Genomic DNA, 66,125 nt, shown 5'->3' with positions numbered 1-66,125 from the left:
ACTAGTAATTGCATCCTGCACCTAATCAGGCTCATTGCCTGCTAAAACACAAACCACAGAATCTAAACAAGAACCAGAATCTCATAATATTCAACATGTTCAAGCTACAATCCAACTTGGCAAAGTGCCACGAAAATTTCAACTTCCAGATGAAAAACAATCAACAGATACCATGGCTGAGATGATACCAAAGTTGGAATTATTGGACAAAGACTTTAAAGCAACTATTACAAAAATGCTTGAACAAGCAATCACTTATCTTGCAACAAAAGTTAAAACAGAAAACTGCAAATATAAAAAGAACCAAATGGAAATTTTAAAACAGTATCCAAAATTAAAACAAAATCAAGTCAACAGCAGAATGAAGACAGAGAAGTCAGTGAACTTGAAAATATATCAATAAAAATGATCCATACTAAATAACAGAGAAAATAGATTGGAAAAAAAAAAAACAAAACAAAACAGAGCTCAGAGACCTGTGGGACAATAAGAAATGTCTTAACACTTTTGTTATCAGATGCCCAGAAGGAGAGGACTCTACATACAATGATGAAGCAGAAGTGCTGAAAAAAATATTTGAAGAAACAATGGCTGGTAACTTCCCAAATTTGGTGACATAAAGCTAAGATACAGGAAGCTAAGCAAACACCCAAAGGATAAATGCTAAAATATCCACATGAAATGCAACATGATCAGATAATTACAATCAAAATTCACAAGCTCTACATAAATGTTAAGTTCATTCTGACATTCATATAAAAAGGCAAAGGAACTAAACTAGATACAATTTTGAAAAAAGAGAAAACTAGAGGAATTATACTAGCTGCTTTTAAGATTTACCATAAAGCTAAAGAAATCAAGACAGTGTGCTATTACAGAAGGGAGAGAGACACAGACCGACAGAATAGCAAAGGGTTCAGAAATAGATCCACACAAATACGGTCAACACAATTATGGCAAACGGATTTTGACAACATCACAGAAACAGTTCAATGATAGTCTTTTTAAACAAACGGTGTTGAAGCAATTGAATATCTCCATGCAAAAAAAGAAAAAAACAACTTTCATCTAAAACTCACACTTCAGATAAAAATTAACAAAATATACTACAGATAAGTGTAAACTACAAAACTGTAAAAAATTTTAGAAGAAAACATAGGATAAAATCTACATGTCCTTGAGTTTGCTTATTGGTTCTTATATAATGTAACAAAACATGATCAAGAAAAAGTTAATAAACTGGATTTCATCAAAATGAAAAACTTGTGCTTTGCAAAGACATAGTTAAGGAAATAAAAGGACAAGCTACAGATTAGGAGAAAATATTTACAAATCACAATCTGACAAAGAACTTATATCCAGTAGGTATGTGTGCTAAGTCGCTTCATTCATGTCCGATTCTTCGCGACCCTATGGACTGCAGACTGCCAGGTTCCTCTGTCCATGAAATTTCCCAGGCAAGAATGCTAGCGTGGGTTACCATGCCCTCCTCCAGGGGATCTTCCTGACCCAGGGATCGAATCTGTGTCTCTTAGGTTTCCTGCGATGGCAGGCAGGTTCTTTACCACTAGTGCCACCTGGGAAGCTCTATATCCAAAATAGATAAAGAATAATCAAAATTTAACCATAAGAAAATTCAAATTAAAAACGGGCAGAAGGCATGAACAGATGTTTCATTAAGCAGGGTATAAAAATGGTAAATAAATACATGAAAAGATGTTCAACATTATTAGCCACCAGGAAAATGCAAATTAAAATTATGATGATATACCACAACACACCTATTAGAAGAGCTAAAATAAAAAAACTGTCAATATGAAGTGCTGACAAAGATACACAGCAATGGGAACTCTCACATTGCTTGCAAGAAAGCAAAATGACATAGGCACTCTGGAAATCATTTTGGCAGTTTTTTATAAGCTTAAATGTACATTTATCATATGATGCAGCAATTGCACTGTGGGGTGTCTATTCTAGAGAAATAAAAATCTACATTCATACAAAAAACAGTATGTGACTATTTTAACAACTATATGTATAACTGCTAAAAACTGAAAAAAACCCAAATCTCTTTCAAATAGTTAATGGATAAAGAATATTGTGTCTATATGAGACTGCTACTTAGCAATTAAAAAAAAATGAACTTCTGACACATAACAATAACTTGGATGCATCTTAAATAGCATTTTATTGAAAGAAGCCAGTCTCATTTACATGATATTCTCAAAAGGACAGAACTACAGAGAAAGATCAGATCAATGGTTGCCAGGCATTATAGGTGGGTAGAAGGGGCGAACATAAAGGGAAAGGGTGAAGGTGTGTTTGTGAGAGAGAGAACTAGTCTGTGTCTAGATTATGAAAGCAGTTTCACTGTGTAATATTTTAAAATAGCATTAAATTATTTGATGAATAGTGCACATTTTTCATTTTACAATTTCATTTATTGAGGTTAAATTACATAAAGATTAGATTTGGCAAAATGAGCAAATAAAAACACAGGCACTCAATTCAATTTCAAATAAATATTTTCTTAAGTGTCCCAAATATTGAATGGAACATAAATGTATTTTAAAAAGTTGTTGATCTGAAATTCAGCTTAAATGCATAAGCCTATTTTATCTGGAAAACATAACAGAAAAATGCACAGATCCTGAATTTATACAACTTAATGAATTTTGGTAAATATTTATACGCATACAATCAACACCACGTCAAGATACAGAAGCTTTCCATGACCACAGTGCCTTTCTGTCTCCTAGTCACTCGTCACTCCTCACTCTCTCTCTTCTTCTAGTCACTCTTACTCTCTCCATAACAACTGTTTTCTTTTCAAGCACTGTTTTGCCTGTTGCTATAATTCATATAAATGGAAGTGTACCCTTTTATGTCTGGTTTCTTTCACCTGTTTTTAAAATTCACTCAGGTTTTTTGTGTCAGCAGTGGTTCATTCTGTTTTACGGTAAAGTAATATTCCATTGCAAAACATACTACAATTTTTAAGTCCATTGTCCTGTAAAGGACACATGGCTTGGTTCCAGTTTGGGGCTATGAATGAATAAAGATACAAAGTTATAAACATTCATGGACTATTTTTGTCAGTAGGTTTTCATTTCTTTTCAGTAAATACATAGGACTGGCTTTGAAACTTCATGGGGCAGTTGTATGTTTAATTTATATGAAACTGCTAGTTTCCAAAGTAGTTGTACCAATTTATATACCTACCAGTAATGAGATTTTCAGTTATTACATCCCCTGGCAACTTAATATTTTTGACATTCTATTGGCTTTTCTTTACTATTTGTCCATTTTCTATTTTACCAGTTTTTGCTCTTATGTGAAGTATTTGCTTCCTTCTCAGTCAGTTCAGTTGCTCAGTTGTGTCTGACTCTTTGTGACCCCATTGGCTTTTCTTTACTATTTGTCCATTTTCTATTTTACCAGTTTTTGCTCTTATGTGAAGTATTTGCTTCCTTCTCAGTCAGTTCAGTTGCTCAGTTGTGTCTGACTCTTTGTGACCCCATTGGCTTTTCTTTACTATTTGTCCATTTTCTATTTTACCAGTTTTTGCTCTTATGTGAAGTATTTGCTTCCTTCTCAGTCAGTTCAGTTGCTCAGTTGTGTCTGACTCTTTGTGACCCCATGCACGACAGGCTTCCCTGTCCATCACCAACTCCTGGAGCATACTGAAACTCATGTCCATCGAGTCGGTGATGCCACCCAACCATCTCATCCTCTGTCATTCCCTTCTCCTCCTGCCTTCAATCTTTCCCAGCATCAGGGTCTTTTCCAGTGAGTCAGTTCTTCACATCAGGTGGCCAAAGTATTGGGAGTTTCAGCTGCAGCATCAGCCCTTCAAATGAATATTCAGGACTGACTTCCTTTAGGATGGATCTCCTTGCACTCCAAGGGACTCTCAAGAGTCTTCTCCAACACCACAGTGCAAAAGCATCAATTCTTCGGCACTCAGCTTTCTTTATGGTCCAACTCTCATATCCATACATGACTACTGGAAAAACCATAGCTTTGACTAGATGGACCTTTGTTGGTAAAGTGATGTCTTTGCTTTTTAATATGCTGTCTAAGTTGGTCATGGCTTTTCTTCCAAGGAAAAAGCGTCTTTTAATTTCATGGCTGCAGTCATCACCTGCAGTGATTTTGAAGCCCAAAGATATAGTCTCTCACTGTTTCCACTGTTTCCCTATCTATTTGCCATGAAGTGATGGGACTGGATGCCATGATCTTAGTTTTCTTAATGTTGAGTTTTAAGCCAACTTTTTCACTCTCTTCTTTCACTTTAATCAAGAAGCTCTTTAGTTCTTCTTCGCTTTCTGCCACAAGAGTGGGGACATCTGAGTATCTGAGGTTATTGATATTTCTCCTGGAAATCTTGATTCCAGCTTGTGCTTCATCCAGCCTGGCATTTCACATGATGTACTATGCATATAAGTTAAATAAGCAGGGTGACAATATACAGCCTTGACATACTCCTTTCCCGATTTGGAACCAGTCTGCTGTTCTATGTCCAGTTGTAACTGTTGCTTCTTGACCTGAATACAGATTTCTCAGGAGGCAGGTCAGGGGTCTGGTATTCCCAGTTCTTTAAGAATATTCCACAGTTTGTTGTGATTCATACAAAGGCTTTGGTGTACTCAATAAAGCAGATGTTTTCCTGGAACTCTCATGCTTTTTCGATGATCCAGCAGATATTGGCAATCTGATCTCTGGTTCCTCTGTCTTTTCTAAATCCAGCTTGAACATGTGGAAGTTCACAGTTCACATACTGTTGAAGCCTGGCTTGGAGAATTTTGAGCATTACTTTGCTAGTGTGTGAGATAAGTGCAATTGTGCAGTAGTTTGAGCATTCTTTGGCATTGCCTTTGGGATTGGAATGAAAACTGACATTTTCCAGTCCTGTGGCCACTGCTGAGTTTTCCAAATTTGCTGGCATACTGAGTGCAGCACTTTCAGCTCATCGTCTTTTAGGATTTCAAATAGCTCAACAGGAATCCCATCACCTTCACTAGCTTTGTTCGTAGTGATGTTTCCTAAGGCTCACTTGATTTTGCATTCCAGGATGCTTCCTTCTAATTACTTAAAATTTAATACACTCTGCTTTTCCAGAATTGGATCACTGATTTTAAAACTTTCTTCTTTTCTAAAGCAGTAAATTTCTAAATACTACTTTATCTGAATCCCACAAATTTTCACATTTTGTTTATGTTTTTACTCAGAAATACATTCTTTTATCTCCAAATTTTGGGACTTTTAGAGATATCTTTTTTTTTTTTGCCAGCAATTTTTATTTAATTTCAGTGTGGTCAATAGCCAAGCTTACGGTCTACTTTCATAAGTGTTTCATGTGTGCTTGAAAATATCTATTCTACCACTGTTGACTGTAGTGACCTAACAATTTGACCTAAATGGTTGGTTTGTTCAAATCAATACTTTTACTGATATTGTTTACTTCTATCAGTTGCTGACAGAAGGTTGTTAAAATCCCCAACTTTGTGGATTTGTCTGCATCTTCGTTCAATTTTGCCAATTTTTGCCTTATGTATTTTCAAGCTGGTATTCAATGCATACACATGCAGGATTGTCTTCTTGATGAACTGCCCCTTTTCTTTATGGAAAAGTATATCTCTAGTATACTCCTTCTTTTTAAGTCTATTTTGTCTTATGCTGATACAGCCACTTGTTTTCTTATGCTTACTGTTTGTATTGTTTATTTTTTCCCTATTCTTCTACTTTCATCCAGAGTCTTTATATATAAAGTTTAACTCTTGTAGACAACATATAGTTGAAAAAAAAACTACTCCTCTTGGTTGGACTACTTAATTTACAACTGTGATACCAATAAGCAATTATTGATTTGGCTGGATTTAAGTCTTCCATTCCACTATTTGCTTGTTCTTTGTCCTATGTTTTTTAATGTTTATTTCCTCCTTTCCTGTCCTCTTTTGGTTAATTATATGTCTTTCAGTATTTAATTCTTCTCATTTTTTTTAACTTCTGCCATGTGTGTGTGTGTGTGTGTGTGTTTTTTTTTTTTTTTGGTAGTAGTTGCCAAAGGATTACAATATATATCCTTAACACAGTCTACCTACAGTTATTATTCTACTACTTCAAATAAAATGTAATAATCCTGAAACTGTATAATTCCCTTTCCCCCTGCAACTTGTGTTATTGTTTGCACATATTTTATAGCTAAATACATGCCACAATACTATGTTAAATTGTCAGTTGTCTTTTAAAAGGGAAAGTCGCTCAGTTGTGTCCTACTCTTTGCAACCCCATGGACTATACAGTCCATGGACTTCTCCAAGCCAGGATACTGGAGTGGGTAGCCATTCCCTTCTCCGGGGGATCTCCCCAACCCAGGGATTGAACCCAGGACTCCCGCATTGCAGGCGGATTCTTTATCAGCTGAGCCACCAGGGAAGCCCAAGAATACTAGCTCTTCCCAAGCCAGGAATCGAACTGGGATCTCCAGCACTGCAGGCAGATTCTTTATCAACTGAGCTATCAGGAAAGCCCAATAGCTTTTAAAAACATAAAGCAAAGAAAATCTGATAGTCATTTATACTTACATTTTATTATTTCCTTTCTTTCAGCTGATGTCATTTACCTTCAACCCAAAACACTTCCCTCAGCTTTCCTTGTAGTGTGCGTCTGCTGGTGACTAATTCTGCTTTCATGAAGATTGTTTAATTTGTATTTTTCTGTCCTATTTGTTTTCTGTTCTGCTTCTGGGGACCCAATCACATATATGTTGAATTGCTTGATACTGCCTCACATGGCATTGAGGTTCTGTGCTCTTTTATTCTTCCCTCCAACCTTTTTTCCTCAGAAAATTTCTGTTCATCATCTGCACTCTGTTGTTAACTTCAACCATTTGGGGTTTTCTCTTTGTTTCCATTACTCTGCTAAGAGTACTCAGTTACATTAATTCACTACAACCACTTTTCCTTTTCATACTTGAACACAGTTCTGAGCTGCTTTGAAATCCTTGTTGGCTAATTCCAATATCTGGGTTGGTAGGATCTCTTTTTACTGTGTGTTTTTCTCTTTTTGACCTTAAGTCATATTTTCCTATTTTACTGCATGCCTCATAATATTTTATAGCATTCGAGGCATTGTTGATAGATTGATTCATTTTGTTATTATACTCTGGAAATGATAAGCTTTGTTCTAGCAGGCAGGTAATTATTGGCTAGTCACTTTGATTTTATGGAGGCTTGATTTCACATTATGTTAAAGATTCTGTCTTTAGTTTTAGCACAAATCCTTAGCCCTAGGCACAGCCTTTACTGCTAATAAACAACCATTCTAGGGATTTGATGCAAAGTCTAAGGTACAAGCTTTCTAACTTGTTGGGATTCAAACTCTTGAGTTCTCTTGCAACAGAGAGCAACAATCTCTGCTCAGCTTTTTCAGCCTCCCAGCTACAGCTTTCCATCAGGTTCACTGGAGTCTTCCCTGCACATGCACAATGCCAGAGTTAGCCAAAGATTTAAGAGGAGATCATGCAGATTAGAAGTCTCCTCCCTCAGTGCCACCTTCATTTCTAGAATTTTCTCCTTCAGTATACAGCTCCTCCAGCAGCAGCCAATTCCAACAACTCAAGTCATTAAGACTTAAACTTTCTCTTCCATTCTAGCCTCCCACTCACCAGACTGACTGGTAAATTCCCTGAGGGAAAAATCATGTAAGTATAGTTCTCTTACTACTTCTGGTCACTCCTTGGTGCCTTTAGACAGTTATTTATTATATTTTCCCAGAGTTTATCATTGGGAGAGTTTGTACATTGCAACCTATTCCACCACTACCCAAATCAGAAATCCTTCATTTTATAATTCTTCACTGTTTAATTTAACGCTTTAGAAAAAAAATACAGAACTGTTACTTAAATGTCCTTGGGTCTCTCTTATTTTGCATCTGACAGATTGAAAATAGAATGGTTCACATATATTAAAATATCTTTTATCTCAAATGAAGTAACTCAAAATAATCTCCTATTAATTGTTGCTCCCAGAAAAGAGGGAAGTAGTTGATGAACTTTAGTGAATCTATTGAGCAAAGAGGTCAGATAAACTGATTAGGCCATGGAAACAGAGTTGACTGACCTTGAACAATATAGGAGTTAGGGGAACTGACCCTTCCATGCAGTTGAAAACATCTGTGGTTCCATGTCCATGGATTCAACCAACTGCAGATTCAACCGACCAGACTGTGCAGTACTTAGTATGTATTTTGTGGACCTACACAGTTCAAACCTGTGTTGTTCAAGGGTCAACTGAAATCAGAGTTAGACCAACTGAAGCAAGGCCATGGAGCAAGGCTATTTCTATTTTGAACTGACAAAAAGTGTAACACTTCATAGTCATGAAACATAATAAATGGAGTGTGATTTACAACTAGGAAGAAGAATGTGGCTACTTGCATACATAGGGAGGCATATTAACTGTTAAGTGATATGACAAATCTTGACCAATCTATTGTTGTCTTCAAGCTTAAATTTTTAAAAATTTTATTTTGTAGTCAGCAAATTTTCCACTTTTCAGCATGGATGTGAAAGATGCTATTTAAAACCAAACAGCAACTGTTCATGGCTGCCTGAACATTTATAATTCAATAATTATATAACCTCCAAAATACAGCAGAATACGAGGCACATAATTAGGACGTCAGCTAAACAACACAAAGCAATGCAAAAGGATGTCATTCTGTGGCGTGTGCTCAGCTGAGCCCTAAGTAAGTGGGACTGTTGGCTGGTAACATATTCTTCTCATCTCTGTTTATATGTATTAATACCACATGCTGTCAGGACAATGTATCTTGCAGTCAGGACATCAGACTTTTTAAGAGAGAAGAAAGTTCTATCTTGTATAAACTGGTTTCATAAACAGACATTGCCTTTAAATGATTCTGTCTATGGCTATCTAGCTGTAAGTTCTCCAGTTTGGTCTGTTCCACTTATGTTCATCCTGAAAAACTGCCAAATTAGCAGCAACAACTGATGATATCACAGGGTAAAAACTCATTGACACAGGAAACCAAGCACTGTTGGAGTATCTTTCTTCTTGGTCACTCAATTTATACTTATTAGGTAAACCAAAAGACCTATTGGATTTGTTACACAAATACATGTATGTGTATATATGACTGAAATTAACATCTCACAATAGAAGATGCCTGTATTCAGAGTCCACCAATGCTTTGGGCTTCTGAGCTATTTTCTGGTATGGTAAACAGACTTAGCATCTCCATCTCCAGTGGATGCAAGCTGCCTCCAGTGATAATCAAGGAATGCAATGGTCCTCCCAAGTCCACAGTAGACATCTGCTGCAAAGTGCCTGCTGCAATTTTCTGGTCCTCAGCGCCAACCCTGGCTAAGCCAACACAGAGTGTCTCCTCGGTGACTGCTATTAAAAGAAAAACAAAGATGCCACCATTCAATTCAGTAAATGCATTATCCTGAATCCACTCAAACTAACACTAGTACTAAAAATACATTTAAAGAAGTCCCAAATAAGTCGCAAATATATTAAATCTCCTTTAGTCACTCATTATAGACATACTATCTGCTGATTTATCTAAGGCTTTTCTAAATTATTTGCACTGCTGCTGCTGCTGCTAAGTCGCTTCAGTCGTGTCCGACTGTGCAACCCCAGTCGTGTGCAACCCCAGAGACGGCAGCCCACCAGGATCCCGTCCCTGGGATTCTCCAGGCAAGAACACTGGAGTGGGTTGCCATTTCCATTTGCACTACCTAACATTTAAAGTAAAGTAGTACTTCCTAACTTTACCATTTCGGAATTCCAAAGACTTACTTTAGTTTAAAATTTTAGGACTTGATGAATAATTACCTGTATCCATACTCTATCACATAGCATTTGTCTTTAACTAGGTTCTGAGTGGACAGTGTTTATTACATGATTATATTGTAAATAAAATGTTTGAGATATTTTCACATTGACCAAGATATACTGGAAAAAGCAGAAGATTATGAGATAAACACATAGATTTGAGTCTGTGCTTGACCATTCTGCTATATGACAAACCTTCAGTTTCTTCTTTTTTGTGGGAAAACTATCCTTCATAAAGGGTGGTTTAAGGACTAAGATAATAGATATGAAAGTACTTAGTAAACTACACAGCCCTGAAGAAATAATAGACATTATGACATTACTTAAGCTTTTAAGTTCGAAATAACATACATTAGTGAACTTCATTATTCATTCCAGTGTGTCTGCTCTTTAGCAGACCCTCTTGTGATTTTCTTTAGTTGGAAAAGCTGTCCTGATTGACAAATGACCAAAATGGGGCAAATGACTTCTCCAAGGACGAGCAGGAATGTAAGGAACTCTGTACAAAGGTATGGGCATACAGCACCCCTGCAGGTTCTTTGTTTCATGGTTTTAACAAGGCCTACTGAGGCCAATGGTTATTAAAGAATCTTTTTGTGTATCTTTCCCATCAGGAAATATGTGTTCAACGCCAGTCAGCACCTTGTAATAGAATATAATGACAGATTTATTTAAGAACCTCTCAATAAAAATCTATTGACAATGAACATTTTATTATATAGCACATCTATTGTGTCTAGATATTAAGAATGCAAGGGTAAATTCTCTGATCTTTATCCTGAAAAAACAACTATACCTGGTCTCAGTATACTTTTGCAGGATAGAGCTTAATATAGACTTGGGCTAAAATGGAGGTTCTGTATTTCACCAAAATATTTATACTAACCTATTTACATAAAATCTGATTTATATTTAATTTGAAAAAAAAATCCTTACTTTCTAGAATGATATTAATATTACTAGAAAGAATCCATTTCCATTACTAGAAAGAAATCCATTACTTTTGAGTAGAACTTTCAGCCTATGAGATTTAAGGGAAAGATGAAAAAAATGATAAGAAAAAAATGAATGCAAACACACTGACTCACTTTAGTGGTGTTGGTAATGCATGTGTGTGTTTCAGATGTTACATACTCATCTCAATGCAGCATGAGGGGAATATGAGAGCCCTTTTAAGATTCCTGAGTACCTGGTTCTTCTCCTCGTATTCGCTGATTCTGAACAATCTCCAGAAGTTGCTGGGCTGCTTGGTTGACACTCATATACCGAGGAGGTTCATAGATCTTTCTTCCCCTGTAAGTGTAAAAGTAGATGCCACTGTTCTTAGCCATGAAATTACATAATACATTTTTAATGTAATTATTCCCCCAGGTATAGTCAATTACCACATTCTATGTTCTGTTTGAAGCTGCCACTTGTTACTCACTTTAAGTAAATCATTTACCTTTAGTTTCTTAAGCTTTCTTCATTGTCCTATTTCAAATGCTCTCTCATCTCACTGAAATGTTGGCAGAAATAAGTGCAACAACTTAAAGATAAATGCTTAAATCAAAGTTCAGTTCAGTTCAGTCGCTCAGTCGTGTCCGACTCTTTGCGACCCCATGAATCGCAGCACGCCAGGCCTCCCTGTCCATCACCAACTCCCAGAGTTCACTCAGACTCTCGTCCATCGAGTCAGTGATGCCATCCAGCCATCCCATCTTCTGTCGTCCCCTTCTCCTCCTGCCCCAAATCCCTCCCAGCATCAGAGTCTTTTCCAATGAGTCAACTCTTCGCATGAGGTGGCCAAAGTACTGGAGTTTCAGCTTCAGCATCATTCCCTCCAAAGAAATCCCAGGGCTGATCTCCTTCAGAATGGACTGGTTGGATCTCCTTGCAGTCCAAGGGACTCTCAAGAGTCTTCTCCAACACCACAGTTCAAAAGCATCAATTCTTCGGCGCTCAGCCTTCTTCACAGTCCAACTCTCACATCCATACATGACCACAGGAAAAACCATAGCCTTGACTAGATGGACCTTTGTTGGCAAAGTAATGTCTCTACTTACTCTTATTCAAAGTGGTTCTTTAGGCAAAAATAATTCAAAATAAGTAGAAATTTGTTCTATACTCTAATCAGATTTTATAGGGTTCATTTTTATTACCATGTTTAAACCACATATTCCTCTTTTCATATCTTCCTCTAAGAAAAGTAAACTACAGCAATAAATATCTCAAAGTCTTGGAGGATAAGATATGTTTACTTCCATATGCCTCAAAAGCCTATCAAATGTGCTCAATGGTCAAAATATTGCTTTTGCAGTTTACAAAAAAATTCATATAGATTATTTTGTTGACTCTCAAAACAATTCTGTAACTCAGGTCTAAGAGAAATATAATGCAAGCCACAAATAGAATTTAAAATTTTCAATAGTATCTACAATAACAAAAGTAAAAAAAAGAGACAAAATTAATTTTAATAATGTATTTATTTAGCCCAATATATCCAGAATGTTATATTTCAACATTTATTCCTATACAAATTATTATACATCATTTTTGTACTAAGTCTTTGAAATCTGGAATGTATTCTATATTTTAGTACATCTTAATTCAAATGTTAAATTTTCACTGGAAATACTTGATCCGTATTCAGATCATAAAATTCATGGTTGTAAAAGTAGATTTACATATTGAATTGTTCTAAATATACTTAAATGTTATCTAGTTACTTAGTTGAGTATTAGTTTTAAATTAATTAAAACTAAATTATAAATTCCATTCCTCAGTTACATTAGTCATATGTATTTAAAGCTCTCGTTAGTTATATATGGGTAGCAGCTACTGCATCTATAAGTAAAAAGGGGTTATTTCCCCCAATATACAATTGAAGACAATACGGCTCAGAAATGCAAGTAACTTTCCCAAGAGCACATAACCAGAGTCCAACTCATGACTCAAACCCATGTTTTCTGACTCTCAGTTAACTCATTCCACATATATTTACTGAGTGCCTATTAGGTGCCAACCACTGTTCTCAATACTGAACCCATGAAATTTACTGCTATTTCTATTCTATCATACTGCTTAACATTTCATAAGATTGAAAGTGTTAAATTTTGCACTGTTACTGAAAACTGATTTTCAACAATCTTTAGAACTTATGTCATTTAAGTAGAATTTATAGTCCATGGAATTAAAATAGAATTAAGCATTCTCAGAATACGAACTTACTTGATTAGATTTTCCAAAGACTGCTCCTTTACTTTGATGTCTGTAGGAAGCAAAAACAGATAGTTCTATTTTAATTAAGTACTTTACCCAAAATCCTACATGTAAACTTCAGCTGAAACACCTAAATTTTTGGTAAATATTATTCTCAAGTCTCTAAAATGCTAATTTGAGAGTCTGTGACAATCTTCCCTCACACTTGTATCTGGCCACATTTTTAAGGAAATATAAAGAAGAATGGAAGCTTGTGGTTGTATAAAGATCATTAGTTAGAAAACAAACATGAGGTTGGCCCTGAGACCATCCTGAATGGACTGAATTTCCTCTTGGAAAAGAAGACAGGAAAGAGTTAGACAAATATTGGCATATACACTATCTAACAGCTAATCAAAATCTTTGTGTTCATTTCTATTAGCTGGTAACTGCACAGATCCAACTGGAAAGTTCTTGTTAACATGTTCCTATTCTTACCTATTTTTCAGGCACTAGAATATAAGCTTAAATGCATGTAATGTAAATAAAAGAAAATTCTTACCACGTATTGAAGAGACTTTCGCTTTTCTGTGAATGGTAAGATATGCCAGTAACTTATGAAACATTTTAATACCAAATATTCATAATTTAATGGGGATTTCCCAAGCATGGACTGGTAGCCACAACAGCCAAAACACATATAGCCCTTGCTCTCATAAAGCTTGATGATGCAAACATCACAAAGATTTGGTTCTTTATGCTTTGTAATCACTGATGCTCAGCTAAACAATCTGGTAGAAGGTAAAAGAGCAGAATCACTCTACATCCTCACAGGAACTCAGTACACAACAGCAAGAGCAACAGCTGCTTCCTGTTCTACATGCTAAAAACAAATGGTTCGGCCAAAGTTTGTTACTGCAAAAATAAATAGAGTGTAACCGAGTGGTCTTTTTGATAGACTTTGACAACTTTCTCAAGTGATTATAAACTTTCTCGAGTGATTATAAAAGTTTTTCTTACAAAGAATACTAAGTATTTGCTTGGAAAATGCTCTAGAGATAATCCCTTACATATATTCTAAATGTTCTTAGAACCAGCAATGAATATATTTTTCAGGTTTGAAATTCATTATTTAGGCATTTTCATTGTATGGCACATATAGGAAATATGTATACCTGTTATTGAAATATGGCCTGCAATACAATTAATGATATAAACATCAACTTAGATCTCCTCTACCTAATAGCTGTAATCATTTTTAAAAAGTAAACATTTATTAATGCATTCACCTTGAGCTTCTGAAATGTTATTTGTGATAGTTAAGTTTTTAATATTTCCATTTTTTCACTTTTTAAATGATACATTCTATAGAATTTTATTTTAAAAATGAAGAGGGCTGGGGAGAATTTTTATGGGCAAATGCTTCTTCACTAATGTAAGTGTGTATTAGTAAATAAATTCAAGCCAGACTCATCTTACCTTGTATTTACACAGGCCATATTTATTCCTTTCTACTTTCTAGAATGTAAGCTTCTCTTATTCATTTTAGTACCAGCATCTAGCATAATGTAGAGTACCTAGCAGATACACCATAAATTCTACTGAATAAATTTGTTCATGTGGCTCTACTATGACAGCTAATTTAAACTATCTACCTCTTAAGTAGAGTAAAAGTCCCAACTCCTTCAGAAACCTTTATAGACTTCCTCCCAAAGGCTCTTTGTCCTTTGAGACAGACATACAATTAGTGCTATATTTTGTTAATCTCCAATTACATCATATATATTAGTCTTGCCTTTCCAAGTAAATTTTAAATTCTCTATGGTTTCTTACCATGACATATTCTCACTAATCCTTACAGGGTATGGCCCATAAGAGCAGCCATTCAATAAATACATACTAATTAAAAATAATGAGAACTCCAGGTGATTAAATGATGAGATCTATGGTTTGCGAAGTCAGAATCATGATATCTTATACTTCACACCTTGTTCCTGTTTTTGTTAATGGAGCAAGGAAGATATATTGTTTAACCTTGTTTGTCTTTTCCCAGGAAAGCCAAGAAAAGAGGCAGCAGCTCTTAGAGAAAGTTCAGGAGCCAAAGTTCTGGTTTGTCCTTCCTGCCTCGATACAATAGAACTTAATTGTTCTCTCAACTTTCAGGTACACAGCACATTAGTTCCAACTAGATTTCAAAATCCTGAGAGCAGGACCCAGGTCTAATACTTCCTTGGTATTCCAGAAGAACCTAACTCCACAGTGGGCATAAATACTTAATAAATACTGTGAGCTGAATTTCTAACTGCCCTTTCAAAGCTTCCAAAAGATAATTCCAATTTTCCCCCCTTTCCTCTATTTTTTTTTTCGTGATACATGAAGATGTTATCACAGGTAGCTTGCCTCTTAAGACTACTTTTATCCTCATTCTGTTTTAAAAACTCAGTTCTGTTGTTTAAACACACACACACACACACACACACACACACTTCATATCTGAGCTCCAATGAATCCCTATTTGTCATCCCTCAGTTGCATATATTTCTACCTCTGCCTTTAATAAAAGCTTTTTTAAATGCCTGTACCTCTTGCATCATTCTCCTTTGACTTTCTACATAGCGCTGGCCTTAATTGGCTCTAAGTTTAAGATAACATGATGGATACCTTTAATGGCATATTCCACATGAATTAACAAGAACCACAAAATAAGTTCTGCCAATAAGAACTACTAAAGAGGGAGACTAGTATCTTTCCACATGGAAAATCCAAACACAAAACTATAAAGCTAATTAGCTAATAATGAATTACTAAATTACACTGATAATTAACTAAAATAAGAAAGCATTATCATACCAGTAAATTGTGGGATTCAGGCATAAGCCAAAAAAAATACCAGAGAAGCATGCATGGCCTGATCTAGATCTAGAACTAATTAGGTGTCACTCTTACTGGAGTAAAAAAGGAATGTTATCTAGCTGGAACTGAATGAACTAGCAAGAATTAAAGATTTTCTGTGACAATGGGTAATAAGATCAAGTCTGAAACTAAAAGTAAATGTTAACCAATTAACTTCTATTACATATCTGTTGGACAGCTACACTGTGCTACACTTCTAGACATTAGAAAGAGAGGAATCAGTAAAACAAAGTCCCTGCTCTTACAAAGTAAAGAAGAAAACCAACGAGTTAATAAAACAATTCAGATGAATGGTAATACAAGAAGTTACACAAGGTAATGGGAAAGAAAATCACTGGGGAATACAGGGTGTACATTACATTAGGCAGAATTTTACTTTAGATCAGGAGTCAGTAAATGTTTCTGTAAAGAACCAGGTAGTAAATATTTTAGGTTCTGAAGGCCACAAGGTCTCTGTCAAAACTACTTATTGCTGCCATTGTAGCATGAAACAGACATAGATAATACATAAATGAAGTAGTGTGGCTGTGTTCCAATTAAACTTTATGAAACAGGTGGTAGCCTATATCTGATCCAGCAGAGGTGGTTTGCTAACCTTTGCTCTACATAATTTCCAAATTCTACCCTATAAGAAATGCTAACCATTAGTAAAACTTTTCTACAGTCTTCTCTTTTAAAGAGACATATTGATTGGGGTTCTGATAATGTACAAATTTATATATTATTGAATAATAGAGAACTTTGTACATGAGACAACCTAAATGTCTTTTTTTTTTTTTTTTACTTTACAATATTGTATTGGTTTTGCCATACATTGACATGAATCTGCCACAGATGTACATGTGTTCCCCATCCTGAACCCCCCTCCCTACCTCCATCCCCATCCCATCCCTCTGGGTCATCCCAGTGCACCAGCCCTGAGCACCCTGTATCATGCATTGAACCTGGACTGGCAATTCGTTTCACATATGATAATATACGTGTTTCAATGCCATTCTCCCAAATCATCCCACCCTCGCCCTCTCCCACAGAGTCCAAAAGACTGTTCTACATATCTGTGTCTCTTTTGCTGTTTCACATATAGGGTTATCATTACCATCTTTCTAAATTCCATATATATGCGTTATTATACTGTATTGCTGTTTTTCTTTCTGGATCACTTCACTCTGTATAATAGGCTCCAGTTTCATCCACCTCATTAGAATTGATTCAAATGTATTCTTTTTAATGACTGAGTAATACTCCATTGTGTATATGTACCACAGCTTTCTTATCCATTTGTCTGCTGATGGACATCTAGGTTGCTTCCATGTCCTGGCTATTATAAACAGTGCTGTGATGAACATTGGGGTACATGTGTCTCTTTCAATTATGGTTTCCTTGGTGTGTATGCCCAGCAGTGGGATTGATGGGTCATATGGCAGTTCTATTTCCAGTTTTTCCACACTGTTCTCGATAGTGGCTGTACTAGTTTGCATTCCCACCAACAGTGTAAGAGGGTTGGTTCCCTTTTCTCCACACCCTCTCCAGCATTTATTGCTTGTAGACTTTTGGATAGCAGCCATTCTGACTGGCGTGAAATGGTACCTCGTTGTGGTTTTGATTTGCATTTCTCTGATAATGAGTGATGTTGAGCACCTTTTCATGTGTTTGTGTCATCTGTATGTCTTCTTTGGGGAAATGTCTGTTTAGTTCTTTGGCCCATCTTTTGATTGGGTCATTTATTTTTCTGGAATTGAGCTGCAGGAGTTGCTTGTATATTTTTGAGATTACTTCTTTGTCAGCTGCTTCATTTGCAATTATTTTCTCCCATTCTGAAGGTTGTCTTTTCACCTTGCTTATAGTTTCCTTTGTTGTGCAGAAGCTTTTAAGTTTAATTAGGTCCTATTTGTTTATTTTTGCTTTTATTTCCAATATTCTGGGAGGTGGGTCATAGAGGATCCTGCTGTGATGTATGTCGGAGAGTGTTTTGCCTATGTTCTCCTCTAGGAGTTTTATAGTTTCTGGTCTTACGTTTAGATCTTTAATCCATTTTGAGTTTATTTTTGTGTATGGTGATAGAAAGTGTTCTAGTTTCATTCTTTTACAAGTGGTTGACCAGTTTTCCCAGCACCACTTGTTAGAGATTGTCTTTTTTCCATTATATATTCTTGCCTCCTTTGTCAAAGATAAGGTGTCCATGGGTGGGTGGATTTATCTCTGGGCTTTCTATTTTGTTCCATTGATCTATATTTCTGTCTTTGTGCCAGTACCATACTGTCTTGATGACTGTGGCTTTGCAGTAGAGCCTGAAGTCAGGCAGGTTGATTCCTCCAGTTCCATTCTTCTTTCTCAAGACTGCTTTGGCTATTTGAGGCTTTTTGTATTTCTATACAAATTGTGAAATTATTTGTTCTAGCTCCGTGAAAAATACCATTGGTAGCTTGATAGGGATTGCACTGAATCTATAGATTGCTTTGGGAAGTATACTCATTTTCACTATATTGATTCTTCCAATCCATGAACATGGTATATTTCTCCACCTATTAGTGTCCTCTTTGATTTCTTTCACCAGTGTTTTATAGTTTTCTATATATAGGTCTTTTGTTTCTTTAGGTAGATATATTCCTAAGTATTTTATTCTTTTCATTGCAGTGGTGAATGGAATTGTTTCCTTAATTTCTCTATTTTCTCATTATTAGTGTATAGGAATGCAAGGGATTTCTGTGTGTTGATTTTATATCCTGCAACTTTACTATATTCATTGATTAGCTCTAGTAATTTTCTGGTGGAGTCTTTAGGGTTTTCTATGTAGAGGATCATGTCATCTGCAAACAGTGAGAGTTTTACTTCTTCTTTTCCAATCTGGATTCCTTTTATTTCTTTTTCTGCTCTGATTGCTGTGGCCAAAACTTCCAAAACTATGTTGAACAGTAGTGGTGAGAGGGGGCACCCTTGTTTTGTTCCTGACTTTAGGGATGCTTTCAATTTTTCACCATTGAGGATAATGTTTGCTGAGGGTTTGTCATAAATAGCTTTTATTATGTTGAGGTATGTTCCTTCTATGTCTGCTTTCTGGAGGGTTTTTATCATAAATGGATGTTGAATTTTGTCAAAGGCTTTCTCTGCATCTATTGAGATAATCATATGGTTTTTATTTGTCAATTTACTAATGTGGTGTATTACATTGATTTGCCGATATTGAAGAATCCTTGCATCCCTGGGATAAAGCCCACTTGGTCATGATGTATGATCTTTTTAATATGCTGTTGGAGTCTGTTTGCTAGAATTTTGTTAAGGATTTTTGCATCTATGTTCATCAGTGATACTGGCCTGAAGTTTTCTTTTTTTGTGGCATCTTTGTCAGGTTTTGGTATTAGGGTGATGGTGGCCTCATAGAATGAGTTTGGAAGTTTACCTTCCTCTGCAATTTTCTGGAAGAGTTTGAGTAGGATAGGTGTTAGCTCTTCTCTAAATTTTTGGTAGAATTCAGCTGTGAAGCCATCTGGTCCTGGGCTTTTGTTTGCAGGAAGATTTCAGATTACACTTTCAATTTCTGTGCTTGTGATGGGTCTATTAAGATTTTCTGTTTCTTCCTGGTTCAGTTTTGGAAAGTTGTACTTTTCTAAGAATTCGTCCACTTCTTCCACGTTGTTCAGTTTATTGGCATATAGTTGCTGACAGTAGTCTCTTACGATCCTTTGTATTTCTGTGTTGTTTGTTGTGATCTCTCCGTTTTCTTTTCTAATTTTATTGATTTGATTTTCCTCCCTTTGTTTCTTGATGAATCTAGCTAATGGTTTGTCAATTTTATTTATCTTCTCAAAGAACCAATTTTTGGCTTTGCTGATTTTTGCTATGGTCTCTTTTGTTTCTTTTGCATTTATTTCTGCCCTAATTTTTTAAGATTTCTTTCCTTCTACTAACCCTGGTGTTCTTCATTTCTTCCTTTTCTACTTGTTTTAGGTGTAGAGTTAGGTTATTTATTTGATTTTTTTTCTTGTTTCTTGAGGTATGCCTGTATTGCTATGAACCTTCCCCTTAGCACTGCTTTTACAGTGTCCCACAGGTTTTGAGTTGTTGTGTTTTCATTTTCATTCATTTCTATGCATATTTTGATTCCTTTTTTGATATATTCTGTGATTCATTGGTTATTCAGCAGCGTGTTGTTCAGCCTCCATATGTTGGAATTTTTAAGTTTTTCTCCTGTAATTGAGATCTAATCATACTGTATTGTGATCAGAAAAGATGCTTGGAATGATTTCAATTTTTTTGAATTTACCAAGGCTAGATTTATGGCCCAGGATGTGATCTATCCTGGAGAAGGTTGTGTGTGCGCTTGAGAAAAAGGTGAAATTCATTGTTTTGGGGTGAAATGTCCTATAGATATCAATTAGGTCTAACTGGTCTATCGTATGATTTAAATTTTGTGTTTCCTTGTTAATTTTCTGTTTAGTTGATCTATCCATAGGTGTGAGTGGGGTATTAAAGTCTCCCACTATTATTGTGTTATTGTTAATTTCCCCTTACATACTTGTTCAGTTCAGTTCAGTCGCTCAGTTGTGTCCAATTCTTTGCGACCCCATGAATCGCAGCATGCCAGGCCTCCCTGTCCATCACCAACTCCTGAAGTTCACTCAGACTCACGTCCATCGAGTCAGTGATGCCACCCAGCCATCTCATCCTCTGTCGTCCCCTTCTCCTCCTGCCCCCAATCCCTCCCAGCATCAGAGACTTTTCCAATGAGTCAACTCTTCGCATGAGGTGGCCAAAGTACTGGAGTTTCAGCTTTAGCATCATTCCCTCCAAAGAAATCCCAGGGCTGATCTCCTTCAGAATGGACTGGTTGGATCTCCTTGCAGTCTAAGGGACTCTCAAGAGTCTTCTCCAACACCACAGTTCAAAAGCATCAATTCTTCAGTGCTCAGCTTTCTTCACAGTCCAACATGACCACAGGAAAAACCATAGCCTTGACTAGACGGACCTTTGTTGGCAAAGTAATGTCTCTGCTTTTCAATATGCTATCTAGGTTGGTCATAACTTTTCTTCCAAGGAGTAAGCGTCTTTTAATTTCATGGCTGCAATCACCATCTTGCAGTGATTTTGGAGCCCAAAAAAATAAAGTCTGACACTGTTTCCACTGTTTCCCCATCTATTTCCCATGAAGTGATGGGACCGGATGGCATGATCTTTGTTTTCTGAATGTTGAGCTTTAAGCCAACTTTTTCACTCTCCTGTTTCACTTTAATCAAGAGGCTTTTTAGTTCCTCTTCACTTTCTGCCATAAGGGTGGTGTCATCTGCATATCTGAGGTTATTGATATTTCTCACGGCAATCTTGATTCCAGCTTGTGCTTCCCCAGCCCAGCGTTTCTCATGATGTACTCTGTGTATAAGTTAAATAAGCAGGGGGTCAATATACAGCCTTGACGTACCCCTTTTCCTATTTGGAACCAGTCTGTTGTTCCATGTCCAGTTCTAACTGTTGCTTCATACTTGTTAGCATTTCTCTTACATATTGCGGTGTTCCTACGTTGGGTGCATATATAATTGTTATCTCTTCTTCTTGGATTGATCCTTTGATCATTATGTAGTGTCCTTTTTTGTCTCTTTTCACAGCCTTTGTTTTAAATTCTATGTCATCTGATATGAGTATTGCTACTCCTGCTTTCTTTTGGTCTCTATTTGCATGGAATATCTTTTTCCAGCCCTTCACTTTTAGTCTGTATGTGTACCTTGTTTTGAGGTGGGTCTCCTGTAGAGAACATATATAGGGGTCTTGTTTTTGTATCCATTCAGCCAGTCTTTGTCTTTTGGTTGGGGCATTCAACCATTTACATTTAAGGTAATTATTGATAAGGATGATCCTGTTGCCATTTACTTTATTGTTTTGGGTTTGAGTTTATACATCCTTTCTGTGTTTCCTGTCTAGAGAAGATCCTTTAGCATCTGTTGGAGAGCTGGTTTGGTGGTGCTGAATTCTCTCAGCTTTTGCTTGTCTGTAAAGCTTTTGATTTCTCCTTCATATTTGAATGAGATCCTTGCTGGGTATAGTAATCTGGGCTGCAGGTTATTTTCTTTCATCACTTTAAGTATGTCCTGTCATTCCCTCCTGGCCTGAAGAGTTCCTATTGAAAGATCAGCTGTTATCCTTATAGGAATCCCCTTGTGTGTTATTTGTTGTTTTTCCCTTGCTGCTTTTAATATTTGTTCTTTGTGTTTTTGATCTTTGCTAATTTGATTAATATGTGTCCTGGGGTGTTTCACCTTGGGTTTATCCTGTTAGGGACTTTCTGGGTTTCTTGGACTTGGGTGCTTACTTCCTTCCCCATTTTAGGGAAGTTTTCAACTATTATCTCCTCAAGTATTTTCTCATGGTCTTTCTTTTTGTCTTCTTCTGGGACGCCTATGATTCGCATGTTGGGCGTTTAACATTGTCCCAGAGATCTCTGAGGTCCTCATTTCTTTAATTCATTTTTCTTTTTCCTCTCTGTTTCATTTATTTCTACCATTCTATCTTCTACCTCACTTATCCTATCTTCTGCCTCTGTTATTCTACTGTTGGTTCCCTCCAGAGTGTTTTTGATCTCATTTATTGCATTATTCATTATATATTGACTCTTTTTTATTTCTTCTAGGTCCTTGTTAAACCTTTCTTGCATCTTCTCAATCCTTGTCTCCCAGCTATTTATCTGTAACTCCATTTTGTTTTCAAGATTTTGGATCATTTTTACTATCATTATTCAGAATTCTTTATCAGGTAGATTCCCTATCTCTTCCTCTTTTGTTTGGTTTGGTGGGCATTTATCCTGTTCCTTTACCTACTGGGTATTTCTCTGCCTTTTCATCTTGTTTATATTGCTGTGTTTGGGGTGGCCTTTCCGTATTCTGGTCGTTTGTGGAGTTCTCTTCATTGTGGAGTTTGCTCACTGTGGGTGGGGTTGGATGGGTGGCTTGTCAAGGTTTCCTGGTTAGGGAAGCTTGTGTCCATATTCTGGTGGGTGGAGCTGGATTTCTTCTCTCTGGAGTGCAATGAAGTGTCCAGTAATGAGTTTTGAGATGTCAATGGGTTTGGTGTGACTTTGGGCAACCTGTATATTGAAGCTCAGGGCTATGTTACTGTGTTGCTGGAGAATTTGCATGGTATGTCTTGCTCTGGAACTTTTTGGCCCTTGGGTGGTGCTTGGTTTCAGTGTAGGTATGGAGGCTTTGATGAGCTCCTATTGATTAATGCTCCCTGGAGTCAGGAGTTCTCTGGTGTCCTCAGGATTTGGACTTAAGCCTCCTGCCTCTGGTTTTCAATCTTATTCTTACAGTAGCCTCAAGACTTCCCCATCTATACAGCACTGATGATAAAACATCTAGGTTAAAGATGAAAAATTTCTCCACAGTGAGGGACACCCAGAGAAGTTCACAGAGTTACAGGGAGAAGAGAAGGGGGAAGAGGGAGATAGAGGTGACCAGGAGGATAAGATGGGGAATCAAAAGGGGAGAGAGCAAGCTAGCCAGTAATCACTTCCTTATGTGCTCTCCACAGTCTGGACTGCTCACAGATATTCACGGAGTTATACAGAGAAGAGAAGAGGGAGGAAGGAGACAGAGGTGACCAGGAGGAAAAGAGGGGGAATCAAAAAGAGCAAGACAGATCCAGCCAGTAATCAGTTCCTTAAGTGTTCTCCACAGTCCGGAACACACAAACAGATTCACAGTGTTGGGTAGAGAAGAGAAGAGGGAGGAAGGAGATAGAGGTGACCTAGTGGAGAGAAAGGAGAGTCCAAAGGGGGAGAGAGCAGTCAAGCCAGTAATCTCGTTCCCAAGTAAAAATAGGTACTGAAGATTGGGTTCTTAAAGGTACAAAATTAATAACAAATACCAAAAAGCAAAGATTAAAAATCTAGAGTAGAGGTTGGATTCTCAAAAATACAATATTAAAGAAAAAAACAAAGTCACAAAAATTATTAAATATAAATATATGAAGTTTGCTTTAAAAAATAGGGTCTCTTTTTTGCAAAGTAATAGTAGGTTATAAAAATGAAAATTAAAGGAGTAATAGAGGACTTAAATTTTTTTTTTTAATTTAAAAAATGATAATAGTAAAAATATATCTAGGACTTTCTCTGATGTTGTTGTGAACAGTGTGGGGTCAGTTCATTTTCAGATAGTTCCTTGATCTGGCTTACACTTCTCAAGATCTGTAGGCCCCTTCCTATGTAGTTGGTGCTAACTGCTGCTGCTAAGTCACTTCAGTCGTGTCCGACTCTGTGCGACCCCATAGATGGCAGCCCACTAGGCTCCTCTGTCCCTGGGATTCTCCAGGCAAGAATACTGGAGTAGGTTGCCATTTCCTTCTCCAATGCATGAAAGTGAAAAGTGAAAGTAAAGTCACTCAGTCATGCCCGACTCTTAGCGACCCCATGGACTGCAGCCCACCAGGCTCCTCCATCTATGGGATTTTCCAGGCAAGAGTACTGGAGTGGGTTGCCATTGCCTTCTCCTGGTGCTGACTACAGGGTTTTAATCTATTGCACCTGTCACTTCCAAGGTGGTTCCCTCTGTTTTAGCTTCTTCTGTTTGCTGGTCTCTTCAGTGTCTAATTTCCGCCCTGATGCCAGGGGGCGGTAGTCACTTTTTTAGGCCTCACTTGTTCAGTCATGCTGTGGGGAGGGAGGAACACTGCAAACAAATAACACTGGTGTGTGCTTGCAGTGTCTCAGCCACACTGGGTTTGCCCCCACTCACAGTGTGTGTGCTTTCCCAGTCTACACTGCTTAGGCTCTGGGTTCCTCTGCCGGGAACTGTCTGAGGCCAGCCCTGGGTTGTATGCACTTTCCAGGTCTAAGCCACACAGGTTCAGGTACTCGAGTACTCCACAAAGGCGCAGACTCAGTTGGGCCTGTGTTTTGTGCCCTTCCGAGGTCCTAGCAGCTCAGGTGACCAGGTGCTTGGTGAGCGCAGTTGCCCCCAGTTGAAGGCTGCAACTTATCACCTCCCCCATCCCTGCCACTCAGTTTTCTGGGTGTACAACCAGCACATCTTCTCAGGTGTGCCATGTGTCTCTTCTGCGGAGCTGATCTCTGGCTGCGACCCTCCTGGCGGACGTTGATTGTCTAGAATCCCAAGAAGTCTTGGTTAGCAATGAAGCCTGCTCGCAGTTTGGTAGATGGTGCCTCTTTGGGGCCGTGATTGTGCCCTTCCGTCTCTGGCTGCCTTCGCCTGCCTGTCTCCAGCAGGGGATGGGCTGATCCACAGCTGGCTAGCTCTGCTCAGTCCTTTGTTCTGTGAGTGGGCCTGGTGGTGTCTTAGGTTAGGGCTTTTGGTGGGATAGCTATCCCACAGTCTGGTTTGCTATCTCAAGTTAGTTCCCTCAGATTGCCCTCAGGGCATTCAGGCCTGGTCCTTACCCTAAGCAATGCAGCCCGCACCTCCCTGCCCATCCCTCACTTGCTAGTAGTGGATGCGAGCATCTACGCTGCTCCTCCACTGACAGCTACCATTGGGCATGTAATCTGTGGGGTTTAATTATTTATTTATTTTTTCTCCTGGTTATGTTGCCCTCTGAGGTTCCAAGGCTCGCCACAGACTTGCCAGTGAGAGTGTTTCCTGGTGTTTGGAAACTTCTCTCTTTTTAAAGACTCCCTTCCCGAGACGGATCTCCAACCCTACCTCTTTTGTCTCTCTTTTTACCTTTTATATTTTTTCCTATCTCCAAAGACAATGGGCTGCTTTTCTGGGTGCTTGATGTCCTCTGCCAGCATTCAGAAGTTGTTTTGTGGAATTTACTCAGCATTTAAATGTTCTTTTGATGATTTGTGGGGGAGAAAGTGGTCTCCCCATCCTATTCTTCTGCCATCCTAGGACCGCCCCTCAAGACAACCTAAATGTCTTTGGCAAATAGGAATCTCTTCTAATGTTCTGAATATCTATACTTACTACAGAGGTCAAAATTATGGGTTCTTTCTTTGCCCTGATTCTGTGCTCCATGGCAGACATCCTTCTACTGGATAACTTCACACACAGTAGAATCAAAACAGTGCAATTCAGTGTATGATCCAGGGACTGATGCCAATATGTGAGCATTTTGTTCCCAACAAATGATAAAAAAAAAAAACTACAAGAGTGTGAATCAGTGTTTACAGTATTACAGTGTTATAGTAATCTGACTTCAACACAAAAGACTAGAAACTTTAAAGTAAATAAATAAAATGCATTTATTTTTATGTATTTATTTTATATATGTGTATGTGCATACACACACACACATATATACTGATCTAAACACTTCCAAAAGACAAGAAAAAGGTTATTACTATTTGATAAAAAAGAAGGCAAAGGTATGGACTGTTCAAAATACTCTCTAGCTAGTACAGAGTAGCACTCAGATTTTGTCTTCTGATGTCAAGTACAAGTGTCACTTCCAAGTTATCAAAGACGACAGTTATTTCTCTTCTGTTGACCAGCCACAGATTAAAGCTCTGATTACAGTATTTTTACAACACATACTGTAGAAAAGGAACTGAAAATGAATGTGAATCATTATAATTCCAGTACCTCTGCTGGCAAATGCAGTAGCTGAAACTCCTGAAGCTCTATCAGTGCCATCATCTTTGTACACAAAGACAGCCACCCCAACTCTTTCCACACTAGGTAGGAAATACAATTTGGCAGCATAATACTGTGAAAAGAGCTGTGAATTACAAGCTCTGTAGATTCTACCAATTCTGCAACCAATAAGTGGGAAAATGATCCAATGTCTCTGGGCCTCAATTTCACTGAAGATGATCTCCAGAGTCTCTCTCAGATCTACAATTCTGTGATTCTGATAGCATCACGACTGCAGTATTCAAAGGACACCTCAAGAAAGATAGGATGGAACTTGGTAAGAGTAAATGTTCAGTATAAGTCTTCTGAGTTGCTGTAAATTGATGAGGACAGGCTCTTAATTCTTATTTGGAATGAAAATTCACTTCTCCACAAGAATATGGGGGGGGGCACACCATGCACAGAGTAGCTAGACCACATCACACAGAACAGTTTTACCTTCATACAAAATCAAAACAAGAACAATATGACAACTCCATACTGTGACCCTAGAGAAACTGCAGACCACTTACCTAGTAGGCATAATGTGTGCATGCCATTTTGTCTGTTCTTCTTCACTTTGTCAAAGAAGCTTTCTGGTCTCCAAGTGTCTGTCCAGAAAACAATAGACACTGTCTCTCCAAACTTATACAACTAGAAGAAATAAAACATTAGTTAATGATGTAACAATTCACTAACTACTGTCTCATAGATAACAACCAAAATAAAAAGTGAGACCCAAACTTGAGATGGACTGAGGATCAACTCTGTCATCAAAAAAAGTAATAAAAATTCCCTTTGCTCCATAGCAGCTGGTGTCATTCTGATGCCCTTTCGGTAGGAGGCTTCTAGTATTTCTGTATTCAGTACAGGAACACATGTAACTAGTTCATGATTTAGCTAGGTAGCTGCTAAAAATACTGAAATACAGAGAACCCAGAAGGAAGCCAAAAAAAAGACATGTGAGCAGTCAGAGCAGTATTCACAAGGTTCCTATTACCCTCATTTTATGGAGGAGTCCACCAAGGCTCAGAAAGATGAACTGGCTTGCCTAAGGTCACACAGCTACTTAGTAAGAAGAAACTCAAACCTGGGTCTGAGGGAGAGTTCCTTTCCACCATGCCAGCTCAGTAAAATTCATACACTGCATACTCACTGTCGTCACATCTCAAAACCTACGCCCTTACTTTCCCCACTCTTTATTCCCCGACTCTAGAGTTCAATGATAAGGGCCTTTTCCCAAACCTCCTTCTTTCCCCCTACGGTGGCCCATCTACTCCACATGATCATCACACAACCAAGAAGCGTCTTTGTTCCAACTTGCTTCCAGGCTAGCCACACATCTCACTTAAATGAATCCAACTCCAAATCTTATGTTGAGAAAATCTAGTTTTGAGCTTTGGTTCTGCAACTTGTTAGCTGGGTGACATTACTCTTTCTTTCCAAGTCTTAATCTCTATAATAGAACAGTGATAACACATGCCCTTCCTACCCACAGAGTTGTGTGAACCAAATAACATGTAAAAAGTTATTTAAACTGTGAATGATATTCTTATATTAATTCTTATCTAGGTATTGCACAATGGACTTTATTTTCAAAGACTTAATATATTGTAAAACCTAATACTAAAGCTGTTACATAAAGATCTTAACTATTCAATTTAAAGAGTGCCTAAAATAATGTTTAATACAGCTGGAAAGCACTAAATGCTGAAAATCACACCTAGTCCTCTGCCACAAATTAGCTGTTCGGTTGAAACAGCTGTATGACTTCACGAGATCACCTAACTTTTCTAAGCCTAAAGTTCTTCATTTGAACAATGCTGCTGCAAGAGGCATGTTCAGAGTCCCCCATCTCTACATGCCTAAAGAAGCTCGACCCTTCTGGATGTTTATACATGGAAGGCTTAAAATCTATCACTCACACTCATAATGATGACTCTGAGCTACCAAGAGAAGGTTCATTTCATCATATTCCTCACATGGTCACAACCTCCAACCTACTTACCAGTAGGCTTTATTCCCAAAGTCCATTTGAAAATTGTCTAAAGAGGCATTGAAGCCATGCTATTCAAGGGCAGTCAAACTCACAGATTAGTTTACAAAGACCTATATAACTCTCAGAATGAAATCATAAACCTTCCAGCCATACCTAATATGATTTCTCTGTAAAAAAACTGTAGAGTTTCAATGTGAGATCTTTGGAATTCATTCAGGTAGGCTACAAGGAATAAGCCTTGCTCTGTTGGGGGTTTCTGTCACTGCTATTGTTCTATGAGAGGCAAACGTATCTAACAAATATTTACTATGAATCATCCACAATGTGCCAGGCATTACATTATGCATGGGTATAAAGTGAGAAGCAAACAGAGCTCCAGCTCTCAGGAAATATGCAGTCTTACTAATACCTCACACAGCAAGCAAACGCTGTGGAGCAAGCATTGCTCTGGTTCCTACTACCTGGATGATCATGGTGACTAGCTGGGTGACTTCCAGGAGGAACTCCCCTGCCAATTCGATACAATAATTATAAACCTAACAATCTGTTTTGTTAAGGATTAACTGATATACTGTATGTAGCGCCCAGTGCTATAGTAAAGACTTAATAAATGTTAGGGATGTGATAATCTAACAATGATAATGTTTATAATGAAGATGCTCTAAAATGCTGTGTCACACTATAATCCAACTGCTTTCCTTATTGGAATGAGCTCAAATATTACCAAATATTTGAAACTATGCTTATGACTTAATCTGACAAGTTCAATCGTTTACATTTTGAAAAGGATTTTTGGCATCTCTGATCAGATTTTGGAATATTAACATTACTCTATTTAAAAAAACCTTAAGGTAAAACCATTAAAGAAAATTATATATGTCACCATAAATAAATAAACAAGTTTTCAATATTTTAAGAGTCACAGAAATATAGTCATGGACATAAATTCTTCATTCAAAAAGCAAGGAACAGTTCATTTAAAAAAGCATTGAGATGCTAGTCACATGTAAACACTAGCTGAAACACTTTGTGTAAAAGCTTCTCTGAACTGTCTAATTTGGGCGATTAAAGAAAACCTCACATAAGCACTGCTTTCTAGGACCCTGATTTATAGACTGTAACCATTTCCATGGCTGTGGTACAAACTTCTTCAATGAATTCTGGAACATTATGCAAACAGTTTCACCATTTAGATGTCAGTACCTCAAAGAACAGAAGGACCAGTCCCTTTGTGTTTCACAATTCAAGGACTTACCAGTAAAGTACAAAAGGAAACTGGAACAAAATCATACAGTTGACGAGAACTGAGGTTGCCGAGACCTGTGTACCTACTATTCTAAAAATGTAAGCATTTGTTCTTATGATCATTTCCCTTCAAACCATTACTGATGCAGGTCTACATTTAAAGATTATAAAAAGAGCAGTTTTCAAAAACATGAGGTAAATACAGGCTTTTTTTATTTTAACCGAGAGTAAGTTATAGGGAAAGCAGTTTATCTAACTTGATACTGAATAATGATTTTTTTTAATCTATTGAAGATAAAAACTCAATTCAAAATGAAATATTTAATCATATATAAGGCACTAGTTAAGAGTGAAAAAATGCATAAGACAAATATGAGGTAATAAACAATAATAAAAAATTTGATATAGATTATGAGTTTAGCGTTTCCCCCACCTAGAGAGCACCTGAAGGTAACTTTTGAATAGACAGAATACAAGCTGGACCTTAGAGGATGGGTAAGATTTAGCCTAGGGAAGCTGAACATGCAGAACGAGATGATGTAAACAAAGGATCAGAGGCGGGAAATCTTGGGCAATACTGAGAGTGACATTAAGCAACTATCTAGAAGTAAGTACTGCCTGACTTGCCTCTAACATGTCTAATTCCTGACATCTTATTATGCACCAATTCCTGTCAATTCTTGCTCTATAGTTTACCCAGAGACTATTCATTTCTTTTCTCTCTACCTTAGTTTGAATTCTCAATACCACTTGCCTGAATGACCTTAATAGTCTTATTGTTCATCTCACTGCTGATATTTCCTTTCTTTCAGAAGCACAGATGCTTTGTAAACTCCATTTTATAATTAGATTTTAATGCTTTGGTATTTTATATTCAAGGGCTTCCCTGGTGGCTCAGATGGTAAAGAATCTGCTTGCATTGCAGGAGACCTGGGGTCAGTCCCGTGGGTTGGGAAGAACCCCTGGAGAAGGAAATGGCAGCCCATTCCAGTGTTCGTGCCTGGAAAATCCCATGGACAGAGGAGCCTGGAGGGCTACCATCCATGGGGTCACAAAGAGTTAGACATAACTGAGAACGCACACACATTTTATATTCAAATGAAAATATTTTGTGATTTTTAAGTTAAAAAGTATCTTTTTTGGATATGGAAAAATTAGAAAATTTAACTTGCTAAGAACTTTAGCGAGCCCTACATATATCATTTTATGTATGTATATCCTAACCAGATCACTTAAATTTGTGATGTAAAAGAAAGCTGAGCCAGCAGGGCTGTCCAAAAATGTACCACAAAACCATTTAATCAAGAGTTACTAGTTTTCTTTTTTATATAGAATACTTGTTTTTGTTTTTAATCTTCACATGCATTTTGCTTAACACTGATACCACACTGATTTTTGCTAACAGTAAGAAAGATTATACACAGAAGTTCAGTTCAGTTCAGTTCAGTCGCTCAGTTGCGTCCGACTCTTTGAGACCCCATGAATCGCAGCACGCCAGGCCTCCCTGTCCATCACCAATTCCCGGAGTTCACTCAGACTCATGTCCATCGAGTCGGTGATACCATCCAGCCATCTCATCCTCTGTCGTCCCCTTCTCCTCCTGCCCCCAATCCCTCCCAGCATCAGACTCTTTTCCAATGAGTCAACTCTTCACATGAGGTGGCCAAAGTACTGGAGTTTCAGTTTTAGTATCATTCCTTCCAAAGAACACCCAGGACTGATCTCCTTTAGAATGGACTGGTTGGATCTCCTTGCAGTCCAAGGGACTCTCAAGAGTCTTCTCCAACAGCACAGTTCAAAAGCATCAATTCTTCAGTGCTCAGCTTTCTTCACAGTCCAACTCTCACATCCATACATGACCAGTGGAAAAACCATAGCCTTGACTAGACGGACCTTTGTTGGCAAAGTAACGTCTCTGCTTTTGAATATGCTATCTAGGTTGGTCATAACTTTTCTTCCAAGGAGTAAGGGTCTTTTAATTTCATGGCTGCAGTCACCATCTGCAGTGATTTTGGAGTCCCCAAAAATAAAGTCTGACACTGTTTCCACTGTTTCCCCATCTATTTCCCATGAAGTGATGGGCCCAGATGCCATGATTTTCATTTTCTGAAGGTTGAGCTTTAAGTCCACTTTTTCACTCTCCTCTTTCACTTTCATCAAGAGGCTTTTGAGTTCCTCTTCACTTTCTGCCATAAGGGTGGTGTCATCTGCATATCTGAGGTTATTGATATTTCTCCCGGCAATCTTGATTCCAGCTTGTGCTTCTTCCAGCCCAGCAATTCTCATTATGTACTCTGCATAGAAGTTAAATAAGCAGGGTGACAGTACACACCCTTGACATACTCCTTTTCCTATTTGGAACCAGTCTGTTGTTCCATGTCCAGTTCTAACTGTTGCTTCCTGACCTGCATATAGGTTTCTCAAGAGGCAGGTCAGGTGGTCTGGTATTCCCATCTCCTGAAGAATTTTCCACAGTTTATTGTGATCCACACAGTCAAAGGCTTTGGCATAGTCAATAAAGCAGAAATAGATGTTTTTCTGGAACTCTCTTGCTTTTTTGATGATCCAGCGGATGTTGGCAATTTGATCTCTCTGGTTCCTCTGCCTTTTCTAAAACCAGCTTGAACATCTGGAAGTTCATGGTTCACGTATTGCTGAAGCTTGGCTTGGAGAATTTTGAGCATTACTTTACTAGCGTGTGAGATGAGTGCAACTGTGCAGTAGTTTGAACATTCTTTGGCATTGCCTTTCTTTGGGATTGGAATGAAAACTGACCTTTTCCATTCCTGTGGCCACTGCTGAGTTTTCCAAATGTGCTGGCATATTGAGTGTAGCACTTTCACAGCATCATCTTTCAGGATTTGAAATAGCTCAACTGAAATTCCATCACCTCCACTGGCTTTGATCGTAGTGATGCTTTCTAAGGCCCACTTGACTTCACATTCCAGGATGTCTGGATCTAGGTGAGTGATCACACCATTGTGATCATCTTGGCCGTGAATATCTTTTTTGTACAGTTCTTCTGTGTATTCTTGCCACCTCTTCTTAACATCTTCTGCTTCTGTTAGGTCCATATCATTTCTGTCCTTTATTGAGCCCATCTTTGCATGAAATGTTCCCTTGGTATCTCTCATTTTCTTGAAGAGATCTCTAGTCTTTCCCATTCTGTTGTTTTCCTCTATTTCTTTGCATTGATCGCTGAGGAAGGCTTTCTTATCTCTTCTTGCTATTCTTTGGAACTCTGCATTCAGATGCTTATATATTTCCTTTTCTCCTTTGCTTTTCGCTTTTCTTCTTTTCACAGCTATTTGTAAGGCCTCCCCAGACAGCCATTTTGCTTTTTTGCATTTCTTTTCCATGGGGATGGTCTTGATCCCTGTCTCCTGTACAATGTCATGAACCTTAGTCCAAACAGAAGTAGATACACAGATAAAGTTGAATGACTATGTAGACAGAAGAGCTGTAAGATTTATATTTTCACATATAAATAAGAGAGCCCACATACAAATTAAGTGAAAGAATCACAATTTAAAGCATACAATTCCAAAGACAAGATTCACTTGGGGTAGGGGGCAAGCAGGGGGGGATAAATAAATAAGCAATGCAACTCAGCAAATATTTGTTGCACATTGATTACATGCATGACACTGCAATAAAGTAGCAAGGAAGATGTGAAGATGAGTAAATTAAGGAGTTTGTAATACGATGAGCACATAAACATACACAAGTAACTGAACTCTCTTTTAGGATGGAGATTTACCAGGACTGTTTGAATAGAAGAATGGCATAATCAGACCTACAATTTAAGCAGAAAACTATAAACTGTAAGAGAATGATGGTAAGATGGCTATTAAAACAGTGACTAAAAAAAAGGAAATGAAAAGGAAGGGGAAAAAATTTAATGTACTCATGATTTAACAGGTGGTCAAAAATAATTCTGAAGTGACTAAAAGAAAAGAGAACTTACTGGATGAGTTTTTCTAAGATTTTCTAAGGTTACAATAGTAATGCAGAGCTCTGATACCCTTATTACCTAATCTGGTGTTCTTTGTACTCATTAGGTTTTATCATTTCTACAATAGTGCCTGGACAACAATGAAACCAATTTAATGCTTCTGAAAACTAACAGTAAGAACTAGGACAAGGTCAAAAATGTTGACTATCACAATGAATGTTATTTTACAAAAGGAAGGAAATGAGTTCTTACTTTTTGAAAGTAATATATATTTTTCCCAAAGTAGAAAGGTATTATATAAACAGGGGAACATATGGCAATAATCAAGGTCACTCATGCAACAGTCAGAGAAAGTGGAAGCATTTCATAATGATGAAATGCTTTTATACAGCCTTTTCCCTGAAGTCAGCCACAACTGATAAGGAAGTTTTTATGCAGAAATCATTGCTACCTGGTTTCATCAAACCATTTTATTTACATTTCCTTTAAATATCTCAAAATTATTTCAGTCATCAAACTTTTACAGGAATTAATACATTCTATCACACAAATTGCTAATAATAAATTCTAAATAAATTTATTTGTTATTTATAATAAATAAACTTATTATTTATAAATAAATACTAGGCCAAAAAAAAGCATTTCATTATTACATAGTTCTTTAGTTTGTGAGATTCAGGAGAATGTACACATAGTAAGTGCTAAGTAAAAAGACTGAAAGAAAATATACCAAAATGATAACTGTGTTTACCTTTAGGAGGTGAGACAATAGATGCTTTTATTTTCTTTATACTTACTGTATTTTTCCAATTTTTTGAGTATATATGTCATTTATTATCAAGAAAAAAATCACAAAATGACTCTTCAAAAGCAGAGCATGATTACACTGCTAAATGTTTAACTTGAAGATTTCAAGAAAAAGAGGACTTGTTCCTCTTGTCTTTTGTATACTTAGAAAAATCCTTGATTTTTCATTACCAGGAAAGTTTAAATATAACCACCATGTCTGGCTCTTGATAAATAAATAGATTTTTCTTTGACTAGAAAAATCCTCAGAATACAAATAATGTGTTACCTGTTGCCTAGGTATTTAAAACAACATGATTTTAAAGTACACGTTTGTAACTAACATTTTAATTATGAAAAATCTCAAAGTTAACTCAGTGAAAATCTAGGGAACCTTTGCCTAAAGTTGGCAAACAGACTTCACTGGTGGTCCAGGGGTTAAGAGCCTGCCGTACAAATGCATGAGACTCAAGTTCAATTCCTGGTAGGGGAACTAAGATCCCACATACTAAGGAGCAACTAAGCCTGCACACTGCAACTAGAGGGAAGCCTGCATGATGCAAAGAAAGATCCCGCATGATACCACAGCCAAATAAATATTTTATAAATAAATAAAAAAATAAGTTGGAAAACAGGCCAACTTTTTAGCTTCCAAATATATAGGATATTAGAACTTATCATCTATTATACCCCACCCTCTCCATGAGATCTAAGCCCCCATCATCTCTCCTCTAAAGGAATACAATAAACTTACTAACTGATTTCCTCACTTCTAGTCTTGCCTGGTAGCAATTCTATCTCCACATACCAGCTAGAGATATCTTTTTAACACACCTATCAGATCAAGTCTGCTTAAAGCCCTCTAAAGGCAGTTAGTCTGTATCACTTAGAATACAATCCAAACTCCTGATAGTGTATTAGACAGCCTAGTGATCCAAGTCCACCCACCTATCCAGCCTCAGATCACCCTCCCCTGTGCCTGCTAACTCTCCAGCAAGCCTTCCTTTGTTTCTTTTAAGAAGCCAAGCTCATTTCCACTTTAGAGTCTTTGTCCAAACTTTGGGATATGGTTGTCCCTTCCTGATTCCTATCTAATCTTAAATGTTAGCACCCTGAGAGACCTCTCCTGACCACCCAACAACAGGAGTGATCTAGTCACTCTCTAACCTAGCAGACTTCTTGAATTTCTTATACTTACCACTACCTGACATTTATTTTGTTATCGCTTCTCTGTCCTACTAGAATGTAAGCTCTTTGAGAGCAGAGACCTTCTTGGTCAGGTTTATTACCATATTGAAAGAAACTCAATAGGCAAATGATAAGAAAGTAAAAGTCATCCAGTCAAGTCTGACTGTTTATGACCCCATGGACTATAACCCACCAGGCTCCTCTGTCCCTGGAATTCTCTAGGCAAGAATACTGGCGTAGGTTGTCATTTATCCTCCACGGGATCTTCCCAACACAGGGATTGAACCCAGGTCTCCTGCATTGCAGGCCAATTCTTCACCATCTGAAAACCCAATAAGAAGGCAAACGGTATTTGCTGAATAAACAGATAACTATTCCTCTTAACGATGTCTAACTTGGCAACCTCTAATATACTTTCCATTTAACAACAACAAAAGTTTCATTAGGTATATGTGATTTGTGGTAAAGAACTGTATTTATGGCATACTGTAATAAAACACATAGCAACTGTCTGTGTGTGTGAGTAGAAGTGTTAGCCTATGCAACTACTTACCTTCACTGATACTAATAATTAAGAGTCTCCTGTTGGTTAATAAACTACAAAGTTAATAAAAAATACTCGATGGTTGATTCTGAGCTCTCTATGCTGCTTTTAAAAACAACAAAAAAGACAGTTTGGAAGGATAATAAGTGATAGCTGAAAAATACTGCACCCATTTTCAGGTAAGGAATTTCATACCACTCTTCCTTAACCTAAGGGAAAGGTGTTGGAAAGTACATGTGGTCCAGGCCTGTCCCCTTACCCAGAGTAGCACTTCTCTTCCATAACTTGATGGCTGTTTTTGAATTCATAGGAAAGCTCTTTCACAGAGATGACAGAATGCCTTTCGAAAGTGGTGCCCACTTCCCTTTTAGGAAATTGAGCAAGAGAGCACAGCAAGGTAACATTCTACATTTAGCAAGCATATTTCTGGGAACTAAGATCGACTTTTCCAACTCTATCATACTAAAAGAATGACAGTACAGTTTTTAACTTTCTAAGAAATGTTTTATCTATGTTGGTGATTCTCAAGGTGTGGTGCCTATAACCAGCAGCTTCAGTATCACCTGAGAATTTGTTAGAAATGCAAATTTTCAGACCCTTACCCCAGATATATACTGTATCAGAAAATCTTAAGGGAAGGCCCAGCAAACTCTTTAATAGTCCCTCTAGGTAATTCTGATGAACACTAAAGACAGAGGACCACTGGTACAGGTTACTGTCTTTTCCATAAATGCTAGTCAAAACAGTACAGAGAAAAAGACCAGCTAATATAAGGAAGGAGACTTGGCCAGAATTTTTACATTATGCAGGATACTGATAGATGTTTATTTTAAAATTTAAGCATGCCATGCATACAATTATTTTTCCATGTTTTTTATCTTAGAAAACTATACAAAGGCATCAATACTTAAGGCATCAATCCCTCCTTCTCCTGGCATATGAATACCTTGCATGGAACAAGAATTATACTTTCATAGAGATTTCATAAATATGTAAACCAGAAAACAGAAAGCTATCTTCTGTTTTTCACACAAGCAGTAAGTCATTTCATATCCAGATTAGAGAACAGAACTAAGATGAGGAAACAATACTTTGTGGCTGCTTAGGGAAATCTCACGTAAAACTGAAAGTTACACTTAAAAATAATAATAATATATGTAAATGTGGATATGATCTTGAGGGCTTATATGTATAGAAACTTCAATTCTCTTAGTAAATACCTTCTCAAATACCTTCATTCATTTTAAACATAAGAAAAATAACTCTGCACTTCTTTATCAATGCAGAGGATCAGAGGGACAAGTCTAACTTTAACCAGTCTGGATAACAGATTTATGTAATAAAGACAAGGATCTTTTTAAAAATTTAGGCTTAAAAACTAAATAATAGATTATCATAAGATAATTTAGAGCAAAATATGATGGAAAGGGACTAACTAACCTTCTTCAGATATAAAAACAAAACCAATATGAAAACATACATATAGTCAATTAGCTTAACATTCACATATTTTTGTCTAACACATGAAAATTTTTGCCCTCTCTTTTTTCCTTTCTCCTGGCAATCACTCTTAAGTGATTGAAAGGCAGCATTATCCAGAGGAAAGCATATTAGACTGAGAATCACTCAAGAATCTGAGCATCAAGAATTCAATTTACTCCAACACAGAAATGTTCAGAAAGAATTTTAAGTGCAAAAAAAAAAGACTTGAGTTGGCAAGGCTTTTTTAAGTATGCATTTTGTTAGGAGACAAAACAGACAGCAAAGTTCTTTACCAATTTGGACATAATTATAACCAAGAGCAAGTAATGAATACTGAAAGGTAAATAATTTATACTTTTTCTCTGGTTCTTCAGAACCAAAAGCAATATTTCTGGGATGACTGGCCAGGACTAGTCAATTAAAGTGAACTACTCTTCCTAGGTAATACAAAAAATATAGGTCCCTCTAAAGCCCCAGAGACAGCACTGAGTTCCAAGGGTAATGTAGCTTCTTGCTGTAAACAGCTATTTTTTTTTTTAACGGATGAATTATTAGATAGAATTTTATTGACCCTCAGAATAAAAGAAAAAGTGTTTTCTGAGATTTCCCATATATACAGCTAGCACTGAATTCAGAAGCTAGGTGATCCACTGGCTGTGAGTCGTCTCTTTGTGCCTAATAATTAGTAGCTCTTATTCTATGTGGTAATGCATCTGGGACATCTAACTAGCGTGTAGAAAATTTTAAACTGCATTTATCAGAATAATCATGCCACTACTTCATAACTAACAGCAGCTTTTACCCATGGGCTTCACTAAAGCATACAAGTATTAATTAAGTTTTATATGATTATATTTCCTTTAAAATAAATGTGCAGAAAGGATCAAGCTATCTTTATACCTCCCAAGATACTGGAAATACATAAATGATTCCCCAAAGAATAACTATTTTTTCTTTTATTTGATTTTGAGAATATTCCACATATATAAACGAAATATTTAAGATTTCATGAAAATAAAATGTCTGTTTCATATTCACAGAGAGGAAACCAAGTAATACAGGCCAACAGTTCTCAGCTCATGTTGTCCCTTACTTTGCAAAGTTATTTTAAATTATGTATTCCAGGAAGAATACATAATTTATTTCACAGGTTGTAAGGTGCAAATTCTCTTTCCTATTATATCTGAAATAGGACTATGTCTTAACAATCAATGGAGTCTTAAGACTACTATTGGCCATAAGCAGTCACAACTGTCATGGATTACATACATGTGAACATCAGAACACAAATTTCAAACTTGGAACATGAATGTTCCTGGCATTCGTGTTCCAACTTTGAAATAGAAAATCTTAAACGCAGCTACAGAACACTCCTTTAACTCCTCAGAACCAAGATTTCTGGGTTAAAAACAACTAACTTTGCATATCAGTAACTGCAAAGTTGGCATAAAAGCCTAGTATCACTGGCATTTAGCTCTTTTATGTATTATTTTAAGAAGTGCTCCATCATAGTGCTCTTGACCACACAGAAAACAATACCAGTGTGGAAAAACATGGCCCTCAGCAATGCAGAGTAAGTCATTTGGAATAATGTAAAAAGGTTTTAGGAATACTTAACCAATTGAGTTATAGTCCCTTTTTTGTATGTACCAATTGGATACAGAATTAAAATCTTTCTTTAGATAAATTTCAATGATCTATTCTAAGGGGGAGGGGGGAAAATCTAAGATAGAGGAAAATTAGTATAAAATATCTAGTATTAAAAAACTTAATACACAGTCTTATATAAAATAATATTGTCTTATAACTCATGAAATATAATAAAATCTATGGGAATTTGCAGAAAACAAAAACATTTTTGCTAAATACCACTAAGAAAACCGTTCTTTTGTAGTATTACCTGCAAACCGCAGCAGCCTACAGCATTCATTATGGATGCATTGTGAATAACTCTATAAGGGATCCCCAGTTTTGTTGCTCTCAGAATAAGATCACTGTGTGTTGTAGCCCTGTAGTGAGAAAAGATCAGGTTGGGTTAAACTAACAAAAACTGACTTTTTAAGACAGTAAATCTACAACATTTCATGAGCCCAAATCGTCAAGAAGAATCAGTCAAGGACACTGTTCTCCCTCAAATATTTCAAAGCACCTGCTTAAGCTGTCATCCGGGAATTCTGGCAAGTGTATAAGTTTACACAGACCCTGTACAATGTTAAATTATGCCTTTAACACTCTTAAAGCAGCCTTGGCAGCTACAGAAAAAAGGGAACTTTTAACTTGCTCTTTTTATTCTGTTAATACCTACAAAAGACATCTGTGAATATTACTCAGCAACTGAACTTGAGAAGCAATTCTCAAATATTTTGACCTCTAATCTCTTATAATTTCTGTGACAAAGGTTCAAATTATAGCACAACCAGACTACTTCTTAATTTCTGCTCTATTTTGAAGGCTTTGTTTCTCAGGGTAAAGGGAGAATACATGTAAACATAAATATGGATACTGTGAAACTTAACCTCAAATCAATTTAGAACTGCATTATTAACAGCTTGTTTCCCCCTTGATGAAAACTCCAGGCCCAACTGGGGAAAGCAACATTAGCATGTTTGAGAAACTACACACAAACAAGCAGAACCTGTCAACTGGTCAGCGCATACCAAGTAGCAAGATCAAGGGCTTTTACCCCACGAGGCAGTCAGAAACAGATTAACAAATGCCCACCAGGGAAGTCTGTTTTTAATCACACACATAAAATGAAACAACAGCTACTATAAAAATAATCATTAATTTGACTTAGAATAAGCTTTTTAAAAAAATACAAATGCCCATTGTAAAGAATGTTTTTAATATCCCTTTCAAACAGAATTTCACTAGTTAACACTAAGATATGGGAAAATGAAATTAGTTACTTGGTGAGTTATTTAAATAGATGAGCAGAAAGAAAAACTGGTTTGGAATTATTCTCCTTTTCACAAGTTCATTTAAAATGACCAGATGTGGTTGGTATACTATGAAGATTTAATGACCTGGCAAAGTGATTTGATTTTGTGAAACTGCTATAAATGTGATTAAATGAGCTTCTCAGATTTCTGCTATGAAAAACTGTGGTAAAACTGTTATTTTATTACAATTACCTAGATTATATTGCTTCATTTAAAAAAAAAAGAAAAAAACTGGAATGAACTGCATGTTTAACACCTTCATACCAGGCATTCCTGTCTGTGGCTCATGAAAATATTTCACTATAGTAGACTGAGAAAGGCTGTGTGTGTGTGTGTGTGAGTGGGTGTGTACATGCATATGTGCACTGCTGTGTGTAAAGACAAATTTATTACTATTTCTGGGCATGTGTGGCTCTAACCAAAATCAATTTGAATATATAAGGCTTAGTATGTTTATTTTACATTTTACTTTATAATAACATTAATTTGCAGAATGGAAACAATCAAATGACTCACATTAAGGTACACAGGAGACAGGCAAAGAAAGGTAGATTTGTGTGTGTGTGTGTGTGTGTGTGTGTGTGTGTGTCCGTGCATACACGTGCATGCCACGAAGGAAATGGCACACAACATAAAGATAAAAAATTACGTGTTCATTTATTAGAAAATACATATAGTTACAGAGCACATTAAAATACAGAATGGAATAAAAACAGAACTATCTTTAGAAAGAATCTGTTTAATGACAACCTTGTTCAACTGCTCTTTACGGGGATAGAAAGTTTAGCACTGTCATCTTTCACATGACTGAGTTAGATCTACTGATGCAGTATATTTTAAAGTCATTTACATTCATTATGTGATTAACTTCCACATTCCTTTAAACAACCTAGATAAAAGGGCAAAGATGAGAACTACACCAACTGACTTAACTGACTTTCAAGTACCTTCTTCATGAATTTAAGATTGCTGGAGATGGATGGTGCCGATAGATGCACAGTGATATGAATGTTCTTAATGCTACTGAACTGTACACTCAAAAATGGTTAAAATGATAAATTTTATAAATTTATAAATATTTGAAATTTTTAAAAAATTACAAAAAATAATTTAAGATCGAGTAAACAATTTTCCCTTCTTTTTGAATTTTTTATTCAAAAAGTAGAAAGAGGCTTAAACTTAAACACATTTTTTGGTCACATATAAGGAAGCATTTCAGTGCGTTGTTACATTTTGTATTCCACTCCTGGTTTATCCATTTAATTAATTTAAATTCAAATTTTTCACAGCCCAATTAAAATTTATACCTTCCTTATCATCTTATCTCTAATGACTAATATATCTGAATAGTAATCCAGTTGGTAAATGAAAAACAACTACAGTACAGTAAATACCACATAAATACGAAAACAATGTTAGATATGACTAGTCACTGACATAAGGAAAATTAATTCGCTAGAAGTTTAAAAAAAAAAAGCATTTACTCCTGAATAAAATATGGGAAGATTCTTAGAAGAGGTGGCATCTAAGCTGGGTCTCAAAGAATCTATTATTTTACTAAATAGAAACTGGGAAGAACAGTATGTTTTAAGGAAACAGTATGAGCAAAGAAACAGAAAATGAATACTTGAAACATTTACAAAATAGCTTGGTTCTACCACAGTCAAAAAGAGGAGCAGCCTCTTTTTGGAAAAAGTAGATAAACTGTTAAAAGACTTAAGGCCATGAAGTCACTGAAGGATTCTGAGTAGCACAGCAGTACTTTCTGTGGACCTCAGGTTTTTTCATTTATACTGAAATTTCCCTTTCTCCCCAACTCCCCACCATCCTACCTCACAATCTTCAACTGTTAAACCAGACCTTCCCCCAGCACCAACTCCTCCATGAAGTCTTTAAATTACACAGACTTTTCTATCCTTGTCTTCTACTCAACATTTCAGCAGTACATCAAAGTTGACCACTCTTTCTTTTCTAAAACATTCTCTTTCCTTGGCTTCTGCTTTAGCACAACTCTAATGGTTTTCATCTTCCTCTGCTCTTGAGAGACCATGAAATGCCAGCATCCTAGGGACTGACCCATCCTAGGTCTTCTTTTCTTGCTCTTATTCTTTCCTAGAGTAATTCCACCCATTCCTCTGGTTTTAAATATCTAGATATGGATGGTTTTAAAAGTCATATAACCAGGATAGATTCTCCCCTGAACTCCATTAGCAGGTATCATGAAAGTGAAAATGTTTCCAGGACCAATTCCTGTTTCCCCCAGCCCTCTTCCTTGCTGGTTTTCCTCATTTCAAAAAATGGCAGCATCAACTACTCAGTTACTAAAGCCAGAATACTTACTTACTTCTTTCCTTTCCTCATCTATTACATACATCTGAGCATTTTTTCCTTCTAAATTTTCCCCAATTTGTCTTTTTTCTCTCTTGCACCAGGGCTACTTTGCTTCCCTAAAGTCCATTCACCCACACATTTAGTGATCTTTTAAGAATATCAATGAGATTGTGATTATTTGCTGCTTATTTTTATTATTTTATTATTAGTTTCAGCAGAGATAAAATTATTTTGTGAAACTGCTATAAAAGTATCTAAATGCTTACCTTCAATTTCTGTACTTATCTCATCATGGACTGGTAAGTTTATAGGCTGGTAACAGTCTGCAAATCTTACTTCAAGTAGCATTGGTTTCCTGGACTTTGTCAGTGACTGGATACCATTTGCAACCAAATATAATAATGATACATAATCTCTGAAACCTCATATTGATATAAATTATTTTCTTTTTGACAGACACATGTACATATAACTCCATTGTTTTGAAAACTATCCTTGGTGGTGGGCTCAAAGTGATTTAATTGTCCTTATGCTCCTTAAATCTGTGACATAAATTTTGGGTCACCAGCTGGAGAAAAAGAATTGTTCTATTTGGCTTGACATTAGAGATTGATGATGCTTGACTAGACAAGTACAAGCCCATCTTTGCAGTAATGTGGGCAAGAACAGAGCTTCCAGTGGATAAAAGAAATTGAAAGCTGAGGCTTCATAAATGATAAATTCAAGGCAAGTAAAGTGATAGCAGTACCACTAAATAGCAGATGATTAAAATGGGGCGGGAATGGGGGGAGTCTAAGACAAAGCAAGCAGAAGACACTTGCACTTACCTGCAAAATAAATGGCATGTATGACTCTTGATAATGCAATATACTTATTTAATAACAATATACTACTTTGTTACTTGATGTCCTAAGTGACTTTCTAAACGAAAGCAGAAGCAACAACATAAACTTGACACCTGATAACCAGTGTAAGTGATACATGATGCCATCTTTCCCAAGTAAATTTTCTTCATTAATCTCAAAGATAACCAAAGTTTAAACTATAAAATTTTAGACAGAGCCTATGTAAACAGAGTCTCCTATCAGCACCTGGAAGACAAAGTTCTAAATATAATAATTCTTAGTGATGAAAAAAGTAAATAAATTAAAAGTCAAAGTATCTGCTTTGACTTACCCAAATGGATCACCAACTACAAGGAATGCAACATCACTGATATCAGCATCCTTTAAAATATTATCTGCCTCCTGTTCCACTTCTTCTCTATCAGCAAGAATCAATTTTCTCTCATAAAACTCTTCCTATAGATTTAAATTCAATATAAAAATGAGATAGCAGGTGACCATTTCAACACATATAAACACACATACACACTCTCACACACACAAAACAATCTTTGTCTGTGGCTGGTGCAAATCCTGGCAACCATCCAAACACTGATCCCTGAATACAACTCATCAATGAACTAGTACCCTGTATCATGTTGCAATTAAATTCTGTCTTTGGGGCTATCTTAATATCCCAAGAGGAGGTAGACCTCCTAACATCTGAGGCTTTTTGCATTTTAAATTAACCTCTAAATTTGGGTCTAATAGACCAGGCCAAACATTGTACTTTAAATAGAAAATATGTATGCATGAGCCTTACTTGCTTCAGAAACACAATACTACAGAATAAATATATTAAACAATAATATATGTTTATTTAACATATGTTTACCATACATATATGGTAGTTGGGTTTTATTAAAATTTCCTTGGGAAAATCTATGAGACCCTGATGAAAATAAAAGATAATTTCAATGAGAAATAGTAAAAAATTATGATTTAGTTGTTTACAAAACCAGCAATCATTCCTACATAATTGCAGGAAAGACTAATTTAAAACTGTACTTCCTAGTTTCTGGTAAAAAAAAAAAAAAAGGCAGAGTTGCAGGAGAAAAAAAAGAATTCTAAATATATAGGAAATCTCCATACCAACTGCTTGTGAACAAATCCCCAGAAGTTCAACCCCAATGCATAAACCTAAGAGGCTGACCTTAACTGGAATGGCAGCATGTAAGACTGAGCTAGGGGTCATGGGTAGTGGTTACAACCTATTACGCAAGATCACGAATCTTATAACTGATTTCCTGTGGAGTAATATATAACTCAAATACAGTAAAAGTGGATGCATAGATAAATACTATTTCTTACATGCTAATAAATTTATTTTAGTCATTAAGGATTATATCATATGTCAAAAGTTATAAGATTGCTATAATGGAAAAGTGTCAGCTACTCAGTAATATTTGTCAAGCAAATGAACAAATCATTAAGCATTTGAAGATAAAGGCTAAATAGTTCCAAGTGATAATTATTTCCTAATACTTAACTACAATCAGTTTCTCAATTGTGAAAAAAGATCCTTTCCTTTTCATTGCACATCTTCTTAGAGATAATGTTCCAGAAGTTCCCAATGACAACGTTTTCATGGATGAAAAATGTTTTATTTTCCCTCTTACCACATACCTTTTCTTAATCACTCACTTTATATACCTTATTTTAATTTTGTGAGCCCAGTAAACTTAATAGTTGCAGAACATTTATAGTCACATATGTAAGAGAACACACATATGATTACTGAAAGCTGAAAGAAATGATGTTCTTTTCTGAGCTTCTAAGATTCCTTAAAGATCAAGGAATCACATGTTACTAGCTTAATGCTGGCAGTAATCTGATACAATCTTTTATAAATGACTTAACAACAGAAAACCCATTCTCTCCTTAAGACTTCTATCATGTTTACTCCATATTTATCACTTATCCTAACTCAAGATATATTTCATTATCTAATTGAGACAACAGAATATTAAAAAAAAATCCTCAAAGAGAAATACACATTAATACCTCAATATAATCAAATGGTTGATCCTCTTTAAAAAGAATACTTAAAAAAGGGAAGAAACTGCTAAAGCAGAAATAGACAGATACTACATTATTTTTAACATAACCATTTATGAATTTGTTCATTCACTCATTTGAAAAATATTTCTTGTGTACAACCTCCATGCCAAGCTCTATGCATGATGTTGCAAACAGTGTGGACATACCCAACCTCTGCTCTAAGAAGCATAATATCTAGTGTCATGTTCTTTTCCATCGTGGTTTATCAAAGGATATTGACTATAGTTCACTTACTGCTGTGGAGTAAGACCTTATTGTTTATCCATTCTCTATCCCAAACTCTTAATCCATGCTTTCCTCACTTTCCATCCCCCTTCCAGGCCCAGATCTTCACCCTATAAGTAATACTTGTTCAAATGTTTTTGTGGGAAAAACTCTAAAAATCATAGCAACCACAATTAACATTTAGCTAGCACTTAAATTTGCAAAGCAGTTTCAAATACACTAATAAATGATAGAATCTTAACAGCCTTCCAACTGGTTATTATCTCCATTTGACAAATGAAGGAATTGACATGTGGAGATGTTTGGAAATGTGCCGTCCACTATGCTAAAATCCTGTAAGGCAGGCATTTCTATCCTCTTTTTACAAAGTAAGAAACAAAAGTTAAAGGGCTTGTCTAAGGTCACATGTTAACATGTGACAGAACATAAAACCAGGCCCAGTTCTTTAAAACTACTGACTTGTTATTTGTCTATATTCTCTAAGAAGATTTTAAGTTCATTCTAAATGCCCCTGATAACTAATTAGAAAGGAATATTTCTATCATCTTGAGCTGGAGACTGTGGCTCCATCCTATTAAATTGAAGCCAACAAATCAAAGCTGGTCATTAGACACACCTTTCATTTCAAAGTATGGCTAATTCAAGTTAGCAGTCCTTCTTCAGGTTTTAAAGTAACTGTGAGACCTTCAGAATTCCCTGGGCTGTTAATCTGAGAGGCCAGAAGACTGGAAATTCTCTAGGTCACCTTTTTCTTTGGATGACTTGATAGACCAGACAATCCTAAAATCTTCTCCCTCCTCCTGTAATATAGCCATCAGTTTTTGCATCTTAATCTACATTCCATTTGAAACTTGACGATGAACCTGAATCTGACCCCTCTTTCAAAATTTACTGAGCCTTTAACCAAACCCAGCTAAATGCATGATATGCTAGCAAATTCTATGGTTACCAAGTTCCTGGCTCACTTAACCCATTCAAGAGTATGGGTATAAGCTTGACTGGGAACAGCCTATTTAAAGGTTAGATCTCTCTGGATATGACACAGGCAGAAAGGTGATTACCATTCCCTATGGAAATACTTCAAAGGGGGAAGCCTTCAGTTTGGTCCCTGAATACATAACCAACTCATTAAGGCTGTGTTAGCACCTCATTAGCACCCAACTCAGAAAGGATTTCTTGGCTATCTCACGAAATAAGGGATTCTGATGACTATCCCCAGGAGTGTAAAATAACTTTCCTTTCCTATTTAATGGAGAAAGCTACACAATTAGACTTGTAAGAAAAAGCACGCTTTCATTTTCCAAGTCACATGGTTAGTGTATGATTGCCATTCTTGTACTCCTCAGATTCTTCATGAGAAAGGGATGTATTTTAAAGGGTTTGAACCAGGAGACCTGAAAAATTCGATTCAGCTTAGTGTAAAAAGAATCAGCTGTTAAATATCCGTCTTCCCAGGAGGCTGGAAAGCCTTAAGCACTTACCAGAACTTCTTTCCCTACAGTCAGAACTGACGTATAGGTTTCCAGATACACTCGACTGCAGCGTCTGACAACTTCCAGGCCCTTGACTGTGATGTCCTTGGCATCTCCCAGGCCCAAACCAATCATGTAAAGCATCTCAAATAACAGGGGGAGGGTGACTGCAGGACGAAATGGATATGAAAATCAAGTGTCAGCTACACCGGGGATACCTAAAATCTAGTAATGAAAACGAAAACCAAAATAACACGAGGAGGGACGGCATGTCAGCGGGAGATTTAAGAACTTCCCGCCTTTTAAATAAGGACTGGAGTGTTTTTAAATAGCTCTACCCGCTTTCTCTCTTATTACACAACGCTAGGAGTAGACAATTACCCGCTGAGAAAACGACAGTTGAATCCCTGTTCTCCCCAAATTCCTATCTGCCGCCGTTCCCCAGAAGTAGTTGCCCAAGCGGAGGATTTACCCGGAGAAAGGATCCACGCCGCCGGCCTCACCTACGATGCCGCAAAGCGCCTCCGCTTTACGGCATTTCACGACTAGCTGAAAGGGGTGGCTTCTGCAGGCTCCGGGCTGGGGCACCCCGGTCCCACCGCCACTAAGGTTGACCCACGGGGTGCTGGGGCTGGGAGGCGAAAGTTCACCCGTTCAGGGGAGTCCGACCAGTTCCCCAGCATGGCCTTTGGGAAGGGACGAGGCCTGCCCACGATCCCCTAATTTTATAAACATCCCAGCCTGGAACCAGGTAAGTGCAAGAGCTTTTCGCCAGCGAGGAAAGCCAGCCGCGAGGTTGGACCAAGGAGCTCCACGCCTTCCTTCTTTCCCCCAGAAAGACCAGAGGGTGGCGGGTGGAAGGGGTTTCCCTAGTCTGCCCCGAGATAGCCCTAATGCACACATTCCCATCCTCGCCTTTTCTTTCGGCTGTAATTTAACCAGCTGCTTTCCTGTCGAGCTGTCATTTTGGCAAAACTGGTGATGAATGTTGGTTCTGATTTCCTAGCGGGGCCGTGATTCCTCGGGTCCTAGCGGGGCCGTGATTCCTCGGGTTTGTCCCTGAAACCTTATTCTGGAGTGCCCCAAGGAGTGTGTGACTGGAATCTGCCTCAGTCATCGTCAGTGTCGGGAAGCCCAAAACCCTCCTGTGCCCCGAGAAGTGACCTTTAAGAATGCTCACGGATTTCAGACCTCGCCACAACGCTTCCACAGGGGGAATTCTTAAAGTTGGTTAAATGTAGTTCCAATGCCGAGATGATTTGTTATGACTGAATATGTTCTTCCTAAGGTCACTAATGACCTCATCCAAGTTAAAAAGACAATTTCCATTGCACATCTCAGCAGGCAATGTTGATTATTCAGAATTTTCATTATGCTTCTCTGACAGTGCTTTTTTGCTCAATTCTGCTTCCTTTAGCCTTGACCATCTTTTCACTCTGAATTTCATCCAGGCTTTGGCCTTCTCATTCTGTACACTCTTAATGATTGGTTCTATCCACTGTCACTGTTAGATTCATTCCTCATATAATAAACAAAAATAAATTCACTCATAGATGTAAGTGGAAAACTTCAAGTTTCCGAGGGAAAACTGGAGAAAAAGGTTTGTGACTTATTTAGGCAAAGATTTCTTAGGTGCAACACGTGAAGTATGATAGAGAAAAGAAAAAAAAAATTGTATTTCAGCAAAATAAAAACGATGGTCTTCAGAAAACATTGAAGTCACACATTGGGAGGAAATATTTGCAAAGCATATATCCAATAAAGGACTTATATTGAGAATATACAAAGAACTGTCAAAACACAATAGTAAGAAAACAATTTTAAAAATAGGAAAAAATTAAATATGGACACATCCCCAAAGAAGTTACCTGAGTAGCAAATACACATTTGAAAAGATGCCAAACATCATTAGACATTAGGGAAATTATTAAAAACCATTCCTACTGTTGCACACCTATTAGAATGGCTACATTAAGAAACAAAATCTGTAATATTCATTACCATGATTTCAGGTTATCTCTTATGTTTTGCAGACTCAAATTTTCACCTCTCATTCAGACCTCTTCCTCAGCATCCTGTATTTAACTTTTTTCTGGAAATCATCTGAGTGACCCAGAGGCATGTCAAATCTAACACATCCAAAGCTGAACCCATCAGCTTTCAACTTAGTTTTTCCTTCTGTATTGTCTGCTTTGATTGGAAGACATTGCCATCTATAGACTCTTATCGAAGCCAGACACCTGGAAGTCACCTCACATTTTAATCTGACAATCTGCTGGTCTTTCTCAATAGAAACCATGGCTACCATCACAATCTTGATTCAGGTCCTCATTATGCCACTCCTGCAGCTGGTCACCACGTCTCCTTCACACTCATCCTTCTCTCAAGAGCCAAGGAGATTGAGCTAAGATACAATCGGACAGTGTCACTCCCCTTCTAAATCCTTTTGAGGCCAAGAGAAAGTCCAGTCTCCTTAACATGTCCCACAAGATCAACCATGATGTGACAGTTGTCTACCTCTATAGCCTCCATAGTCTCTACCTCTATAGTCTCCACTACTTACCATGAGCTTTTTCTCTAGCTGTCTAGTTCTGTGCCCAAAACATGCTGCTCTGTGCCTTTCTGTCTTTAGTCAGGCAGCCACCTCAGCATGGAATACCCTTGGCCATTTTCTCCTGCCTAAATCCCTGCTACTCATTCTTTAAGACTAAATCAAAGAAGTAGTCCCAGAGATCCTGAAACTAGGTTAGGTATCTCCTTTTTGTTACAATAACACTCCTTACACATACTTACTGGTCAATTTAGGTGTTTTGTAGTTGTGTATCTTCTTTATCAAACCATAAATTTCATTAAATCAGGGGCCATATTTTATTTATATTCTCATCCCTAAGGCATATCACAGTGTCTGGTACATGGTAGGTATTCAATAAATGTTTGTTAAATAGGTCATTATTCACTACTAGCTGAGCAATTTCTTTGTTACAATGATTTCTTTTTCAGTCTTTATGAAATGCAGAGAGTGATATTTTGATGACGGTCAAAAATCATTGGTGAAATTATCAAACATAAACATGCCTTGCTTATGATACTTTAGGAAGTCATTTATGTTGAAAGGCTCCTGACATATCATGTATACTTTATATGCTCACTATTGAGTAGGTAAATTTTCCAATGTACTGATCATTTCTAGCATGTTTCAGTTTTCAGATTTTCCTTGAGTGATTTAAGGTAGCTTCACAGGGAAAGAACATTGCCATAAAGAATAATTTGTAATCCAAAGGAAGGTATACTTTATCTATTTTCAGGAGATTTATATTGAAAGTGAAGTTATTCTGAGTTGGTAAAGAAATACTGTATTTTTTAAATACAGAAGTAATTCATATTTTAGTTTTCAAAATTCAGTCAAAGGAACTTACTTTCACTATAGAATTCTTAAACACACCTTTCTGCCTGCCTTCATTTCTCAAAAGGAGTGTGGATTTGGAGGACTTTTCTGGAGGTAGATAAAGTAAACATGTTATGGCAGTCTTTTTTCTTCCCCACCTCAGCAAATATAAGCAGAAAAAAATTGGTGTTATTTTTCTTTTGCAGAATGTTTCTGTGTGTTTGATTTCTGTCTTGCCATTTAAAACAGGTTTCAAGTATGACTGCATTTCCATCAACAATTTATCATTAAAAGTTTCAAACATATAGAAAAGTTAAAACAGTTTTACAGTAAATATCCACATAGCTACCTCCTAGGTTTTACAGTTTTAACATTTCACTATATGTGTTCAATCACATATTTATCCATCCACTCAGCTGTCAACTTATGTTATTATTTTGTTGCATTTCTACAGGAGTTACGTAAGTACACATGTGATTGCATTTTACTGCTCTTCTGTTTCTCTGGCCTCACCTCCTGGTGTTCTCCACACCACCACCCCACAGATATCTGTTTGTTCCTGGCTGCACTTCCTTGAAGTCTTTGCCCCAGTTTTACCTCCTCTGTGAGGCCTAACCTGTATAAAACTGACAGTTTCAGTCACTTCATCTGCTGTTTCCCCCAGAGCACATATTTACGTTCTAACATAACTGTTTAATTTACTAATTTATTATGTTTATTGTCTGTGCCATCCTAGAATATAAGCACAAGAAAGTCAAGAATTTGTTGTTCCATTTGGTTTACTAATGTGAAAGAAACTAGAACAGTGTTTGGCATGTATGCTCAGTAGATATATGTTGAATGAATGAGTACACATCTACATATAGTAATGTATTATAAATATATTATGTGTAAGGGAAGAATTATGCAGAGAGAAGTTTGGATGATGATTAAGAACTCAGATTTTGATAGCATTCAGAGCTTGGTTTAAATTTAGGCGTTTCTGCCCAGTAGTGTTAATGAACCAAACTTGGGTCTGCTTGCCTGTGCACAGTAAAGCCAATCTACTGACACTGAGTTGTGGTGAAGGAAAGTATAGCATTTATTGCAGGGCACCAAGCAAGGGGAGTGGGTAGCTCATATTCAAAAGACCCAGACTCCCCAGTGGCTTTCAGGTGAGTGTTTGTTGTTGTTTTTAATTAATTTTTATTGGCATTTATATAGGTGCTTAGGAAAGGGGGTTTTAAAGGCATTGTAAGGGAGGAGACATGATCAGTTTATGCATAGTTCTCAGATTGGTTGACATCAAGGTGAAGTTTCAAGCTTCATCAACCTTTGGGTCTCAACAGGTCTAGGGTCTGTGTGCTTGTGGGCATTGTTTTCATCTGGTGGGGGTCTGCATCCTCTAAAGACAGCTTAAGAATGTGTGTCAGGCCTTTATATCTTTTAGGGAACTGTGAGATCAGTGATTCTGCCATGTGAAAGAATCTATAGTAACTGATTACTGATAACAATCTATAGTCTAAATTGTTACCAGTTTCCCAAGCCAATGTCTATTCTTTGTACCTTCACATTTCCTAATCATTAACTACTGAGCGAGTCTTTGGAGACTCAGTGGAAACTGGTTGGTTGTTAGTCACTCAGTTGTGTCCTACTCTTTGCAACCCCATATACTAGCCCACCAGGCTCCTCTGTCCATGCAATTCTCCAGGCACAAATACTGGAGTGGTTTGCCATTCCCTTCTCCAGGGATCTTCCTGACCCAGGGATCAAACCCAGATCTCCCTCATTTCAGGCAGGTTCTTTACCATCTGAGCCACCAGGGAAGTGTTTTATTTCAAAAGACAGGGACAAAGGGACTTGTATATGGTTTCAGTAGCGCATTCCCTTTCTAAACTTCAGTTGTCTCATCTGTGAAATAGAGGTAATAATACCATCCTTCATAGGATTATTATGAGGTTAAATGAAAGAATACATATTAAGGGCTTAGTACAGTATTAGGCATTTAGTAAAGACTCAATCAATAATGGCAGATATGGGGTTTGAAATTAATTTTATGGTAATCTACAATGTCTATCAGATTATGAGAATCAGACTCATCTTCCACCAAGATTAGTTCTCATTCTTTTCCTCATTCACTATAGTTCTCTGAAATCTTGACATCGTTCAATTAGACCTCTAGGTGGACTATGTTATTGATTCACAAGAGTCATCTTAAGCAAACATTATTATTATACTCTGAGGTACTTTTTCTGAGAAAAACTTTGCTTCTATCATTCTGTCATTGACTTTTACACTGTAGACTTGATTGGCACCAAATATGTGTTGCCTACCAATATGTTAATATTCAAAGTAGAAGAAAGCTAGCATGCAGGTGAACTTTGTTTGTATTCTACTAAACAAAATCCGATGAGCAGAGAAAATGTTCACTTGGGTTGTAAACAATTAATTTTTTAGAATTTTAGGTGCTCAGCAACAATTAAAAAGAAAATTGTAGTCCATTCTACAATACAATACTATATAGCAATTAAAAAGGTGAACTACTGCTACATAAAACAGCCTGGATGAATCTCAGAATCTCAATATGGATGACTAAAAGAGTACTTTTTTTTAGCATAACCAGAATATAAATTTTTTTTAAACCATGTAAGTTCTTGTCATTATTAAATATGTACACTAATAAACTCTGTAGACATTGAGTTATTCAGATAATATGGTCACTTATGTTACTTAGAGGCCAGTTTTTTTCCTGTGGTAAATCTAGAAACCCTTTTAACCAAAATTAAACCCCTGTCTATATCAAGTTGCAGAATTTCCACAAACTTAATTTTCCTGGAGTGGATTTGGTTTTCATTTTCTAAATCCCAGGCAGGCATAGGGCATGATTCATCTTAACCTTATTTCCTTGCATTTTATTTTATTTATTTATTTATTTTTTGCTTGATTTACAGTAAAGTTTTCTGCTGTAACTGAGTAGTATTATTTCTTTCCAGCAATTTTCAGCACCTCACTTTCCAAGTTCATTACATTTTATGAAAATAATGGCTTATTGGTATCCAGACTCTAATAGAATCTATTTTAATCTTATCTTCACTTCTGATTATTGCTTCTCTTTGAACATTCATTAAATAATAATATTATTATTAAATAAATAATAATATTTAATTCATTAAATAGGCACTTGATAAAATGCAACAGTAGTATCAAAGATACTGTTTATGCCATGAATACCAATTGCAGAAGCAGTAGAAAGCTGTGATTAAGGACCTGGGCTTTGAAGTCAGACTAATAGACTTGAATTCTGGCCCTCCGTGCTAAAAGTGTGACCTTAGGAACATTCCTGAATCCTTAGATATATTATCTGTAAAATGCAGATAATAAAGGTATTTATCTCATAGGACTGTCTTGTGGATTACAGGCAGTAATACTGCATATGAATTGCTCTGAACAGTGTGTTGTACTTAGTAATCATTCAGTTCTTAGCTGCCATTATAAATATTACTACCTTTAGATGTTTTCTGAGGATTAAATGTAGTAATGTATGTAAAGTGTATATCAAAAGGCCTTCAGTGTGCTACACAATTAACATTAGTTGATATATTACCAAAGATTTTTTTTGATCAGTTGGTTTCTACAAGATTTCTCTGTGTCTAACTAAAGCTGTACTTTGGGACCATTCTCTCCTCTCCCCTCACCCAAAAAGTGAACTTGCCATTAGTATATTTATACTCAGAAAATGCACAGATTTCTAAGCTAAAGCACAAAGCTTTTAAAAATTATAATGTAGCTGAAATGTTATTTATAATGAAAGGAAGCAAATGTGGTATTAATCACTATTAAGAAAAGACAAATGTTTTTCCTTTAATAATGATACAATGACATTTCCTTCCAATTATTTCCTGTCCTAATAATTTTGGTCTATGACCAATTAAACTCCATCAGTAAGTTGGGGATATTTGAGGGGATTATGGCATTGTGTTGTCTGGGGCCAGTCCTTTTCTTAAAGAAGCTGTAATAATCTTACATAGAAATTACACTCAGAAGTCATACTAATCTTGATTCCTTGCTTATGCCTAGTTCCTAAGGACCAGCATCTCTGTCCTGTTGTTTCAAGAGACCGAACCATACAACCGATTTCAGTCTTTTGACTTCCATTTCTTGCCTTCAAATGCATCTCCCCCTGAGTGAGCTCCCTTTTGCAAAGCGAGACCCCACAAAGTTAAATACTCACCTGTCTGAAACCCTGAGGGTTACTGAGTACCTTTGAACAGGTAGTGCACCAAAAGTGCCATTCACATAGACTGCACACAGCCTGCCCAGCTGCACCTGCCGCCCAATGACCAGTTTTCAGTTTCTTAAACTGTTGTTCACCTGCTATGCTCTTTCTTGAGTACATACCCTGGATCTTGTGTTACTTGATTTTTGTTTGTTTTTATTTTAAGGTAATATTATGTGCTGTATCATTGTGTACTAGAGTAGCACTTTTAAAGAGTAGTCTTCATTAGACAGCATGTAATAAGATTGCTGCTCAGGTTTGTGAAAATGAAAGTAGCTCAGTTGTGTCTGACTCTTTGTGACCTTATGGACTACACAGCCCATGGAGTTCTCCAGGCCAGAATACTGGAGTGGGTAGCCGTTTTCTTCTCCAGGGGATCTTCCCAACCCAGGGATCGAACGCAGGTCTCCCACATTGTAGGTGGGTTCTTTACTAGCTGAGCCCAAATTATTTTATCTCATCTTCTTTGTATATTGGGATTCACTGGTGGATCAGACGGTAAAGAATCTGCCTGCAATGCAGGAGACCTGGGTTTGATGCCTGGGTTGGGAAGATCCCCTGGAGGAAGGCACAGAAACCCACTCCAGTATTCTTGCCTGGAGAATCCCTATGGACAGAGGAGCCTGGCGGGCTATAGTCCATGGGGTGGCAAAGAGTTGGACATGACTGAGAGGCTAAGCTTTGTATATTACTTCCAGTTATTTTAACTTTCACAGCCACTCATTGCTTAGTATTGTTACATCCACCTGGAATACACCTCTATTCCATAGGCATCTTAACTTTTAAACTCTAGTTTAAAATATAGTATATTTTAAATGTATACTATAGTATCTCACCTGAGCTTCAATCTCTTTCCTTTCTTCCACTTCTCATTTCCTTTAATGTTTTATTACTATTGCCTGTTATTTCTTTAGTTATACTGTGGATTTGAAGGACAAGGGCAGTGTTTTACCTGTTTTTATCTTCTCTGTAATGTCTGTATCAGTGCTTTGCTCGTAATAGATGCTCAATATTTGTAGAGTGACTTGGTGAGACTGCTGCTTAACAAGAGCTATCAAGTAGATATGCTGAACTGAGAAGGGAGAGACTAAACAGAGGGAAGTAATTTGATAAACTATTAGAGTGACTTGTGTTTGAAGTAATAATCAATCTTGAATCTACTCGGTGGCAAAATAAGTTGAGATGCATTAATTATATAAATCAGTGTGGATGATCAGAAACATAATTAAATGGAGGAAGGGAAGACAAGGATTGATTAAAATCTGATGTGAATCCAAACTGGAACCTGTTTCAATACAAATTTCTAAACTTACTTTTAGAAGTTTATATCAAATGTCAGGAGAATAAAAGTAAATTCAGACCTAAGTTAATGATATTCTTCATTCACTTTAGTAATGTTTAAAACCACAAAGAAATGTAGCATTAAAAAATCTCAGTCTTTCCGGGGTGTCATGACATTTGATTATTTTAAACATGAAATCCAGTTTTTTTGTGAAATTCAACAAAACTAGAGTGAGCTATGGGATTTCTCCCCACTCTTGTAACCAGCTGGATACAGGAATAAATAGAGTGAGAGCTGAGACTATTACTCATTTCTGCAAATTACTTGGAATACTTTTTTATGCCTTTCTCCCCAAAAGCCCTGAGAGCTAGACATACAAATTTCTGGAACACCGCATTTTTGACATATTCTTGCATATCTGTGAGTGTCCATCACATGTAGAGATTTAACTTAATTCCTTTCACAACTAATTTGAAGCCCTATAATACCTATTGACCTTAATTGTCCCTGGTTCAACACAATAAATATTTATCGAGTGTCTTGTATGTAATGCTATGTGCCCTGTATTTTTAGGGAAAAAGAAAAGCTTAAATTACTATCTATGCCCTCTAGAAATTATATTCAGGTGGGAAAAACAGCATCAGTAGCTGTGTTCCATACTGATAATATGATAATAGGCAGCAATACATGCAATAATAAAGGTACAGGCAGTGTATAGTGGGAGAAGAGAGTGAAAAGGGGATTAATTAAACTGGATAATGCTCTAATAGCTTGATCTAATTCTGTTCTTTTTATAATATCTAGGTAACACAAGGAAACTGGATGTTCGACTGATCACCAGATAACCAGTTTGTTTATGTCACAGTTTGGAGGGGGGAACTATATTGCAGATGAACTACTTAGTTGCAGATGAACTTCAGCCTTACAAACATGTTAACTGGATTTTCCAGGTTACCCAGAATACCAGTGTCATAGCAATGGACTAATACTAACTATATTTTTCTGTTTCTGCCATACAAAAATCTGGGCATCATTTTGTCAACTTTATTAGTGTTTGGGGAGAGGTAGGGGGTGTGTATTCCTAATTTAGACATTCCTTCTTTCAGATACCAACTTGAAGGTTACTTGATGACCATACAATCTTACAGGAAAGTGAATATTATTACCTAGATTCTGGGAAAACATAAGGAAATATCAGTCTTCCACACAGCATGCAGGCTAATGGGATTCTTGAGAGCCCCATTTTTATAAGTTCCCCTTCAGAAGTCTGTTTCCTGGACATAAATTTGAATTGGTTGCCCTGTGGGGTTGGTATTCATAAATGAGTGACTCACCTTTTAAGGATTCCAGACAGCTAAGTACACCATCATTTCAGAGTGTTTTGTTTTTTCCATGAAAACTGCTGAAGTCATATTGAAAAATTTGTTATAGGATGAATTAAGTTTTTGTGGTCTATTTTTATGAAACTGTTTTCATAGAAAAATGAGTACTAGTGATTGCTAGTTTAAAATGTTATAAATATACCTCCACAATATAGTCATGCCTTCTGCCTACTCAGCAGAAACAGAGTGTCCACTTATGTATCTACTTCAGTAGTTAATTCCTGGCTTCTTCAGGAAAAGGAAACCATGGTGTGGAAGGGATATTTGGGCCTGATATTATGTATGGCATTCCTCTGTAGAGGACGTATATAAGTCATTGCCTATTTTGTATCATTTTCAAAGAATAGCAGGCTCAATAGGATTTCCATTGTTAAGGAATGCCCTGTCCTTGTAAGTAGTTTGAGTTGTAATTTAAGTTTTCTCTTCCTAGTGGCATCCCTACCATTGTTTTTTCTTTTCTGCTCACCACAAGGTATTCCTCAGATTGTTTGTTGAACATGTATCTCTCTACCCATTCTGTTACTCTGTTCTCCCATGTTCACAGAGCCTTCGCTTCATCCATTATGGTGGTGATTTAGTCACTAGGTTGTGTCTGAGTCTTGCAACCCCATGGACCCCCTTGTAGCCTGCCAGGCTCCTCTGTCCATGGGATTCCCCAGGCAAGAATACTGGAGTGGGTTGCCATTTCCTTTTCCAGGGGATCTTCCTGACCCAGGAATTGAACCCAGGTCTCCTGCACTGAGGCAGTTTCTTTACTGACTGAGCTACCAGGGAAGACCATTATCCTCTTCCCTAATTTCACTTACTCCCTCACTGCTGGCTTTTTACCTTCAGCATATTAGAGTGTACCCATCTTAGAAATAATCGAACAACCTTCCTCTAATTGTTACCCCACCTAGCTATTACCCGATACTTCTTCCCCTCACATATCATGCTTTGAACAAAAACCAGAGGTCATCTCAAATTCCTCCTTCCTGCTATTTTGTTAATCCTGCTGTTCTTTAATCTGATTTTCATCCCTTCTACAGTGAAACCATGGTCTCTAATGACCTGCGTTAAATTCTGCTGCTGGATCTTTGCAGCTTTGCAGATTCTTCCTTGGTTTGTGACACCATTTCTCTTCAATTTCTATGTTCTCATTCCCTCTACTTTTCAAACGTTGACGTTTGGGGGGATTCTTTTCTTGGTCTTATTCATTCTTTCCTTGCTCTACAAACTCCAATTTGATACCTTATTCATTCCTATAATTCCAGAATCATTGTTAAAGTTATGAGCCTCGTGTCTGCATTTTCACTTGCAATAACTTACACGAACTGCCATCTCACATGTTCAGCCATATGTCTGCTATACTTAGTTGTTTCACAGCATCTCAGTACATACAGGACTGAACTCTACTCTTCCCACCATGGATGCTTTTCTTCCTGGATTCCATTTAGTGACAAGAAGCACCATCCAGACCAAACCCTGATGCATCCCTAAGTGCCGACCCCTTCAAAATCAAAAAAGTACATTCCCATTTTACCTCTTTATATCTCTTGTTTCTGACTCCATCTTTCCAATTCCAAAGCTTACTGTTTTTGTCTGGAATTACCTCGTCACTTCTTAAGACTGATTCCAATCTCATCTGATATTTAATCTATTTATAACACTGTTCTATTTTGTTTTTTTTTTCTGAAACACATCTTTTACTTTATTCTCCTGCTTGAAATCCTTCTGTGCTTCCCAACTACATTCAAGGTACACTCCCACTTCTTAGCATAGTGTCTGTAAGATATTTTATGTTCTGGGCCCAATGTTTCTCTCTTGCTGCACCTCTTACCTCTCCTATGTACAAGTCAACTTTGTATCAGGTCCCAGAGGGCACTCCATTCTTCACCTTCCACACTGTCCTCTTTCTCCTTCTTATCCTGCCCAGCTCGCCTACTTCTAACAGCATTTCTTCCAGGCCTCTGCTTTTCTTTCTCACTTACTCATTTGGCATTGCCATGTTTCCTATGTCATGTTTCTTTTATCACACTAATTAATTCTGCTGTAATGGTTTATCTGAGTCTTTCCTAGACCAAAACTCCCTGGCAGCAGGAATTGTGTATTATCTCTGTATCATGCCATCTAGAACGTACCTATGGAATATCCTTAATAAAAGTTTGTTGGGGAAAAAAATCTCTGAGTCTGATTTACATCAGAAATAATCACTACTGTTACACTTGCAATTAAATTATATAATGTATAACAAGCTTATTCTTTAAAAATGGTCAAAATTCCTCTCTGAACCAAAGAACTTAGAGGTTAAAGAAGGTAGCTCAGGAATACAGGTGGCAGTAAATATGTAGAGCCTTTGCAATGCGATTCTGAGTCTACCCATGGGCCGAATTTCATAGGTTAAGGGCACGGTCTTCCACAAGACTGCCTGAGGGCAGTTCACCAGCTACATTTCATTCACCAGCTACAAGCTTATGATTTCCCAGAGCTACCCTCACTTCTGACCAGCTGCTTATAAATTTGGGAGGTTTCCTTGACCCACTCAGGTTTGATTGTTCACTAGAAGAATTCACAGAATTCAGGAAAGCACTAAATATAAATTATAGTTTTATTAGGCACAGAAGATTCAAGTCAGAACCAGTCAAAAGAAGAGACTTATAGGGTGGTGTCTGGAAGGGCCCGATGTGTGAAGTTTCTGTGTCCTTTCCTCATGGAGTCAGCTACCTGCCTCACATTTGACGTGTGACAATAATTAGTGTATCACTAACCTAGATAGCATATTGAAAAGCAGAGACATTACTTTGCCAACAAAGGTCCATCTAGTCAAGGCTATGGTTTTTCCAGTGGTCATGGATGTGAGAGTTGGACTGTGAGGAAAGCTGAGCACCGAAGAATTGATGCTTTTGAACTGTGGTGTTGGAGAAGACTCTTGAGAGTCCCTTGGACTGCAAGGAGATCCAACCAGTCTATCCTAAAGGAGATCAGTCCTGGGTGTTCATTGGAAGGACTGATACTGAAGCTGAAACTCCAGTACTTTGGCCACCTCATGTGAAGAATTGACTCATTGGAAAAGACCCTGATGCTGGGAAAGATTGAGGGCAGGAGGAGAAGGGGACGACAGAGGGTGAGATGGTTGGATGGCATCACTGACTCAATGGACATGGGTTTGGTTAAACTCCAGGAGTTGATGATGGACAGGGAGGCCTGGTGTGCTGCAATTCATGGGGTTGCAAAGAGTCAGACATCACTGAGTGACTGAAATGAACTGAACCAGGGAAGCAGATCTGAGCTTCAGTGTCCAGAGTTTTTATTGGGATTCATTATGTAAGTTTGACAAATAACTGTTCATGCATGCATGTGAGCTTAGTTGCTCAGTCGTGTCCAGCTCTTTGCAATCCTATGGACTGTAGCCTGCCAGGTTCTTCCATCCCTGGAATTCTCCAGGCAAGAATACTGGAATGGGTAGCCATGCCCTCCTCCAGGGGATCTTCCCCATCCAGGGATTGAACCCACATCTCCTGCACTGGAAGGAGGATTCTTTACCACTGAGCTACCTGGGAAACCCCAGAAATCACTGGCCATAGGTTGAACTCAATCTCCATCCTCCCTCCCCTCCACAAAGGTTGTACTGATATTGTGTGCTTAAGGTCCCTGTCTTATAATCTCTTGATTGCTCTTTCTAGCATGTCTCTCCCCCATTCTGAATCTCACTAGTATAAACTCTAGAAGCCCACCGTGAATAATAGAGCCACTCCTATCACTGGCAAAATCCCAAGGCTTTAGAAGGCTACCTCACAGGAACTGGGGACAGAAACCAGCTATATTCTCTAGCCAGTAGTAGACCATCTACAATTAAAACAGTCTGGCCACCAGAATTGAAACTTAGGTAAAGCCTAAATTATATTGGTAGCCTAGAATTTGTCTTCATTTGTCTTTTTTAATCATGCCAAAAAGGACCATGGTCTAAAGGAAATGAAAACAGTATCAAAGAGAGGTTTGCACTTTTGTGTTTATTGTAACAGCATTCACATTAGCCAAGATATGGAAGCAACCTAAGTGTCCATCAACAAATGAAGAGAGAAAGAAGATGCAGAGTGTGTGTGTGTGTACACACACATATACATGTATATGTGCACATACATAGTGGAATATTCAGGCATGACAAGGAAGGAAATCCTGCCATTTGAACAACATGGATGGACCTTGAAGATATTAAACAAAGTGAAATAAGCCAGACACAAACAAATTCTGCATGGTATCACTTATATGTATAATCTTTTAAAAAGTTGTTAAAAAGTGGTTTCCAGGGTCTGGGGGTGGTGGGAAATATGGAGAAGTTATAAAAGGTTACAAACTTCAGCTATGAAACAATGAAGTCTGAGGATCTGATATATAACATGGTGACTATAGTGTATGACACTGTATTGTATAATTGAAATTTGCTAAGACAGTGGACTTTAAATGTTCTTAAATGGGGTGGGGCAAGGAATTTGACATTCATGTACAGTTTAAAAGTCTTAATGGCACTTAAAAAACTGAATTGATAGCATAAATTTCCATTTGGCAAAGTCTGTTAGAGGCTGTCCAGAGGAGAAAAATTTATCAGAATTAAGAACTACTTCTGAGTTAGGTTATACCAACTTCACTTAGAGAATATGTTTCAGAAATTGTGCTAATGCAAATATTAAGAGCATTTAAAGAGAATAAAACTTGGATATTCCTTCTTATAAAGCTGATGACCTATGAAATCTTGTTAGGTCCTGCATTAAACAAATTAAATTGAATAGATAAAGTTATCTTCCCTAGAAAAGATTTATTTCCTCAATTTGGTATTTCTTACTGATTTAATATTTTTACCATTTATAATATATCAAAATTTTATTTATAAACAAATTAAATCTTGATTAAGATTTCCACCTGCATTAAATTTACCTTAAGTAACCAGACAATGTTAAATCTATTTTACCAATATTGGCAGTCTTTCTTAAGAGCTGTTAGGCTGGACTGAAGTATAACTCATAGGAAGAAATCTGAAAATCTCTCTATGACTTTAACCTCCAAAACTCTGAAAAATTTACAGAGGATAAAACAGCACATTGGTTTTAGATAGTGTGAATAAAAATGACTTGTGATTATAGTTCCTTATAAAAGGCCCCAAAAGTGCTAACCCTAACGTAAAAGCAATTGATAAACTGAAAATTCAAAATTATTCTGCTCATCCAGAGACATCATTAAGAAAATAAAAAGTGATGCCACAGATTGAGAGAAGATATTCTCTCTCTATATATAGATATCTATCTATATATATCTGGATAAATAAGTCCTACAAAGAGATAGAACTCTTTGTTTCTACGTTACTGTTACAATACTACTTCTGACACCAGATGTAGGGGGTTTCCCACAGCACCAGCTCAGTGCTTACAATTTAATTCAATTCTGAAACTAACCAGAGTTAGTACACACTCCACAGGTTAAGGGCTCAGTCTCACAAGACTGCCCCCCAACTTCAGATGCCAATGACAAGTAGTAGATGCCCAGGTGTAACTTTTTTTTTTTTTCCAACACCAATTTTCTATTTCTCTTACTTGGTCCCACAAATTTAACTCAGTTCTGGCTTTATCTACCTGGAGATAGTGTAAGATCCCATAGGTTAAGAGCTCAATCCCACAAGACTGCCCCCACTTCAGGTGCCAGTCATAATTCCAGTGTTACATGTGCTGCTGACCAAGTGACTATAGGTTGGAGAGTATCACCACCTTCTCTTTGGGCTTGATCAATTTGATATAGTAGCTCATAGAACTACCACATCACTGCTGCTGCTGCTGCTAAGTCACTTCAGTCATGTCTGACTCTGTGTGACCCCATAGATGCAGCTTACCACGCTCCCCCGTCCCTGGGATTTTCCAGGTAAGAACACTGGAATGGGTTGCCATTTCCTTCTCCAATGCATGAAAGTGAAAAGTGAAAGTGAAGTCGCTCAGTCGTGTCGGACTCTTAGCGACCCCATGGACTGCAGCCCACCAGGCACCTCCGTCCATGGGGTTTTCCAGGCAAGAGTACTGGAGTGGAGTGCCATCTCCTCCAAACACATCACTGGTTTATTACAAAAATAACTCAGTAACAGCCAGATGGAAGAGATGCAGAGGGCAAGACATGTGGAAAGGGTACTGAGCTTCCATGTTCTCAGCTCACTATTCTCCCACCATTGCCACTTGTTCACAAACCCAGAGGCTCTCCAAGTCCTCTCCTTTTGAGTTTCTGTAGATGCTCCATTGGGCTTCCCTGGTGACCAAGCGGTAAAGAATCCTGCAATGCTGGAGACCCAGGTTCCATCCCTGGGTCAGGAAGATCCCCTGGAGGAATGCATGGCAACCCACTACAGTATTCTTGCCTGGTGAATCCCATGGACACAGAAGCCTGGTGGATAACAGTCTGTGGGGTCGCACAGAGTTGAACACTACTGAAGTGACTAAGCAGCAGTTCAGCAGAGGCTCCATTAAAGAGGCATGATTAATTAAATCATTGGCCATTGGTGATTGACCCAACCACAAGCCCCTCTCCCTTCTCCAGCGCTCAGGTGGTAGGACTGAAAGTTCCAATTGCTTAATCATGGTTAGTTTCCCTGAAAATTAGCCCCGATCCTTAGAAGATTTTCAAAAGTTATCTCATTAACATAAATTCAGGTATAGTTGAAAGGGGCTTGTGAATAACTAGGCATTCCTTTCACCTTTATGGCTCTGGAGCTATTTCAGGAATCAATGACAGAAGGCCAAATATAGCAAAAGATGCCCCTACAGGTCTTATAAAAGGAATTGCAAGGTTTTATAAGCTATGTGCAAGGAACAGTGGGCAGAGATCAATTAATGTATTTCTTACTATAAAGCCCAGTATCACAGCATTTCCCACAACTTCTGTCTGGCTTGGCTGCAAATCAGATGTTCCCATGACCCCCTCCTTGCATTGGATCATCTAGAACAACTACAGGACACAGGAACACATGTTTACCAGCTTATTGTACAATAAAGGATATGTTAAAGGATACACATGAATAGCCAGATGAAGTGATGCATAGAGCATCACCTGGCAGTGTCCCAAGCACAGGAGCTTCTGTCCCCGTGGAACTGGGGTGAGCCACCCTCATGGCACAGAGATGTGTTCACTTACTCAGAAACTCTCTGAAGCTTATACTGTTGGGGTTTTTATGGAGGCTTCAACTTAAAGGAATGATTGATTATTAACTCCATTTTTAGAGCCTCTCCAAATCTCCATTTGGATATTTACAGAGGCTCTATATAGGCATGACTGATGATTACATTCAAGAGGAGGGAGTGGAGAGAAGCTGAAGGTTCCAAGATTATGACAATCTTTGGTGACCAGTCCCATCTGGAAGCCATCAAGAGTCATCTTGTTAGAACAAAAGACACTCAATATCACTCAGGAAATTACCAAGTTCTTAGCATCTCTGCATCAGGAACTCTGGTCAAAGACTATTAGAAAAAAATTCTCCTAGCATCCCTATTTACAAGGATTTTAAGAGTTCTGTGTCAAGAACTAGGAGCAGACACAAATATTTATGTATTTTCTTATTATTTTACGCTAACATTCAAAGACAAGATTATCTAGTTTTTAAAAATGACGTGAATGACATATCATCAGAGAAGATTTATTGATAGCTGGTATGCATAGGAAAAAGTACTCAGCATAATTAGTTATTAGGGAAATGCATATTAATATTAACAATGAAACACTTTACACCCATTAGAATGGCTAAAACATTAAAAACTAACACCAAGAAATGTTTGCAAGAATGTGGAGCACTGTAATTCTCTAGTAGAATGTAAAATGGTAAAAGGACTTTGGAGACCTGTTTTTCAATTAAGCAGGCAACTATTCTATGACATAACCCACTTAACTCCCAATATTTATCCAAGGGAAATGAATACAAATGCTCACAGAAATGACTTGTACAAGTTTTTGTAGCAGTTTTATTTGTATCTGCAACAAATTGGAAACAATCCAAATGTCCATCAAAAGTCAAATGGATTTTTAAAAATTGTGATACAGTCATACAATGGAATACTATACCATAAGCAACTAAAAATGAACTACTGATCACACAGCAAGATGGGTGAATATCAGAAACATATTGATCAAAAGAAGTTAGACATAAAGGAATACATATTGCTCTCATTTAAGTGAAACTAAAAACTGGG

General features: G+C 37.3%; 1 protein-coding gene across 2 annotated transcripts; it reads right to left on the bottom strand.

Moving 5' to 3' along the window:
* Positions 1-5,627: 5,627 nt before the first annotated feature.
* On the bottom strand, positions 5,628-48,227 carry DPH5 (diphthamide biosynthesis 5). Of its 2 annotated transcripts, none has more exons than XM_070367588.1 (8): positions 48,102-48,227; positions 47,639-47,796; positions 44,164-44,288; positions 39,615-39,723; positions 27,049-27,169; positions 13,077-13,116; positions 11,056-11,159; positions 5,628-9,422 (listed from the first exon to the last, which is right to left on the bottom strand). In XM_070367588.1, exons 2-8 carry the CDS (start codon positions 47,771-47,773, stop codon positions 9,199-9,201), a joined length of 858 nt encoding a protein of 285 aa, XP_070223689.1. In that variant the 5' UTR covers positions 47,774-47,796; positions 48,102-48,227; the 3' UTR covers positions 5,628-9,198. The 2 variants fall into 2 exon arrangements, with proteins under 2 accessions (XP_070223689.1, XP_070223688.1); XM_070367587.1 differs by having other exon boundaries at positions 48,011-48,133.
* Positions 48,228-66,125: the final 17,898 nt, after the last annotated feature.

This window comes from Bos mutus, chromosome 3 (genome assembly GCF_027580195.1).
Source record: "Bos mutus isolate GX-2022 chromosome 3, NWIPB_WYAK_1.1, whole genome shotgun sequence".
Lineage (NCBI taxonomy): Eukaryota > Metazoa > Chordata > Mammalia > Artiodactyla > Bovidae > Bos > Bos mutus.
Note: the sequence above shows the minus strand (reverse complement) of the source record. Positions and strands in the feature narration are given on the sequence as shown.

Excerpts from the sequence above, each read along its gene's own strand:
- DPH5 (XM_070367588.1), bottom strand. The coding sequence starts at position 47,773 with ATGCTTTACATGATTGGTTTGGGCCTGGGAGATGCCAAGGACATCACA. Across the intron at positions 11,160-13,076 it reads TCTTTGGAAAATCTAATCAA|GGGAAGAAAGATCTATGAAC; the intron begins GTAAGTTCGTAT and ends TTACACTTACAG. Across the intron at positions 9,423-11,055 it reads AATACGAGGAGAAGAACCAG|CAGTCACCGAGGAGACACTC; the intron begins GTACTCAGGAAT and ends TTCTTTTAATAG.